This window comes from Conger conger, chromosome 11 (assembly GCF_963514075.1).
Source record: "Conger conger chromosome 11, fConCon1.1, whole genome shotgun sequence".
Taxonomy (NCBI): Eukaryota; Metazoa; Chordata; class Actinopteri; order Anguilliformes; family Congridae; genus Conger; species Conger conger.
The window spans coordinates 14166382-14238470 of NC_083770.1; the positions used below are offsets into that span (position 1 = coordinate 14166382).

A 72089-nucleotide genomic window follows, 5' to 3' on the forward strand; every position below is an offset into this window, starting at 1 on the left:
AGAACGCATAGAGAAATCGACTATGGACTGTACTTGTTCCTATATAAAAACAAGATTGACAAGCCTATATAGACACGTTTTGGTTTTCTCGGGATTGTTCTTTTTTGAGCGACTGCCCGGGAAAATGACTATTCTTCACTCTTTTCTTTTTTGTACTTCTAAATGTAAGAGTTCCAAATAAAACCAGATTCTTCTACTGCTATTCTGTTTTTTTCTCTTTACGTGTAGACATACAATCCCGTGTCTCTAAACAGGTAAAAATGAGTAAAACAGCGACGATTGGCCATACGCCTATACTTGTTTTTAATTGGTAGTGGAAATGCAGAAGTTTACCTAGCAACTGCTGCACGGGCTGTCAGTTTGGCGCGTGCATTCACGTTAACGACCCCGCCGTGGGGAAGTTCAGCTAGCTACTAGCCGAGAGGTAATCGCCGAATACTTATTTATTATTTTGTCGGTTTTATAAAATGGGGGGAGAGATGGACGAGGAGGACGAGAGAACAAAATCAGACAAGCAACCAGCAGCAAAAAGAGAGCTCTTTTCTGAACGGATAAGGCCAACCCAACTGTTAACATAGTGTATTTGCAAATATGGTTTAACGCCCCACGTCGCGCTTCAAATGTCCCGGTTTTTCAGAAATCAAATGTGGCAACCCTAGGCCTATATGATACATAGGTCGATATTAGATTTTCATATGGGTAGGCCTGCTGCTTCAAGTCGTTGGTAATTTTGATTAAGTAGCATAGTAGGCTAGAACCACGTGTAAGCTATTATGTCTGCGTCATGTAATAGGCTATCAAATTAGTTTGTTATAAAATGTATTTATTGTTAATGTGGGATTACCGGCAAATTAATATTTACACGTTTATACGTCCAGCATATCGTTACTGAATAATTATTTCCGGTTTATCAGAATGGGGCGTTTCACATTAATTTTCTTATTCGCTCCATTTAGATTCCCTTGCCACGGTGCCAATCAAGCATCTGGTGTCCGACAATGTTTTGGCTGACGGTCAATTAAGGTAAGATGTGTATGAATTGTGCAACCGAACAAAGACACAACTTTAGTTTAAAACTAACTAGTTACAACGTGAGATCCAGTGTGGACTTCACACCCTAACCTGCGATCAAACTTTATACTTTTTGCATCTCTTTCTGCAAAACCACATTTCTGTTTACCAATTGACTGTTTACTTGGTGACACCAATAAACAGAGTCTGGCGGCGGACTGAGGACACCTCCACCTCCTCAGACTTTCAATCGTCATCTCTATGAGACTCATTCCGGAAGTACAAGTGAACGAATGAGTGAGCCAAACGACCCGGCTCACCTAAATGAACGCACGTTCCCGTCACTAACGTAGACTCGTGCTCCTAACACCAAGTTAGCTCACGATGTTCCGCATAAATAAAAAATAACTTCCAGATCAGCTTTGGTTTTTGTGTGGGTTAAGTCGAATTAATTCCGTTTTCATAAAAAATGTGGTACGAGTCACGTACGTGATCCGTTTCAGCACACAGTGACATGATGATGGTGATCCCCTGTGAGAGTGGTGCGAAAGCCGTTTCTAACGAAATTCTACGAATACTTGTAGAATAAAAAGGTATCAGGTCGAGAGTGCCTTATGGAAGCTCAGTCAGAGCCTGGGTTACACCTGTGATGAATGGAGTTAATCTGCCACACCCACGTAGCTTTCCTGCTATGCCCACGTAGCCTAATTCAGCGCAGGACTAATTGCCCAGGACTGTTTTAATAAAAGCGGGGCTCCTTTGTGAGGTGGGCGGTGTGTGCGCTGGGACTGCAGACGCCTCAGGGCTCTGCCGTTTCCGAAAAGTGGCTGCGAAGATTATAAGACGTGATCAGAGACTGAATTCTGCGGGGTGCCGGATAAGTGTTCCACGTTACCTGCCTTGGGCCGCTCCAATTGCTCTCTTCTGTTCTAATTTGGTATTATAATGTTTTAGCTTGACGTCTGCACTTAGCAAGATCTTTATTTTATAATTTTATTAGTCAGGGTACAACTTAGGCCTTTGGCCAGGGTTAACGGCCAGCCCCACCCCTAGCTGTTCAACGAGGCCCATAGTTGAGGCAAAAGGGTAGGAGTAATTTAATAATTAAATGTCCACCCTCACAAACCCCACGAGGGCGACATTGGCTCAGGAGGTAAGAACAGTCCTCTGGCAGTCATATGGTTGTTTGTTTGATACAACCATTTATTTACCATTTACCCCTAAATGGTTTGGTCTTGGATGTCCTGTCATGACTGATGGGAACCCTGCTCTTTTCGCTTGTGTCAACATGTGAACCCCTTCTCTGTTTCTATGTCTCAGGGCAGTGTGCACTCTGCCTGCACCTAGAATGTGCAACACATCCTCAGAATATGCAAAGGTGATGACTTCATATGGTCGAACAAAATGTTGGGAATCAAAAACTGCAGCAAGGACAACCTGAAGCCAGATGAGCCGTGTCAGCTGATAAACGGAAGCCTTGTGGTGCAGTCTGACCAGCCCATTACCTTTGAAGGGAATGACAGCCTTTCAGGTGGCATGAAGGTTTTCCCCTCTGAGACTGTGTGTGAGTATTCCTGCACTTGATCCAGTTTGGTGTGTTCTGCTGTTGTGGTGTAGAGTCGAGATGGTGGGACAGTAGGATATGGGAAGCTGCCAGATGATTCGAGAATGCAAAACTATTCATACATTGTTCATCATTCAAAATGCCCCAGGCAGCTGAAATTGCATTTCTGTTATTTATTCCTCAATTTATTTAATAGAATTTTTATTTCACAACTTTCATGAAGGGAGATTCAACCAAAGGTAAAATCTGCTTGAAATTCTTTGATTTCACGTCCTATTAATGCATTTTCCGCATCTGTCAGACTGTGTGTAGTGTTGTGGATGTGTGTGCGATTATACGTCAGTTGTGATGCTTTGACTTGTGGAAGAACCTATGCACTTGTAAGTCGCTTTGGATTAAAAGTGTCTGCCAAATGACTAAAATGTAATGTAAAATGTAATCATGACCGGGGCGACATTGGCTCAGGCGTTGAGCAGTCGGACGGTTACCAGTTTGATCCCGAAGTTTGTGTCAAAGTGTTCCTGAACAAAACACCTAACCACCTAACCCCCAAACGCTCCTGACGAGCTGGTTGGTGCCTTGCGTGGCAGCCAATCACTGTTGGGGTGTATGTGTGTGTGTGTGTGTGTGTGTGTGTGTGTGTGTGTGTTAGTGTGAATGAGAAGCATCAATTGTACAGTGCTTTGGATAAAGCCTCGATATGAATGCACACACATAGAGATCAAATGCTAACCATTTACCATTTAAGACCTCATTCAGAAATCAACCATTTCATCTATTCTTTCTATCTTTTTCAGATCTTGCTGCAATTGGGGGCAGTTTAGGAGGTAATCTGAAGTTTCCTACAGCTACTGTGTATGCAGGATTCAAACGGGGAACCTCAATGTCTGTAGCAGGCAGTGCAGGGTGAAGGGGAGAGGGAACATGCCTTTTTGCACTGAACCCTGAATTATGATTCTTATGATTCCCTGTTGACAAAGGTGTCCATTAACTGATCGTTCTTGTGCTTATTGTTGCCATCGGTGTCGTTATCGTTATCATGGTACGGAAGTATGGAAAAAGGTACGTGGTTTCCAAAAATGATTGTTAAACTGAATTGGTACATTTGGTGTAATGGTGTGTACCATATGTAGTGTATGGATCAGGGGTGGGCGAAGAGGGCCGAATCCGACCCTAGGTTTCATGACAACACCAGCTCTTAATGGCTGAACTAGCCGCTTGCGTGTGTCCTGCTAAGCTGGTGCAGCTGTGCCGTAGTCTCTTCTACAAGTGAAACTGTCCGTGTAATGCAGGGAGCCCCTCCGTTTCACAACTTTGTGCCGGCTTAATATTTTAATCCGTCATATGTTCATCTGAGATTTGAGATCAAGTATATGCACCTGCTACAGCCATGCTCATGTACAGAATAGAACAAGTGTGTCTTATGGAGCAGTCACAAAACTAAATCTAAGGTACATTGTGCACCCCCGGTGCAACAGCTAAGTAAGGCAGGAAGCAAAAGCCTGCAGAGGCCACAGAAGCATAGCTACTCGGCTCTCACGCAGACCAACAGGGCCGGATTATTCCGTGTGTGAAGAGCTTTGCGTCTTTAGGTTGCTGCGGATTCCAATCAATAGTGCATTGACGTCAAACTTTATCGGCACCAGCATGTATTTCACAGATGAGAGTGTGTGCATGTTCCCAGAGATGATTTGCTTTTTATTTGTCAGTCAACCGAAAATGTCATTTTGGCTCTTTCTAAGGTGTTGCTGAAGACTGGACGGGACGTCCTTGGAACGCTGCGCCTCCTGATGGGAACGCCGGGAATGAGAGCGAGAGGAGTCCTCTTCAAGGTCAAGCGAATGGAAATGTCACTCAGGGGCCTGGAAACGTCTGAGGGCATGGAGTTGGACTCCCCTTCTCTATTGTCGTCTTCTCTGCCCACATCTGAGAATGGAGGATTTAGTGGCGGGGGTACGATGGTATCCTTCACTTGCTTGCCCACGGGTCATTAATTTGGGTCGTCCAAATTTCAGGAAACTGAAAGTTATCTTCTCTGCACAAAAGTTATTCGGGAATATCTAATCCGAAAACACGCGAACACTTTCGGAGAGACACCATTTACTGACGTTTGCAGATTGGCTACCAATGCAGCTAGACCGGAGCATATTTAACGAGTGGTATATTCTGCCATTGGGTCAGTTTACGTTTACGTTTAACGTTGTGCACCCGGAACGCTTGGAGGTTGGATGTTGAAAATTTCAACTGCGAAATTCCGACCTCCGACTCTGAAGGGAACGCAGCATTAGCTCCAGGGCTGGCAGAGCGAGTTTATAATGAACGCTGTGATATCCATGATTGCCATGTTTACGATTTGTTGACCCGGATTTCAATCAACTAAGTTGAGATACTTTCATGATATAGGCTCCAAGGCATCATTTGCCGCAAATGTGTAAAGTTTCAAAAATATTATTTTAATACTTTTCCAGATATAATACCCTGTATGTAAACGTAACTCAATGATGTGAATACATATTGATTTACCTTTAACTGCTAAGAATAACAGGATAGGATTGTGTACATTACATCAGACGTTTTTAAAGAATAATTATTTTTTTAATTCAGAATAATACATCAAACATATATAAAGGAAACTTCCATAACTAATAAAAAAGAGATGTTTTTTTAGTTGTTTTTTATTTTCATGAAATAGATTTTTCATGATGCACAAGTTAATCACAGAAAGACAACAATTAAGGTTTACAGGGAGGTAGGGAGGGACAGGGAGAGGTGCTGCTTGAAGAGGTGCGTCTTCAGTTTGCGCTTGAAGGTGGGAAGAGATTCTACTGTTCTGGGAGTTCATTCCACCACCGTGGAGCCAGAACAGACAGTTGTCGTGAGCGTGAGGTGGAAGTTCGGAGAGGGGGTAACGCCAAGTGGCCTGTGGAGGCCGAACGAAGAGGTCTGGCAGGGGTGTAGGGTCTGATGATTTGGGGCAGACCCCTTTACTGCTTGGAAGGCTAGCACCAATGTTTTGAATTTGATGCAAGCCATGACAGGCAGCCAGTGGAGGGAAGTAAACAGGGGGGTGACATGAGTGTTTGGGAAGGCTGAAGACCAGACGAGCTGCTGCATTCTGGATAAGTTAGAGGGGTCTGATGGCGGACGCTGGGAGGCCAGCCAAGAGGGAGCTGCAGTAGTCCAGGCAGGACAAAACCATGGCTTGGACCAGGAGCTGGGTCGAGTAGGCGGTGAGAAAGGTGCGGATTCTCGGGATGTTGTATAGGAGGAATCTGCATGACCGGGTCACTGCTGCAATGTTCTCGGAGAGGGATAGTCTGCTGTCAATCACCACGCCGAGGTTCCTTGCACAGGGTGATGCTGTCAGTGTGGTATCCCCTAGGGAAATGGAGAGATACAGATGGGGAGAGGTAATAGCAGGGATGAATATCATTTCAGTCTTACCTGGGTTGAGCTTTAGATGGTGGCTGTCCATCCAGCTCTTGATGTCACTCAGGCAAGCAGAGATACAGGCTGAAGCCTGTGTATCAGATGGTGGGAATGAGATGAAGAATTGGGTATCGTATGCATAGCAGTGGTAGGATAGACCACGTGCAGTGATAACTGGGCCAAGGGAACGAGTGTGAAGAGAGAAAAGAAGCGGGCCTAGGACTGAGCCCTGGGGAACTGCTGTGGCAAGCGGCCGAGGTGTCAATACCGTACCAGCCCAGGCAACCTGGAAGGAGCGACCAGCGAGGTAGGACTCAATCCAGTCCAGGGCTGTGCCACAGATCCCTGTTGCTGAGAGGGCGGACAGGAGGATGGAGTGATCCACAGTGTCGAAGGCAGCAGAGAGATCTAGAAGAATAAGGACAGAGGAGAGGAGAGGGAGGCTGCTTGTGCGGCAGTGATTCACTGACGGAGAGGAGCGCAGTCTCTGTCGAGTGGCCAGATCTGAAGCCAGACTGATGGGGGTCTAGCAGGTTGTTTTTAGAAAAGAAAGAAAAAAGTTGACGAGAAGCGGCTTGTTCTATTGTTTTAGATAGAAAAGTAAGAGATACCGGGCGGTAGTTCTGGATGATGGAGGGATCTAGAGTAGGCTTTTTTAGTAGCGTTGTGGCACTACTTTTTCTCCTTCCTTTTCTTCTATCTCCAGGTTTTCTTTCATTTCTCTCCTTTTTCTTTCCTCTAATTTTTCACATATTCTGTCCACGACTTGAATTCGCTGCAGTTCCCTCTCCATCCGTTTACTTTCTTCCAGAAGCCTTTTCTTTTCTTCTCCTCTTTTTCTTTTTCTCTCCTGTCTTTCTCCTCCCTCTCTTTCAGCCTCTCCCTCAATCTCCATGCCTCCAGTCGTGCTTTCGCCTCCACCATCGCTCTCTCGATCTTCCTCTTCTGTCGACTTTCGCCTGCTCTCTCTCTCCTGTTCATCCGCTTCCTCTCCTCCTTCCGTCTCTTTCTCCAGTTTCCTTTGCTCTCTCTCCTCTCGCCACTTCTCCTCCGCCTGTTCCTTCTCCTTCCTGTTCCTCTCGAGGATGGTCTTCCTCTCCATTTCCTTCGTCAGCCACTCCTCCATCTTCTTCCTGGCCTCCGTTTCTCTCCTCTCCATCTCCTCCTTCCTCCTTTCCTTTTCTCGGACACGTTTCTCCTGCCTGTTCTTCACCTCCTGTCTTTTCTGTCCATCTCCTCCTTTCCACCCACCGTCTTCTGCAGCCTTAATCTCCTTTGCTGCCATTTCCAGCTTGGTTTCTCTCTTTTTTCTTCCTGTTGCCTGGCACTCTCTTCTATCGCTTCCGTGCCTCTTCTCCTCCTCCCTCTCCTTCCCCACCTCGAAAGTTTTAGGAATGTTTTCCTTGAAGGCGAAGCAAAATGGAACAGCAGTTAGAATACAGCAGTGGTGCAGTTATAAATGTACCTGTGACATTATTCAATATTAAACAAACTAATGGAAAAAAAAGAGCAGGCACAACTGGTCCATTAAAGGCTGTCATCCTTAAAATATGTATGTCTATTAGATATAGAACCAGATTATGAATTTATGGTCCATCTTCACTTATGGCAAAACCACAAAAGGTTAAATATTTCCGTGGATACGTCAGTCTCTCATACTACGTACTAAAACCACTTGTGAATTTAGACCTGTTGGATTTGGTTTTATTTACATTTTACATTTTTGTCATTTGGCAGACGCTTTTAATCCAAAGCGATTTACAAGTGCATAGGTTCTTCCACAAGTCAAAGCATCACATCCATAACTAGGAATCTTGCAGTACATACGTGAGCAATGGAATCGCCACAGACCACCAGTGGCTCCACTTTGTTGTGCTTTGACTGGACAAGAAACATAACAGTGAAAGAACAGTGAAGATAATGTACTGGCTAAAATATCCAATTAAGATTTCTACAGTTAAGCAATAATAACTATTTTGAAAATCTTTAAATTTACCACGTTTACTCCACTCCACTAGCTTCTTATTTAAAATAGTTTGTATGGTCAACGTTAAAATGTTGAAATTAATAGTAAATACTCATTACTTACAAACATTGTGCATTCTCTGTAATCTCGAATCTCTGAAAATGAATAAATGAATGAACATTTAGTTTTGCCATTTTATGTGGCACGGTCTGGCACCCCCTTGTGACAGAAAATGGATCTACTCTGTGAAGTGCCACAGTGCTGCAGCCGGTGTGTATTGTTGCGTTTTCAAATTCCTCTCTTGCACAGTCTATTACAAATCTATTCCAAAGACTGTACTTGTCTCTATATAAAAACAAGACTGGCAGGCCTATATAGGGTTCCCACACATTCTGGTTTTCTCAGGATTGTTCTTTTTTTGTTTTTTTTTGCGACTGCCCTGGAAAATGACTATTCTTTCCCGGGACATAAATTGTCCCGGTTTTTTGTACTTCTAAATGTCAGAGTTCCAAGTAAAACCGGATTCTTCTACTGCCATTCTGTTTTCCCTCTTTACGTGTAGACATTGTGGGAATTTTATTTGGCTGACAAAATATAGCTCATATGGCATTAACTGTGTAATTTGTACATCTGTAACTATGCGGAACTGACCCAACCACTGACTGACCTCATATACACCAGGCCTATGACAGCCCAGGAGAAGGTCCGATGGACTCCTGAGGCGGAAGAAGCCTTTACGAAAGTAGAGCAACTCTTAGTTGGCTCGGCAGTGCTGGCAAACCCAGACGGAAGTAAACTATTTCAGCAGTATGTGGACTGCAGAAATGGATTCATGACCTTGGTCTTGACACAAACATTTGGGGGTAAACAGAAACCGGTGGCATATTACTCTACCGGACTAGACCCTGTAGCAAGAGCCATGTCAGTCTGCCTACAAGCTATAGTTAAAATGACAGGATATGCAAAAACAAACACTAGAACCAGGAAAATGATTATGGGAGAAACATAACTGTAAGTTGAACAAAGACACTGGACTCTGGGAGGGCCCAGAGGGTAAACCAGTACTTCCAAGAAATTTATACAACTTGGTTTCTACAGTGACAATGGACCAGAATTTGTAAACACGGTCATTGCACATATTGGTAAGCAATTGAACATAGAACTCAAATTCCACTGTGCCTTTCACCCTCAGTAGGACTGGTGGAAAGAACGAATGGCACTATCAAAGGGAAATTGCGCAAAATGATGCAAGAGACGGGAAAGAATTGGACTCACTGTCTCCCCGTGGTAGCATTAAGCGTGAGAATTCTGAAAGGACAGAGATGTCTCTCCCCATTCGAGATAGTATATGGGAAACCATACATTATGCCCATATTTGGAAAGATAATGAAACCAGCAGATGACCAGACACTGGTAGACCACATGAGGGCAATGTTGGAACAAACAACTGTTATCAGTTCTGTCTTAACCCCCACAGAAGCCAGTAGAACCAGAAGGCAATCCAGTGGTGAGGCCAGGAGACTGGGTGGTGGTAAAACGCATCAAGAGGAAAACCTGGGCGTCGCCCTGGTGGAAAGGACCATTAGGGAGGGGGATTTAAATAGTGTAGATGAACCATTAGGAGCGTTGTAATGATAAAAAGGAAGGAAATATAGCTTGTATGGCATTAACTGTGTAATTTGTGCAAAGCATTAATATGTGCCCAGTTCTACTAACGTGCAGAGAGAAGCTGTCTACCGGTGGAAATTTGCACTGAACTGCAGCAACGCGAGCAAATATGTATCATTGGGCATGAATACCACTAAGATTAGGGAATCAAAACATCTGTTTCAAATATGACAAGCTTGTAGACAAACAGGAAACCAGGAAGGAGGGGGCCACACTGGATTAACGCCAGAGTTTATAATTGTTTCTCTTGGTGCTTGTGTTGGGTGATGACCTGTCTGCAGCCTGCGCTGGTCTTGGCCTGCCTCCCGGACCCAAGTCTCTCCCCGGTAAGCGCTCTCTGTGAGCTGGAAGATCAGACCCGGCAAGCTGATTATCACTCACACTGTGTCCTAATGATAGTGTAGCCTTGCAGGGTGATTGACATGCACTCCCACAGAGATCATTTTTAGAGTTTTTATTTTTGTCATTTTTATTTGTTATACAGCCCAATTGGTGAACACTACCGGCAGCACCACAACCCCTGACACTGGGTCTCCGTCTGGTGAGTTCTGAGCGAAAGGAAACTGAAGGAATCTGTCTGCTGATCTCATTCAGAAATCAACCATTTAATCTATTCTTTCTACCATTTTCAGACTTTGCTGCAATTGGGTGAAGTTTAGGAGGTAATGTGAAGTTTCCTACAGCTACTGTGTATGCAGAATTCAAGCTGGCAACCTCAATGTCTGTAGTTCTTGTTATTATAGGTGTATTATCTGCAGCCCGTCTGGTATTCAATGTTCCCAGACATTCACATGTCATCCCCCTGCTCAGCAACCTCCACTGGCTGCCTGTTATGGCTCGCATCAAATTTAAAACTTTGGTGCTTGCATACCAGGCAGTTAAAGGATCAGCCCCTGTATATATTCAATCCCTTATCAAGGCCTATACACCAACAAGACCCCTCCGTTCTGCCACTTCGTACTGTCTGGCGCCTCCCCCTCGCCACACCTGCACTTCACGCTCACGACTGCTGTCTGTCCTGGTCCCACGGTGGTGGAATGACCTCCCGGTGGATGTCAGAACGGCAGAGTCTCTGACCTCCTTCAAGCGCAGACTGAAGACCCATCTCTTCAGGCTACACCTTTCCCTCCCCAACTCACAATCACCGTGATTAGCCTTAGACCGTAATGTTGTGTATAGATATCGTTACTTGTATAGGTATTGTTGTTTTTATTGGCTGTTGTATTCTAGCTGCCAACTGTGGTATGCTAGTTTGAAAGTTGATTGTACTCTTCAAGGGTTCTGAATTTCTGTATGTTTACACTAGGACTCGGAACTGTACTGTCCTCTCAGGTCCACTTTGCACTTGTTCTTGTGTTTAATTTGCACTTTGTTGCACATCGCTCTGGATAAGAGCGTCTGCTAAATTCCACGTAATGTAATGTAATGTGTTCTTGCCATCGGTGTCATTATCGTGGTACGGAAGCATGGAAAAAGGTACGTGGTTTTCAAAAAGAATTGTTAAACTGAATTGGGGGGTGTGAGTGTGTACATTTGGTGTAATGGTGTGTACCATATGTAGTGTATGGATCAGGGGTGGGTGAAGAGGGCAGAATCCGACCCTGGGTTTCTTGACAACACCAGCTCTTAATGACTGAACTGGCGGCTTGCGTGTGTCCTGCTAAGCTGGTGTAGCTGTGCCGTAGTCTCTTCTACAAGTGAAACTGTCCGTGTAATGCAGGGAGCCCCTCCGCTTCACAACTTTGTGGTGACTTAATATTTTAATCCGTCATATGTTCATCTGAGATAGCGAGACTGGAGCATAGCTACTCGGCTCTCACGCAGACCAACAGGGCCGGATTATTCCTTGTGTGAAGCGCTTTGCGTCTTCAGGTTGTTGTGGATTCCAATCAATAGTCCAATGACGTCAAACTTTATCACCACCAGCATGTATTTCACAGATGTACCCTCTTGCTTTGCTTATTCTAACTGCAGTTAACTCTGTCTGGACTAACTGAACCATACTGAACTCTACATTAACCAATCAGAGGGGAGTGTGTGCATGTTCCCAATGATGATTTGCTTTTTATTTGTCAGTTAACAAAAAATGTCATTTTGGCTCTTCCTAAGGTTCAAAACGTGTTGCCAAGGACTGGACGAGACAGTTTGTCCTCAGAACACTGCCTCCTGATGGGAACGCCGGGAACGAGAACGAGATGAGTCCTCTTAAAAGTGATGCGAATGGAAATGTCACTCAGGGGCCTGGAAACGATGGGGAATCGGCCATGTGACACCAGGGTCAGGGACCATCATCATGATGACATCGACAGTGGGACAAGTCACTGACACATCCACGCCTGCCTACTGAGTGTCTCTGGTCTGTTGCACAGGTATTTGGGAGGCTTTTCTTCATTATGGTGAGAATGCTTAGGTAATGAACTGTAGAGACCTGCCTAAGCTTATTGTTTGGCCTACCGTAAATCCTTAAATCGTGGTCGGGGTCTTTTATTTACTTAGGCTGCACAAAGCACAGGCCTTTATTTGGGGCAGGCTTGTATTAGAGGCAGGCCTTTATTTCTTATTCGGCTTCTGTTGTAGAATTTTTTCTTAGAAATAAAGTAAAAGGCTACACTTAAAGTGGGTCGACACTGTTCAACACTTCCTGTAACCGTTCAGAAACGCAACTTAGCTAAACCATTAATGAAAGCCAAAACAGATGCGTCTTCATAAAATAACAACTTGCCAGACAGGCCTTCATGAACAATAACAAATTAGTGTAGATAACAGCAAGTTAAGGATCTTTTTTTTCTAATGTGCGTTTTATTGAGACATGTTTCGTTTGGAGCAGCATATCGGTAGGCTATCAAAAGATTTTCGCTTTGCTTTGGGATTTAATTTACTTTTGGACTGTTTGATTCAATTGCTAAATGTTGGGACTGATGGGCACTGAAATCTGGGGGGTATTTGATGGTTCACTGTTAAGATTTATGTAGTTGAAAGAGTGTCGGGATTGCCACCCGTCTGTTTATTGCGAGCCAAGGCAGCCGCTTTCTTTCATTCATTGAACGTGCGCTGTGCTGTTAATACATGGAAACCTTATTGCGTAGCCAAGTAGCCTAAATTGAGTTAATTTTTTATTTTGCCTGATTTTCGTAGGCTGGAACAATTGTGTTTAAATGTATACTGCTTCAGCCTTTGGCAAGCTACTCAGAAGGGGGCGGCAAGCGACTGGTAGCTTGAGAGCAACGTGTTGGAGACCCATGGTGTAGAACGACTTTTCATTGGTAACAGTATTAAACTAACCAACAATATAAAATATTTAGAAGAGCTGTTTTATTTCATTGATTTAAATCGAAACAATGTCTTCTAGTGCTCATCGACTGATAGCCCTACTGGTAGGCAATATTACCCCGGCTAGTATTTGGGGGCCGGCCTTTATTTGTCCGTATCGACCACGTCCCCGGCTATTATCCGAGGCCCGGCTTCAAATAGAATCCAGGACACAATTTGAGGATTTACTATATGTCGTTGACTTTCATTTGTACAACTACCGTCATCATGTTGACAAATGGCAATAACAGGCTCAGTCAATATTAGATACTCAAAGTCTTTATATACCTGTACTAAATAAGCCATCAAATACCCCTGACAAATCCAAAACAGCTGAGAAACCATCTGTCCAATTACTTTTGGTCCCCTAAAATGGGGGCCATGTATAAAAATAGATATAATTCCTATATGGATCATCTGATACAGAGCCAAAAGAACAGAAATGGTACCACTGTCCAAATACTTATGGACTGCGCTGTATACACTCACCGAGCACTTTATTAGGTATTTATTAGACTTCTACTGCTGTTGCCTATCAACTAAGAGTTATGATGCATTGTGTGTTCAGAGATGCTCTGCAAACCACTGTTGTAATGTGTGGTTATTTGTGTAAATGTCACCTTCCTGTCAGCTTTGACTGGCCCTTCTCCTCTGACGTCGCTCATTAACAAGGCAATTATTTCTGCAGAACTGCTGCTCACTGGATTTTCTTTTGTTTTTTCACTATTCTTTGCAAACTATAGAGACTAGTGTGTGTGAAAATCCCAGGATATCAGCAGTTTCTGAGGTACTCAAACCACACTCTCTGGCACCAGTGATCATTCCACAGTCAAAGTCACTTAGATCACATTTTTCCCCATTCTGATGGTTGATGTGAACCTTAACTGAAGCTCCTGACCAGTATCTACAAGCACCCACATCACCACTGTGACAAAGTAAATACCCCCTTAAACTCAATAACTGGTTGCACCAACATTCACGGGAATAATTGCAACCAAACGCTTCCATAATTTGAGATCAGTCTTTCATATCTCTGTGGAGGACTTTTATCCCATTCTCCTTGGCAGAACTGCTTTAATTCAGACAGATCGGCAGGTCCTTGAGCAGGAACTGCTGAGGAAGCTCAGTATTATGCAGTGGAGGGCTGTGGATTACACTAACAGTCTAATCAACATGCAGCTTTACTGTAGCAGTGAGCAGCTTTACACACTTATTGCAAAGGTAAAGAACGATGGAAGGCAAATAATGTCCAGGTAGAATTAATAATGAGAGGCAAAGACAGTTTAGTGCATATTTAAAATATTTATTAAAAAAGTATTAAATAAATACAGATAATTTATTTTTTAATAAATAGCCTTATACACAATGCTGTCTTCAACAAGATATTGCAAATGTAGTATTATTCACCGTCTTTACTGTGGTGTGTAGCATGTGGGGTGTAGTGCATGTGGTTTGTACGTGGGGTGTGCAGTGTGTGGTTTGTAACACGTGTGGTAGTGTGTAGTGTGCATGGTGTGTAGCGTGTGTGATTTGTAATATGTGCACTGTGATATGTGATATGGATATATTTTTCACGGTTGCCATCGCTGTGCGAGTCCAGCAGCATGTGCTCACTCCGCTCCCCTCTGTAATTCGGCAGACACCTGGCAACCACACCTACCACACCATTCTCATATTAGGCTTAACAAATGACTGTGACTGAGTATTACATTATATAACTGAATATTGCATATCTGATAAGGTATGGGTGCCAGGTTACAGTGGCATTGTATGTAGATACTCATGTGCAAGTTGGCTTTTTCAGGTCAGGATTGAAGCCACACTGGCCATTCAGACAGAAATCCTGATCTGTTCCAGAACAAGGACCCAGCAACATCAGGACCCGCGGAGTCTGCACACTCCCTATATACACACAACCATAAACACAGTTACATACTCCCTGTACACACAACCATAAACACCGTTACACACTTAACCATAAACACAGTTACATACTCCCTGTACACACAACCATAAACACAGTTACATACTCCCTGTACACAGAACTATAAACACAGTTACATACTCCCTGTACACATAACCATAAACACAATTACACACTTAACCATAAACACAGTTACATACTCCCTGTACACACAACTATAAACAGTTAGATACTCCCTATACACACAACCATAAACACAGTTACATACTCCCTGTACACACAACCATAAACACAGTTACATACTCCCTGTACACTCAACCATAAACACAGTTACACACTTAACCATAAACACAGTTACATACTCCCTATACACACAACCATAAACACAGTGCCACATATTCTTTAAGGTAAATGAAATGAGATCTATTTATGAATCTACAGAGCACAGTTATCTTCCATTGTCCACAGAGGACATTCAGTTTGTCACAACAGTAGCTACAACATGAGCAGTTACACTGAGCACAAAAATGTCAGCTTTTAAAGGTTTTGAATCTGAGAGAGGCATCTCTGTGGGAACATGCTGGGACTGAAGTAAGATCACAGACACATTCACCTGTGTGCAATAAACACAGAGGAACCCACCTGCAGAACGGAATTGGTCCTGTGTGGGCTCTGCAGAAGGGAACAGGTCCTGTGTGGATTCTGTAGACTTTGCTGGTGTTGAGCACATGATGGTTATCAAGGTCAGTGCAAAGACAGCTGTGGGAGACGACATCCCTCGTTAACAAACAAGTTCCTTAAAATAGACTCAGTGGAAGCAGTAGGTCAATCAGCCTGGCACATACCTGGCCACGGGTGACATCAGTGATGTTTTATAATGCTGACTGCATGGACTGTATATGTTACAGCATGACTTTGGCAGCTTTTCTGATTTCTTCTGAATACAGCCACATTTTCACGAATAATTGGAGAGATGCTCTATTCCATATTTGATGTACACAGAATATTCAGTAAATATAGCCACCAACATTTATATCATATTTCTCCTCTGTGTCCTTATACCGGTTTTAATACCTCACTAATTTATACAGGTATTCTTTAGGTGAACATTATATTTTGATCAAAAAAGAAAGATGGTTTGTGTTAAATAATATTAATATTGTGACACTTTTCCTTGTTCACTGTACAATGATAACACAATTACATTAACTGAATTAGATTATATATTTCATGTAAATACATCACTTAGAAGTTGGTCCCTGAGGTTTCCTGTGGTGTTTATCAGTTATCATTTTATGTATAGGTATACATAAAACATCTTCACCTGGCCAAAGGACATATCAGGAAAGTGTCATATCAGTAGGCTCAATAGCCCGGAATGAATAGTTTTAATAATTTTCCAAATAATTAAACCTGGATTCAAAACCACGTGTCCCTGCGAGGTACATTATGAATTCTGTCAAGGGGAGGTACCCACAGTGTGTTTCACTACTCCAATGCAACACAGGAGCAATGTTTTTCCATTTCACAAATGTTCACCTTAGCTGCAAAAGCATGCAATCTTGAGACATTTATCATAACCAGCTAAAATGAGATCACTCCACAAGTCTATATTAACCAATTTGGATTTATAGATGATTAGTAATGTGGTAAAAAGCATCTAGTAATAGCTACTAGAAATAAATGAAGAGTTTGGTTCCAAAATGCTATAAATCCATTTAGATTAACTTGAGTAAAAATGTGTTTTCTTTACCAAGAAAGTGGTATGATGAAAACCGCCATTTTCTGTTTCAAACTTTCATATAGCATCTTGAGGTTATAATAACATTAAAAATTTAAATCCCAGATTTTAATATTTAAAGATTTATTTTAAAAACAGATTATTTTTTCCCCAAAATGCAATAAATCCATTGCATCAATACAAACGTTTTTTTTCAGATTGAAGTTGTGCAAAATACAATTACAAACAAAGTAAGTTCTACATATGACAGCCTCTGAACTTGGAAACTAGGCCAAAAATAGTCAATTACATCAATAAAACGTTGGTCATGTGCGGAAAAGTGCAAAATTTCATCATGAACAAGAACATGAACAACAATATCACATATATTAGACCATAACATTTCCAAAATCACATTCCCTACATTCAACTTCCAAAATTGCATTAATCTTAGCCATGTTACATTTAGTGTAGTGTATGCTATAAATACGCTGCATACGCTGATTTTATTTTATTTTAAGATTCATTTTGAACACATTGCATTAATTGTGTTGTCTTGTGCATTATACAAATCATTGCATTGATAAAAATATTTCTGTATACAAAATAGTACAATTTTGTGCAACAGTAGAACTATACTGTAAGAAAGAACACTAATACATGACGATATCCCTTGTATTAGACCACAGAAAATCACATTCATTTTAACACATTGAATTCGTTGTGTTGTCTTGTGCAATATCATTCACCACATCGAAGGCTTACGTTTCCTACCCACAGCAGAAACCACCACAGGCTTACCAATGCCGTCAAAATTATTAATGTTTTCTTTATTTTCTTGTTAATCACTACTTCTCTCGAGAACTCTCTAGGATGCCGGCTGCAGACAGGGCGCAGCCATTACTGTGTACACAAAGTGGAATGGTGCGCTGTGATTGGTTGAGTGGATCTGTTGTGTTCTGCAGAAAAGGGGGACAGGCGTTTGTCGCGGTTTGAAAAAAAGGGAGTAAACAAGACAGTGTAAAGGCCCTTCCACACCAAGGCACAATTTCCGCAAGGAATTTCGCAGATGAACAAACATATGTGTTCTAATGAGTCTGTGCACACCAAAAGGCGAAATTCGATGCGCGGAAAAAAATATCGGATCAGTCCGTTTTGATGCGAAAGTTCGCATGCGGAAAAATGTGCCTGACCAATCAGATACGGATTTAATTGTGTTCTACTATGACATGTATGGCGACAAGCTGATTCTTTATCTGAAGACGGTCTACCTGTGAAATCCTTATTTGATTAATATTGCAAGTCCGTCTGTAAAGTTTAAGAGAATGTTAGGCTACGTTAAATTGTTTGGAATGCACGTCTTTACGCGCCATAATGATTTGTTCATTAAGCCTGTACCATTACATGCTGGAAAAACTGACTTTTGGTGGTTTGAGTGTGTGTAAAATAGGCTATATATTCTGAAACGTCATTTGCATTATGTCAGTTAAAAATACTTGCCATCTTGCGCGCTTGGCTATAGGCTATCTGGCGTTTGTACATTTTCTTTTCTTTTCACCATCTGTGCCGTTACGTGGTATCCAGAAAGTCATGTGCAGTAGCCTACGCCTACATTTTGGGCCTCGCGGAAATTACTGGATCCACCCCAATACCCATTACGCGTGAGACAGTATCAGTAACTCGAATACAACCAGACAATACAGCGTCAGATCATAAAAGACAAGTCTAGTGCAATAGTCCAGTAAATGGAAGTAGGCCAATGTCTTATTCACCAACATATCAATCACTATGAGATCTTCATCACTTGACGACATCTTTACTAATGACACTCGCGACTGACAGTCACGGCCAGCTTGTGCTTCTGACCTTCCAGAAATGAGAAATAAACATTGAGCTCGCACCCACACAGGCATAGGCACATACACACATGCTAGCTCCGTGAAGTTGGCAAATGTTGCTGGCCACAATTGGAGACTTCCGGTTCGCATTTATCAAAATAAAAGTTCGGTGAATAAAATTATTTATGAACTGTAATTTTGTCAATTTTAATTGTTAAATTAATACAGTTGGATATGATTGTGATGTATTTGCAGAGAATATAAAATTGTGCACAAATTTCAATAAAAACTGTTTGCCACCTGTTGTTGCTGTCTGTCAGGTGTGGTAGGGGCATGCATTGCCATAGACCAGGGGTCGGCAACCCTGGTCCTGGAGAGCCGCAGGGTGTGCTGGCTTTCGTCTCCACCTTAAAATAAGCAAGCGACTCAGACCCAAGAAACCAGGTGAGGCGAGTTAACTGTGTAATCAACGGCTTTCATTGATCAATTAATGCCAAGCAACAACGAAAGCCAGCACACCCTGCGGCTCTCCAGGACCAGGGTTGCCGACCCCTGCCATAGACTGTCAATTCACAAGCAGCTCATTTGCATAGCTCATAACTCAAAAACTATGAATTGTTTCAAAATGAAAGGGGGTATACATTTGTTAGCTGGACCCATATCTTTAATATTAAACAGTCCTTTCTGTGAAATCCTGTTCCGAGCAATTGCTGCTGTGTTTCTAGTGTGGGGAGGCCATACATTGCCATAGATTGTCAATTGCCACCCAACTCATTTGCATAGCTCATAACTCAAAAACTATAAATTGTTCCAAAATGAAAGGGGGTATACATTTGTTAGCTGGACCAATATCTTTAATATTAAACAGTCCTTTCTGCAAAATCCTGTTCATTTTGAAACAATTCAGTTTTTGAGTTATGAGCTATGCAATTGAGCTGGGTGGCAATTGACAGTCTATGGCAACGTATGGCCTCCCCACACTAGAAACACAGCAACAATTGCTCAGAACAGGATTTCACAGAAAGGACTATAGAATATTAAAGATATGGGTATATAGAGTAAATGTATACCCCCTTTCATTTTGAAACAATTTATAGTTTTTGAGTTATCAGCTATGCAAATGAGCTGGTCGTGAATTGACAGTCAATGGCATTGCATGCCCTTACCACACTGTAAATACAGCAACACTTGCTCGGAACATGATTTTAGATAACTGTATAATACTATAGATATTATACATAGATTTAATGTATGCCCCTGTTCATTTGGTAAAATTTTTTTCAAACAGTAAGCAGGTATGAAAATGAGCTGTTAATAAACCAACAGTGTAAAGCAATTTATGCTTGGCCTGCATCATAATAACTAGTCAAAAAGCAACCAAACTTTATAAGTTGTATAAGAAATGAATTTAAACAATGGTAATTATGTGAGGAAGCGCTGAAAACGCAGTAACTATGTTCTAATTATTTAACGTTACTCAGCAGCTTTTATTTTGACGGAAAGTCAGAGGAATTTGAGACCGGAAGTTCTGTACAGGAAGTCTCAATGTTGCTAGCTTCAGGGAGCTACAAATGCTTTTTATTTTATTTTTATTTTTATTATAACAAATTGTCAACAAACATACAAATACAGTTCTCATCCTATATAGATAAATCAACATGAAAACAAAATGAATAAGTAATAAATAAAAATAAAATAAAGAAAAATAAAATATAACTTCAAAAGAAAGGACGCGAGAATGTAGTTCACTTAATTATCTTAAAAATATTGCATACACTCATTGTTCCAATTGCTTTTTTGTTTAGAGAGGAAGAAATAGTTGAGAGATATAATTCAAATTCCTTCATAAACACCAAATTTATTTTCTTTTTTTTGCAAATTTACACTTGTGAATGTGAAATTTGGCGAGAAGTAAAAATAAATTAATAAGAAAAAAGGCATTATCATCTTTGTCATTATAATCATAGCAGCCAAGTATAACATTCTTATAGTAAAAAGCAAAATCCCCAAAAATGTTGTCAACTATAAAATCATTCACATCTTTCCAGAATGTATAGGTAAATTTACAAGACCAAAACAAATGGGAGCAAGTCTCTGGATGTAATTCACAGAAAGAACAATTCACGTCTATGTCATTCTTCAACTTTCGTAAGAAATGCTTCACGGGATAGAATCTATGGATCAACTTAAATGAAACTTCTTTTATCTTATTTGTTAGAAGGAACTTTTGTGGTAAGGACCAAACTTTTTTCCATTCAATATTACTAACAGAACTATTCCAATAAAATGTTGCTGCAGGAATAGAAACCAAGTTGTCCTGAAACAAAGCTCTTATTCTGAAGTTCATACCTCTATTAAAAGAAAAACAAACTTTACCTAATGGACATTGAGTAGGGTCTGGGGGTGACATTGACAGGGGCATAGAGTGGACCACATTCCTAAATAACATACATATACCAGATGGGATCGCCTCAAAAACAATAGAAAATTATTTTGGCGTTATTGGGATATTATACCTATTATGAAATTCTGAGTATCTATACAGCAGCCCTTCTTTATTAAACAACTGACTCACTAGTATAATACCATTGTTAAACCATTTATCATAAAATAATGACTTGTTCTTATATAAAATATTACAGTTGTTCCAAATATAACACCTCTGCGGAGAGAAATTGTGCTTGTAAATCAGCGCCCATGCCAAAAGCACCTGTTGATAAGCCACCTAAATGGGAAGACGTGGTGAGAGATAAAATTCCAAATAGAAGTAGGGTTTTTAAGGTATTTTTTGATCCTATTTATTTTGAACATATTGTTAAGAGAGCTGAAGTCTATAAAATTAAGCCTACCGTTCTTGTATTTATTCAGAACTACAGATTTACGCATATAATGCGTCTTGTTTTTCCATAAGAAGCTGCTTAGCATCCGATCAATAGATTTACACATTGTATTGTCAATATATAATGACTGAGCAGCATAGGTTAGACGAGACAAACCTTCTGCCTTAGTGAGCAGAACTCTTCCCTTGAGAGACAAGTCTCTTTGTAACCAACAGTTGAGAACTTTCTGGGTCTTTTCAATAATTGGAATAAAGTTTAAAATACCCCAAGATATGTCACAGAGTTTCTTACCGGAATATTACAAACTGAAGTCACTGTACAATTATTCACTGGTAATAAATCACATTTGCTAAGATTCAGGGAAAGCCCAGAAGCCTTGGAGAAGGACTGGATAGTCCTGACTGCCACTGATACTTGGGAAGCATCCTTAAGAAACAACGCTGTATCATCAGCCAGCTGACTGATCATTATTTCCCTGTTGGCAATAGCAATGCCTTTCAAAGAACTGGCTTTAACCTGTAAATTAAGAAGTTGTGCAGCTAGGAGGAAGAGGTATACGAACAAAGGGCACCCTTGCCAGACGCCACGTTCTAATGTAAATCTTGGGGATGTGCCACTCTTTAGTTTAATAGAGCTGTTTGCATTACTATATAAAGTTCTGACTGAATTAAAAAGGAAATTACCAAAACCAAATTTGTGTAGAGCGGTCATCATAAAATCATGCTCCAAAGAATCAAAAGCTTTATAAAAGTCTAAAAAAAGAATAAAACTGTCATCTTGAACAGTCTGAGTAATCCAATATATCTAAAATTAATCTTACATTAGAAATATGCCCATTTTGCATAAACCCTGATTGACTTTCGTCAATGATGGTATCTAATACAGATTTCAATCTATTAGCCAGTATTGATGCAAAGACTTTGTAATCATTATTCAATAGGGAGATTGGACGCCAATTATCTAATAGGAGGGGATCTTTTTTAGGTTTAGGGATCAATGTGATTAGACCCTGATATAAAGTAGGGGGGAGTGAACCTCTGTTAGTACTTTCTGCAAATACTTCTTTTAGAAACGGGGCCAAGCTCAAAGAAAAAAGCTTGTAAAATTCGGCAGGAAGTCCATCCGTTCCGGGTGATTTATTACATTTTAAATAGTTGATAGCATCAGTGATTTCATTCTGTGAAATAGGGCGGTCACAGAATTTGCTATCTGCCTCATCCAACCGATTAATATTAGGAAGAGAATCAAAAAAGACAGAGGACGTTTGTTGGCAGTACTTGGAGGTATAAAGATTACTATAAAATGCAGCACAGTAGTTTGCTATTTTCCTTGGATCATCAGTGATTGACCCATCAATTCTCAACTGCTGTATACTGTTGTTTTTAGATTGTTGTCTCTCAAGTCTAAAAAAGTATGCAGAGTTCTGCTCTCCTTCTTCGAGCCATCTTCTACGTGATCGAACAAACGCTCCTTCAGCTTTACGTTTATAGATCTCATCCAACCTATGCTGCTGCTCAATAAGTTCAATCTTCTCTGTCTCAGTGAGGACATCTACTGGTTTAGAAGCTAAAGTTGCAATCTTAAGGATTGCATCATCTTCTTCTGCTCTTCTACTTTTTGTTAAATCACTACTGTATTTCCTAAGGTATTTCGCAATCTCATATTTTAATAACTCCCAATTACTACTATACACATTTTCATTTAGAGCTTTGTTCCAGTACAACATAATCATTTTTTTAATTGTGTCAGCTACAACACTATGTTTAAGAATAGTACTATTAAGTTTCCAGTATGAGGACTTAGGGGTAGTGGAGAAAGACGATAGAGGAATAAGGATATGGATAGACTTATGATCAGATAACGGTGAGGGTAGAATGTCTGTTAAAACATTTTTCAGCTCTTTGGAGATAAGCCAATAATCAATACGTGACTGGCTTGTTAGTGACTTGTTGCACCATGTATATGATTTCTGTAGTAGATGGCTATCCCTCCGTGTATCAGTTAAATTAAATCTATGTGTGAACATCTTTATATGAGAACTAGCAGAGTCTGAGCTCCTTGAAGGCCACCTATCAATATGATTGTCTAGCACAGTATTGAAGTCGCCACCAAGAACTACAGAAGAGTTTGGGAATTTAGATAACCAGTGAAGTGGTCGCCCTTCTAAACTGTCAATATAAGCAATATTCCCTCTTTGAGAGTTGAAACCATAAACATTAACTATGATGTAATTACAGTTTGCAAGTTCAAGTCCCAGGAGTATATAATGGCCATCTTTGTCACAATCAGAGAATAAAACTTTCCCATTAAAACGGTTTTTCAAAATGCAAACACCAGCCGAGCGTTCTGACCCATGAGACAGCCATGAATCACATCCCCACTGTGATTTCCAGAAATCAGCATCTTGTTCAGTTGAGTGAGATTCTTGTATAAAGCAAAAGTCAGTATTATGTTGTTTGCAATATAGAAACGTAGCTTTACGTTTAACATGGTTTCTTAGCCCTCTCGCGTTGAGTGAAATAATAGATAATGACATAATGAATAATAAAAAGGAAAAATAAGAAAAGCTTGCTAGCAGAGCTAACCTTAACACTCCCTTCACTGCTCTTTCTTTTCTCCGAGTCTTTCATCATGGTTTATTGGCGTTACCAAAAAGTAGCCTGGTACAAATACTATCAAACTAAACTAATATTGTTGTTTTGTTCACACTATATATAATAGAAAAACATTTAGGTTTGCGGAGCACATCCAAACACGTGCCATCTTGGTTCCCCCCCCGTCCAGCTCCACGGAGCTACAAATGCTGGCCCTGAAGGAACCTCACTGCAGAACATTTGCTCCTGTGGGCGGGGTTGCTCCGAGGCAACCCCGCCCACAATGTGACGACTATCTCAGGGGATTTTAAACAATATACTATGTCACTAGTTACTAGTTAACTATGATATTAACGTTCGCTAGCTAGTTTGGCCAGATGTTTTCACAAAAAACAATAGCTTAACATTACGCTGTGGTCTTTCTTTTCTTGTAACACAAGAAAAACATTTCCATTTAAAAGATTTGCAGGATCTATGCACTATTAACATTAAAAACAAATATAGCCGTACACTACCCTTTTCACTCATTGTTTCTAGCATCAAATATGTGAGGTTCCACCTGCTTAAAATCCCCTTAGATAGTAATTTACCTGTTACTTTTTTTTTCGTTCACAGTAGCGATAGAACACTTTTCTTGACTTGTGTCTGGAAGTGTTGACGAATACATGAATAGCGTTGAACCAATGGAAACACACATTGTTCTGCAGTGAGAACTCCCGCGGGGGAGCCGCGTTGAACCCGACGGAGCCCTGGCGCTATTTCCCGTTTTCCGCCGCGGCCAATGAGAAGACGGAATGAGAGAGAGCGAGAGCCGGCCACAGAGAGAGAGAGAGAGAGAGTTTACATTTTTAAACCGACCGAACCGAACGAAGATTTCTTTTGACCATTGCCATCGTCAGGACGAAAGAATCGCCACTTAAATCATCTGGATCGCCGATCCTGTCGTCAGTCAGTCTACTTATTAAGGTAAGTTACCTCATCCGATAGCAACACGACGTTAATTTCATTGGAACATTGTAAAATGCCTTTTTTTGGGAAAGGTTTATATATTCGTTCCCTTTGTTTAAGTCTTGTTGTAAAAAATCTGTTACGGCAATCCGGGGAAGTGGGGAAGTGACGAATACATTAGGAAAAACGAAGACAAAACCACTTGCGCAGCCTCACTCACATACGCCAGGTGAGATTCCGTGCAACAGGAATATCTCGGGTGTCCGATCGTGTGTGCTTTTTGCGTTGGTAAGTGGAAATAATGGTTCATTTAAAACGCTTTCTGTTCTCAGTAGTCTACATATCAGATCATATGTATGTAGCCAGTTATAGGCAGTCACAGAGGACAACGGACAGTCGCGTCCGGTGCTTTAAACTAAATAAAAAATAAAATAACATACAAGGTTTCAAAGATTGGTATGTCGCTGGCAACTAGGGGAACCAACTAAGCCCGCTCAATACAGAGACGTCTAGCATGAGCAACTTCATTTCTCTGTTGAATTCCATATGTTTGACATACTCAAGATATGAAACCTCGATAATGTGGTGGTATTTTGGCCAGTGCCGCGTTTAAATAAGCTTCTAAAGGTGACTTGACCGCGGTTGTCCATTGCATTGATCTGTTTGAATCCAACTAGGTAATCTAGCTAACGGCGAGAGGTCAATCTTTGAAACCTTGCATGTTATTTTATTTTTTATTTAGTTTAAATGTCATTTACATAGCTACAGAACTGTCCGATCACGCCGAATCACTGATAGAAACAAGATGAATTATTGACGATTCCGAAAATGTATAACTTTAAGATTTAAATAAATCCTATGGTGGGACTTTTGTCATCTATGGACGGTACGACAGAAAATTCCGGTGCCGTCGAACTTAATCGAATGCTTTTATTTATATCGTTCGAATGACCAAGTGCCGTTAAAAAGCAAATTGTATGGCTTTGTGCTATTCGCTTATGCTAGCTACATCATGCTAACATCGTACAGGGACCAGTAAAGGCTTAGAACACACTAGCACTTAGTTATTGTAAGTTTAACTAAAGTAACTAAACATGGGGCTGCCGTAATCTTAACTGAATAGGCTCCTACGCTGCGATCTCGCCATTGATGGCTCCATAAACTGACATATTAAAAATTATAACGTTAACGTTCTTCCATCCATCCATTATCTGAACCCGCTTATCCTGATCAGGGTCGCACGTTAACGTTCTTGAAAATCTAATTGTTTTGAACGTATGGTGGTGTCAAGGTATTTACTCACTTTCAACTTCCTCTGTATGTTAACTTATAGTGTAGGCTACTAAAAGGCTCACTCTAAAGAAACTATAGCTCTATGTTCTCAAGCTTAACTGCAAATAACCATTCACAGGCACTGAAATGTTTGTAAATTAAATTAACTATTTACTTAAGTACACAATATAATTCCTTTAGTACAGTATTCATTCAATTCAGTTTTCTTTCACGGCTTAACAAAATAGTTTGCAAGAGCACATTCAAGTACCAACAAAAAACAGATACAGGGCTCTAAGCCTCAATAAAATGAAATGCCTCAATGACATGAAATAAACCCTATAGCCGGCAGTATAACTAAAAATACCCCAAGTCAAAGTGGTTGTTGCAGGCCTGGCGCGTAGCTTCTGTGCGGTGTAGCACACCAAATGGCGGCTCCTTCACTCTAAATGAGCTAGAGGACAACGACAACTCACAGTTCCTGGAACAGGCAGCGCGCGCGAAGCTACTCTCCGGAAAGTGTGTTTAGTTGGTTGGAATCGCATGAATCCCTTGTGTTACGGTCTCCTCAGGTTTACGCGGACTTGTCGAGCTCTGCGGGTTAGCGAACACACAGTCCTTGAGCAATCCAGAACAGCTAGCTATCTCACTGTAGAGCTAAGCTAGGCAAAATGGCAGACCGCCCGAACGTTGAATTCCTCTGCGGAATAAATTGTCCGTCCGTCGAATATAACAACTCCTAGAGTTCACGGGTTGTGTACTCACGTTATTACACTCTTCAAACACTTTGGAAATAGGTGGACTACGTATTTCCACTGTTAACGTTTCAAAACAACAGCATAGCAACACATTCCTCGCGAGCTTTTTTAAAATCTTCTCTCCTCTACTCTCCAACGTCTCTCTCCCGTTTTTTTCCACTTCCTCCTGACCCCTGACCTTCAACTCACTTTTCATTCTTCTTCTTCTTCTTCTTTTGATTTCCGGCAGACTAGGCACGGTCAGTGCATTGCTGCCTCCCACCGGTCAAACATTAGACCACAAAACAAAACCAAAATATATATATATATATACAATAAATATATGATCTATATCCTCGGATACAGGCCCGTAGCGTTAAGAAAGTCTATAACCTTTCTTGCGATCTGACTCTGGTTTTTTGATTCTCCTAGTATTGTTTTCAATGAGAAAGTCTCAACTCCCAATTTTGCTGACTCCACAAAAAGTTCTCTTCTTTCCTCAGCATAAAGTGGACACTGCAGCATCACATGGAGGACTGTTTCCAATACCCCACACTCTTCACAATTACCATTTATATGCTTGCCTACTAATGCCAGTCCACTCCCTATTCCACAATGCCCCAGCCTTAATCTGGTCAGTTTTATTTCATCTGCCCTACTCATCCGCCCCCTACTCCTCACTGTGACTGATGACTGTATATTATACAGATGCCTCCCTCTTCTCTCCTCCTCCCATTCCCTCTGTCACTGGTTGTACATCCCCTCCCTGACCATGCTTTTTCATTCTTCTAATCCAAATGACACCTCAACATCCACTCTTTCCCTTGTCAGACTATCTTTTGCCGCTCTATCTGCTCCCTCGTTGCCCTCAACTCCTACATGAGATGGAACCCATAAAAATCCTACCCTACACCCTCTTCTCTCTAACCTATAGACTCCTAGCATTATTTCCTGGCTAATATTTGGTCTAGCACTAGTTCCTCCTCCCTCCAGAGCTACCAGGGCTGCTGCTGAATCAGAGCACAAAACTGCTTTTCTCGGACTCACTTCCTCCACCCACCACACTGCCCACAGTAGAGCAATTAATTCAGCTGAATATATTGATATCCCATCTGGCAATCTCCTTCCCTGGTAGATCTGGATTTGAGGAACACACATACCAAACCCTACTCTTCTGCTAACAGGGTCTCTAGATCCATCAGTATACACCTGAATATGAGAGGCCCACTTCTCTTTCAAATGTTTTCCTACTACTAATTCTGGATCTCCAGCATCTTCCTTCTTCAATATTAGTCTTAAGTCTATGTTGGGCTCAGGCCATAACCAGCGGGGCACTGCTGGCCAACAAATACGGGCCTCCACTTCTACTCTTTCAACTCCTAAGTTCTCTGCCCACCCCCTTACTGAATTTACAAAACTGCCTTTCTTTATCCTACCATCTCTACCTGCGAATTCCCAATATTCAGTCAACAATAAGTTTCACTTTTCATTGGCTAATGACAATAAACAAAAAGCAAAACTTTACAGTTGAATCTTTTCTCACAGTATGCTAAATAAAACATATTTACAATGTGTCCAGCATTGTGAACATAGTAATTTAGGTTTCTCTGAAATTGGGTAATGGGGTACTTTTAAGTACTGTGGTAGTACGGCACTGTGGGATAAAGTATTGTGGTTATTTTTGTGTTCGGCCAGGTTAAATCTTGAGGCAGAACCCTTGTAATGCAGCTGCCAGGGTGTGCCGCCAGGGGGCGTCTCCCCCTCATTGAGTGCGGTGTGCTGTTGTTATTTGGCGTAGGAAGTGTTTCATTTCAATGTTCCCATTGAGTGCTTCACCTCAGACCTGCCTGCCGTGTCCCTACCAGCAGTCCAAGGACTGACTGAAACTACAGGCCTGGGGGTCAGCAGCTTCTGCGCCTGATGTAAGCTACGACGGCGTCCATCTGCGCCCCAGGCTGGGGTGTCTTCCTACGTCCACTTGACTGAGAGACATTTTTGTTCAGTTGCACTTTCTACAAAATTGCAACATAAGCACATACTCTAGAAAACAGTATTTTATGCCACTTACCTAATCGTGCTCCTTTCTTTGGACTCGTAGAGGTCCCTCATCGTGCTCAATTTGTATTGGCTGAAGCCAACAAGGGCCTCTCCCTCCTGGCCTGGCTGGCTGGCTCTGCCTCTGCATTGGCCTAGGTCTGCATCCATTTTCCCCACCAAGGCTAAAGAATGCAAATGCAATCCAAAGATGGCCCCTTTTGTATATGTGGTAACGGGGCACAAACAAATGCCTGGGCAGGTCGTTCGCTGAAATGACAGCCAGATGTTTCAGCAGTACATATACTGCAGTAATAGTGGAACAATCTCTTCAGTGACAACTACATCTACATCTATAGGGTGGCTTGTAGCGTAGTGGTTAAGGTGCATGACTGGCGCATGACCTGGGCAAGGTTGGTTGTTCAATCCCTGGTGTAGCCACTATAAGATCCGCACAGCCGTTGAGTAAGGCCCTTAACCCTGCCTTGCTCCAGGGGAGGACTGTCTCCTGCTTAGTCTAATCAACTGTACATAACTGTACGATAAGAGCATCTGCCAAATGCCATGTAATGTAATGGAATATTTTCCCTATATACATGCACATTTCAATGCAAGTATGACCACTTTTGAATAGATGGTAACAAGGCTGCAAACCAAAAGATAAACTGAATAAACTTTCTGCTAAAATCAGAATGATCTGTCTTGCATATTTCAAGCATATAGTTTCATTTGTCTGTCAAAATGCAACATATTTCCATCCACAGTGATCAGAATTTTGGTTCTGTTGTCAACCGAGTATCTAAATGTCCGCAAAATTTGCTGTATTTGTACAGACTTTTGCTGGTAGTGAACACTGACTGAGAGAGGTATTCATGAATTTTGGAAGAAGTGGTGATTGAATGCCTTTAGTATGAAAGCAATGCAAAAATATCCACAGTTTAGTTCACATGGCCTATTGATATGGTGAATGTGTTAAGTGTTTTGAAAAAGTGGACATGGTATTGAGACAAGTGTGAAAACGATTAAAAAAAACTGTAAAAAAAGAAATCAAAGTTTAGTGGGACAGGACACGCACACAGGGATGGACAGTACTGGCTTGGCATTAGCCTGGAGATGGCAGCTTCGACAGGGGACCTGCGTCACTTGAACCAGGTTGAGTGCGGTGTTGAGTGTAACTGTCCTGTGTGCTGTGTATAGCTCCAAGTACATAATCACTGAACATAGCAAGCACAGACTTTTCTCAGGACCAGTGCTCTGCTGTTAGTGAGTGCTTTGCACCACTTTAATTGAGTCACAACAAATAGTAGATCCTGGAGCAATAACAGTGAGAGCCAATATTAACTATACCTAACTCTTTCTACTGCATTAACCTTAGTTCTACCACTATCTCCTCTATTCTAGGTGCTCCTGATGTCACTGTTAACAATTCTGTCCCAGCACTTGATAGCTGGGTGTTATAGTAATTATTACTTTGAATGACCTGCTATGCTCTTATAGCAGTAAACGGTGGTGGTTAGAATGCAAACCCACCACCAATACAAAATGGGGGAATAATAGGTTTGAGCCTTTCAGTTTAGATTTAAAATATATCATTGACTGTTTTGCTCTGATTCCATTTTTGCTTTACCTTCACCTTTGAACACAGACACACACACACACTCTACACTAGCCCACCCACCCGTCGGGACAGTTGATCACATAAAGGGTTCAATTGGTTTGAATATAGCTAGAATTGGAAATTACCAAAACCTCAGTGGGGTGCTTCCACCATTAGTCTGGGTACGATGTAATTCCTTCCTGGGAATGGTTATTCATGAAATTTTTCACTCCCCTAACCGGGCTACTTAAAGGTTATCATGTTGGTTAGGTTAGGTTAGGTTATCATGTCGCGATTCAGACGGAAGGCTTGTCGGACGCGTCCCTTGTGAATTTTTCTTTGCACATTGCAATTAAGCTTTTCAGTTGAGAAGTTGTCATCAATGTGTTACTTCGCCAGTTCAAATTTGATTCCACAAAGGGAGAAGAATATTCCCAACGGTAGGGTTTTTTATAGGGGCTCAAAACAATGCTATAGCAGTCATTCTGATTGGTTGAAAAGGTATAAAGTCGAGAGTGCCATATGGCACTCTTGGGACTGAAAGGGTTAAGGACGGCAGAAACATGAATGAAACTCCAAACATTTTCCCACTGACCAATAGCGTATCTGGATTACTCATCTTAAACCTTATTAATTATATTCTCCTCTGAGGCTCCTACACTTATTGACAACTGTATTGTGTAGACCTGTATACCAGCTTGTTAATGCAAGTATTTAATTAGCCAATCATGTGGCAGCAGGGTGGCACGGATGGTGCAGTGGGTAGCATTGCCGCCTCACAGCAAAGAGGTCCTGGGTTCAAATCCCCGTCGGCCGGGGCCTCTCTGTTTGCATGTTCTCCCCGTGTCTGTGTGGGTTTCCTCCGGGTACTCCGGTTTCCTCCCACAGTCCAAAGACATGCAGATTAGGCTGATTGCTGCAGCCCGTCTGGTATTCAATGTTCCCAGACATTCACATGTCACCCCCCCTGCTTCAATTCAATCAATCCCTTATCAAGACCTATACACCAACAAGACCCCTCCGTTCTGCCACTTCATGCCGTCTGGCGCCTCCCCCTCGCCACACCTGCACTTCACGCTCGCGACTGCTGTCTGTCCTGGTCCCACGGTGGTGGAATGACCTCCCGGTGGATGTCAGAACGGCTGAGTATCTGACCTCCTTCAAGCGCAGACTGAAGACCCATCTCTTCAGGCTACACCTTTCCCTCCCCAACTCACCACCATGATTAGCCTTAGACTGTAATGGCACTTATGTATTGACTGTATAGACATTGTTACTTGTATAGGTATTGTTGTTTTTTATTGGCTGTTTTATTGTTGTATTCTAGCTGCCAACTGTGGTATGCTAGTTCGAAAGATGATTGTACTCTTCAAGGGTTCTGATTATCTGTATGTTTACACTAGGACTCGGAACTGTACTGTCCTCTCAGGTCCTCTTTGCACTTGTTCTTGTGTTTGATTTGCACTTTGTTGTACGTCGCTCTGGATAAGAGCGTCTGCTAAATGCCATGTAATGTAATGTAATGATTGGAGAGTCTAAATTGCCCGTAGGTATGAGTGTGTGAGTGAATGGTGTGTGTGCCCTGCGATGGACTGGCAACCTGTCCTGGGTGTATTCCTGCCTTTCGCCCAATGTATGCTGGGATAGGCTCCAGCCCCCCTGCGACCCAGTTCAGGATAAGCGGGTTAGGATAATGAATGAATGAATGAATGAATGAATGTGGCAGCAACTGAATGCATAAAAGCATGCTGAAGTGGTGAAGAGGTTCAGCTGTTCTTCAGATCAAATGTCAAAATGGGGGAAAAGTGACTTGGACCATGGAATGATTGTTGGTGCCTGACAGGGTGTCTTCAATATCTTAGAAACTGCTGATCTCGTGGGATCTCAGGGGTCCAGGAAGCTCCTGAAAACTGTCAGTCAGAGCCTGGGTTACAACTTCGCCTCAAGAGGGTATGACGGTAGTTCTGCACCCTGCCACCCCCACAGATGGGACTGTGGAGCAGAAGAAGGTGTCCTCCAGGAATTGGTTGAACGCAAAGCCCACGTGGACTGTCTGTAAGCACAGGACATTTCAAGTGTATTTTGTCTGAATGTTGTTTGCTGTTTGTGGGTAGGCATGCATATCAATAATGATTCTCAATGACTGACATTCAAATACAACTTATTTTTCTACAGACATCGTCCTCCTGTTCCTGTTATCTACCGTTAGCTCCAATCCGATCCATGCAAGTAAGTGTAATCCTTCTAAACTTCATCTGTGTCTGTAAAAAATGGTCAATTATTTACATGTATGTTACTATGGTGATGAAGCCGCACTTTCATTGGTTAAGGTAAAGCCATGGAAGTGCCATTTTAAAAGCCTAAACGCTGATCTGATAAATCGATTACATTTTAAAATTTTTATTTTTTAGTCATTCTGCTTCCATTAAACTGTCATGATTACTCTGGAATTCTGTAACTTGCATTGATTGCTTTTGTCTAATTCTCATCAAAATATTGGACTGCTTATGAACATAACTGCTCACAGAATGTATGGGTTTGAGTGTGAGGTGTGAGATGTTAGTTCAGAACACTCATCCCATCTAGTCTAATCTCCATTTTGTCTAATTTAACTAATTTAATTGTTTTTAACAGGGACCACCTCCCCCCCCTCCACCAGTGCCCACCCTCACACTCCCCACGGGGGCGACATTGGCTCAGGAGGTAAGAGCAGTCGTCTGGCAGTCGGATGGTTGTCGGTTCGATCCAACCATTTACCATTTACCCTTAAATGGTTTGGTCTTGGATGTCCTGTCATGGCTGATGGGAAACCTGCTCTTTTCGCTCGTGTCAACATGTGAACCCCTTCTCTGTTTCCGTGTCTCAGGGCAGTGTGCACTCTGCCTGGACCCAGAATGCGCAACACATATCGTCAGAATATGCAACGGTGATGACTTATTCATATGGAAGAACGGAATGCTGGGAATTGAAAACTGCTGCAAGGACAACCTGAAGCCAGATGAGCCGTGTCAGCTGACAAACGGAAGCCTTGTGGTGCAGTCTGACCAGCCCCTTTCCTTTGAAGGGAATGACAGCCTTTCAGGTGGCATGAAGGCTTTCCCCACCGAGACTGTATGTGAGTATTCCTGCACTTGATCCAGTTTGGTGTGTTCGAGATGGAGGATACGGAAAGCTGGGAGATGATTCTGTTGTAAAAATCGAGAATGCAGAACTATTCATACATTGTTCATCATATCAAAATGCCCCAGGCAGCTGAAATTGCATTTCTGTTATTTATTCATTTTTTTCCTCAATTTATTTCATTTTTTTGCAATCATTGCAATGACTTTCATGAAGGGAGAGTCAACCAAAGCCAAAATCTGCTTGAAATTCTTTGATTTCACCTCCCGTTAATGCAGTTTCCGCATCTGTCTGACTGTTTGTAGTGTTGTGGACGTGTGTGCGATCATACGTCAGTTGTGTAATCATGACCGGGGTGACATTGGCTCAGCAGGTAAGAGCAGTCAGAGGGTTGCCGGTTCGATCCCGCCTGGGTTTGTCGAAGTGTCCCTGAACAAAACACCTAACCCTCAAACGCTCCCGACAAGCTGGTTGGTGTGTGTGTGTGTGTGTGTGTGTGTGTGTGTGTGTGAAGGAGAAGCATCAATTGTCCAGTGCTTTGGATAAAGGCTCTATATGAATGCACACACATAGAGATCAAATGCTAACCATTTACCATTTATGACCTCTCTGCAGCCTGCGCTGGTCTTGACCTGCCTCCTGGACCCAAGTCTCTCCCCGGTAAGCTCTCTGTGAGCTGGAAGATCAGACCCGGCAAGCTGATTATCACTCACACTGTGGCCTAATGATAGTGTAGCCTTGCAGGGTGATTGACTTGCACTCACACATAGAGATCATTTTGGAGCACCACAGAGGCTGTCTGTAGATCTTTATCTATAACCCTCTCTGCTTTCTATGGTGTTGGGACAGCATGTACAGAGTTTTTATTTTTGTCATTTTTATTTGTTACACAGACCCATTGGTGAGCGCTACCGCCAACACCACAACCCCAGACACCAGGCCTCCACCTGAGTTCTGAGCGAAAGGAAAGGAAACTGAAGGAATCTGTCTGCTGATCTCATTCAGAAATCAACCATTTCATCTATTCTTTCTATCTTTTTCAGGTCGTGCTGCAATTATTGGGGGCATTTTCGGAGGTAATGTGAAGTTTCCTACAGCTACTGTGTATGCAGGATTCAAGCTGGCAACCCCCATGTCTGTAGCAGGCAGTGCAGGGGGAAGGGGAAAGGGAACATGCCTTTTTGCACTGAACCCTTAGTTATTACATTACATTACATGGCATTTAGCAGATGCTCTGATCCAGAGCGACGTACAACAAAGTGCAAATCAAACACAAGAACAAGTGCAAAGAGGACCTGAGAGGACAGTACAGTTCCGAGTCCTAGTGTAAACATACAGAAAAGCAGAACCCTTGAAGAGAGTTATGATTCTTATGATTCCCTGTTGACAAAGGTGTCCATTAACTGATCGTTCTTGTGCTCATAGGTGTTGCCATCGGTGTCGTTATCGTTATCATGGTACGGAAGTATGGGAAAAAAAGGTACGTGGTTTCCAAAAATGATTGTTAAACTGAATTTGGGGGTGTGAGTGTGTACATTTGGTGTAATGGTGTGTACCATATGTAGTGTATGGATCAGGGGTGGGCGAAGAGGGCGGAATCCGACCCTGGGTTTCATGACACCAGCTCTTAATGGCTGAACTTGCGGCTTGCGTGTGTCCTGCTAAGCTGGTGCAGCTGTGCCGTAGTCTCTTCTAGAAGTGAAACTGTCCGTGTAATGCAGGGAGCCCCTCCGTTTCACAACTTTGTGGCGATTTAAAATTTTAATCCGTCATATGTTCATCTGAGATTTGAGATCAAGCATATGCACCTGCTACAGCCACAGTATGCAAGCGTTTCCTTAATATTTTACCATGCTTATGTACGGGGTAGAACAAGTGTGTCTTATGGAGTGGTCACAAAGCTAAATCTAAGGTACATTGTGCACCCCCTGGTGCAACAGCTAAGTAAGGCAGGAAGCAAAAGCCTGCAGAGGCCACAGGAGCATAGCTACTCGGCTCTCACGCAGACCAACAGGGCCGGATTATTCCGTGTGTGAAGAGCTTTGCGTCTTAAGGTTGTCCTGGATTCCAATCAATAGTCCAATGACGTCAAACTTTATCGGCACCAGCATGTATTTCACAGATGTACCCTCTTGCTTTGCTTATTCCAACTGCCGTTAACTAACTGAACTAACTGAACTCTACATTAACCAATCAGAGGGGAGTGTGTGCATGTTCCCAAAGATGATTTGCTCTTTATTTGTGTTGCCGAAGACGGGACAGGACAGGTCCTCAGAACGCTGCGCCTCCTGATGGGAACACCGAGAACGAGAACGAGATGAGTCCTCTTCAAGGTCAAGCAAATGGAAATGTCACTCAGGGGCCTGGAAACATCTGAGGGCATGGAGTTGGACTCCCCTTCTCTATTGTCGTCTTCTCTGCCCACATCTGAGAATGGAGGATTTAATGGCAGGGGGTTACGATAGTATCCTTCACTGCCTGCCCACGGGTCATTAATTTGGGTCGTCCACATGTCGTGAGCCACGGACCCCTTGCCGAGCTCAGACCTCACGTTCCCACGAGCAGTACCCCACGAGGAGGTGTCTCGGGGACGAACTCAAGTACTCCGAACGTTCTGGAGCCCTGGTAAGTTCTACTGAACTTCCAGCCCAGTCTCAAAGTGAAGGGTGTGATGCAAATACATACATAAACATATATAAAGGAAACTTGCATAACTAATCAACGCTAATCAACGCTGCGCCTCCTGATGGGAACACCGAGAACGAGAACGAGATGAGTCCTCTTCAAGGTCAAGCAAATGGAAATGTCACTCAGGGGCCTGGAAACATCTGAGGGCATGGAGTTGGACTCCCCTTCTCTATTGTCGTCTTCTCTGCCCACATCTGAGAATGGAGGATTTAATGGCAGGGGGTTACGATAGTATCCTTCACTGCCTGCCCACGGGTCATTAATTTGGGTCGTCCACATGTCGTGAGCCACGGACCCCTTGCCGAGCTCAGACCTCACGTTCCCACGAGCAGTACCCCACGAGGAGGTGTCTCGGGGACGAACTCAAGTACTCCGAACGTTCTGGAGCCCTGGTAAGTTCTACTGAACTTCCAGCCCAGTCTCAAAGTGAAGGGTGTGATGCAAATACATACATAAACATATATAAAGGAAACTTGCATAACTAATCAACGCTAATCAACGCTGCGCCTCCTGATGGGAACACCGAGAACGAGAACGAGATGAGTCCTCTTCAAGGTCAAGCAAATGGAAATGTCACTCAGGGGCCTGGAAACATCTGAGGGCATGGAGTTGGACTCCCCTTCTCTATTGTCGTCTTCTCTGCCCACATCTGAGAATGGAGGATTTAATGGCAGGGGGTTACGATAGTATCCTTCACTGCCTGCCCACGGGTCATTAATTTGGGTCGTCCACATGTCGTGAGCCACGGACCCCTTGCCGAGCTCAGACCTCACGTTCCCACGAGCAGTACCCCACGAGGAGGTGTCTCGGGGACGAACTCAAGTACTCCGAACGTTCTGGAGCCCTGGTAAGTTCTACTGAACTTCCAGCCCAGTCTCAAAGTGAAGGGTGTGATGCAAATACATACATAAACATATATAAAGGAAACTTGCATAACTAATCAACGCTAATCAACGCTGCGCCTCCTGATGGGAACACCGAGAACGAGAACGAGATGAGTCCTCTTCAAGGTCAAGCAAATGGAAATGTCACTCAGGGGCCTGGAAACATCTGAGGGCATGGAGTTGGACTCCCCTTCTCTATTGTCGTCTTCTCTGCCCACATCTGAGAATGGAGGATTTAATGGCAGGGGGTTACGATAGTAACGCAACTAATTAAAAAAAAACCAGATTTATCTTTTTTTGCTTTTTCCTTAATATACACTGATGATAGGTTTTTGGATTCAATTTTTGTTCTGCATTAAGAAATTCAATAAATCTATTTAATTCATACATTTCCTCATTTTTTCTTTTTTTCCTTTATTTGTCTCTTCGGCCTTCTCTCTCCTGCCCTCTTTCTCTTTTTTTCTGGTCCTCCTCATCTCTTCTCTTCCTTTTTTTACTTTAATCTCCTTTAATCTACTTTTTTCTACTTTCCTACTTCCTCCTTTCCTGCTCTCTCTTCATCGTCTCTTTCTCTTTCATTCTTATCTTCTCCTGAATTTTCTTGTCTTTCTCTCTTCCTCCTTTCCTGCTCTCCCCTCATCTCCTCCTCCTGATTTTCTTTATCCCTTTCTCTCCTTTTCTGTTCCTCTGGTCTTTTTTGTGCTTCCTCCTTATCTATTAACTTCCTTTTCCTCCATTTTGTTTCTTCCAGAAGCCTTTTCTCCTTTTTTAGCTTTCCTCTCCTTCTCTCTCTCTGCCTTTTCCGATTTCAATCGGAAACTTCTTTCTTTTCTGCATCCCCCATTGATTCCTCCTTTTCCTGCCTTTTCCATCCTCCACTCCCTCCGTGTTCTTCCCGCCTTTCCTCTCCTTCACTCTCCCACTCTTCTCCTTCTCTCGTTTTGAATCCTCCGCTGCCTTGTTTTTCACATTCTTTTTCTTTTCTTTCCTTTTCTTTTCTCTCTCTTCTCTCTTTGTCCTCCTCCTCTTTCTTTTTCTTCTTCTCCTCCAGTGCTCTCTGTATTTCTCTTCTTTTCTTGTCCTGCTCCAGTCTGTTATCTTCCTTTTCTTTCGCTTTTCTCTTCTTTTCCTTAACTTTCATCTCCTCCTCTCTCTTCTTCTTCTCCTTTTTCTCATTCCTTTTCTTCTCCCTCTCCAGGTTTTCTTTCTTTTCTCTCCTTTTTCGTTCCTCTAATCTTTTCTGCTTTTCCTGCTGCTCTTTACATATCCTCTCCACGACTTGTATTTGCTGCAGTTCCCTCTCTCTCCGTTTGCTTTCTTCCAGAAGCCTTTTCTTCTCCTCTTTTTCTTTTTCTCTCCTGTCCTTCTCCTCTCTCTCCCTCAATCTCCATGCCTCCAGCAGCGCTTTCGCCTCCACCATTGCTCTCTCTATCTTCCTCTTCTGCTGAATTTCGCCTGCTCTCTCTCTCCTGTTCATCCGCTTCCTCTCTTCCTTCTTCCGTCTCTCTTTCTCCAGTTTCTCCTGGAGCTCATTCTCCCTCGCTATTTTCAACTGCTCCTTGGCTCGTGTTTTCTCCTCCTTCTCCTGCTCCTTCCTCTGCTTCTCCTGCATTTTCCTCTCCGCCAGTTCTCTCCTCAGCTCCTCCTCCGCGCGCCTCCTCTCGTTCTTCTGTTTCTCCTTCCTTATTTTGTCCTGGGCCTGTCTGTCCTGCACCTCTCTCTTCAGCTCATCTTTCGCTTTATTTTTACCCTGCGCCTCCCTCTCTTTCGCCACCAGCTTCCCAATCTTCCTTTCCTGCTCTCTCCTCCGCTGTTCCTCCGCCCGCTTGATCTCCTGCATCTCCCCGGCCCTTTCTTTCCTCTTCTCCTTACCCTCCTCCATCTTCTTCCTGGCCTCTGTTTCTCTCCTCTCCATCTCCTCAGTCCTCCTTTCCTTTTCTTGGACACATTTCTCCTGCCTGATCTTCACCTCCTGCACTTTTCTATCCATCTCCTTTCTGCCCACCGTCTTCGGCAGAATCTTCATTTCCTTCGCTGCTATTTCCAGATCGGTTTTTTTTATTTTTTCCTCTTTCTGTTGTCTGGCTCTCTCTTCAATCTCATATGCCTCCTTTGCACGCCTCTTCTCCTCCTCCCTCTCCTTCCCCACCTCGAAAACTTTATGGATGTTTTCCAGTCTTCCCTTTGTCCATTTTTCCTTCTTGAAGGTGAAGAAAAATGGAACAGCAGTTAAAATACAGCAGTGGTGCAGTGGTGTGACATCCCCCTCCTCGTGGATTATATTATTCAATATTGAACAAACTGTTGGCAAAAAAAGAGCAGGCGCAACCGATCCATTAAAGGCTGTCATCCTTAAAATATGTATGTCTATTAGATATAGAACCAGATTATGAACTTATGGTCCATCTTCAGTTATGGCAAAACCATAAAAGGTTAAATATTTCTGTTTCCGATAGGTCACAGTCTCATATACTACATTCTAAAAACACTTATGAAATTAGACTTGTTGGATTTGGTTTTATGAATCTTGCAGTACATACTTGAGCAATGGAATCGCCACAGACCACCAGTGGCTCCACTTTGTTGTGCTTTGACTGGACAAGAAACACAGTGAAAGAACAGTGAAGATAATGTACTGGCTAAAATATCCAATTAAGATATCTACAGTTAAGCAATAATAACGCTTTGGAAAATCTTTACATTTACCACGTTTACTCCACTCCACTAGCTTCTTATTTAAAATATTTTGTATAGTCAACGTTAAAATGTTGAAATTAATAGTAAATACTCATTACTTACGAACATCGTGCATTCACTGTAATCTCCGAAAACGAACAGATGAATGAACATTTAGTTTTGCCATTTTATGCGGCACGGTCTGGCACCCCCTTGTGACGCCACACAGAAAATGGATCTAAGCTTTGAAGCGCCACAGCAATCCAGCCGGTGTGTATTGTTGCGTTCTCAAATTCCTCTGTTGCACAGTCTGTTACAATTCTTCTTGCTTGACTGCGCTTATCCTTGATCAAATGGTTAAGACATACATATTAATTGATTAATCGTAGCTGTCTAGTCTTTTGTTCACGTGCTAGAGCATCTCCAACTCTATTTCAATTTAGAAGTCTGTCCCAAAGACGCTTTGCATAGTAACAGAAGGGAAGAAAAAATGGGACCTATCAGCCCAAGCCCCAAGATCGCATATGAGGTAAACAACTCCCTAGTGGGGAGCAAAACCCTCAAGTAGTGGCGATTAAAAACTAGAGATGAGCGATAGGGGGTGCCCAACCTCCGCTGGCCAACAGGTTGAGATGGTAACAGTTCAGGTAGCCTATTAAACTAGCAGGTGAACTAGAAAGTCCACATGGATGGACGTGGAGTAGGCTGTGCAGTTCAGGGGTAGGGTGATTCCAACAATCATTGCAGAGTCCGATGAGCTTAGAGATCAGCATATTTTCCGAAATGATGCGTGTTCAAAAGCCCATAGAACCCATAGAGAAATCGATTATGGACTGTATTTGTTCCTATATAAAAACAAGATTGACAAGCCTATATAGACACGTTTTGGTTTTCTCGTGATTGTTCTTTTTTGAGCGACTGCCCGGGAAAAAGCAAAACGCAAAAAGAGAGCTCTTTTCTGAACGGATAAGGCCAACCCAACTGTTAACATAGTATATTTGCAAATATGGTTTAACGCCCCGCGTCGCGCTTCAAATGTCCCGGTTTTTCACAAATCAAATGTGGCAACCCTAGGCCTATATGATACATAGGTCAATGTTAGATTTTCGTATGGGTAGGCCTGCTGCTTCAAGTCGTTGGTGAGGACTCTCATTTTGATTAAGTAGCATAGTACGCTAGAACCACGTGTAAGCTGCGTCTTATGTAATAGGCTATCACATTAGTTTGTTATAAAATGTATTTATTGTTAATGTGAAAGGATTACCGGTAAATTTATATTATATTTAAATAATAATTTATAATTATTTCCGGTTTATCAGAATGGGGCGTTTCACATTAATTTTCTTATTCGCTCCATTTAGATTCCCTCGCCACGGTGCCAATCAAGCATCTGGTGTCCGACAATATTTTGGCTTACGGTCAATGTGTATGAATTGTGCAACCGAACAAAGACACAACTTTAGTTTTAAACTAACTAGTTACAACGTGAGATCCAGTGTGGACTTCACACCTTAACCTGCGATCAAACTTTTTGCATTTCTTTCTGCAAAACCACATCTTCTGTTTACCAATTGACTGTTTACTTGGTGACACCAATAGACAGAGTCTGGCGGCGGACTGAGGACACCTCCAACTCCTCCTACCTCCACCTCCTCACACTTTCAATCGTCACCTCTAAGCAATTGAACAGTCATGCGTGTACTAGCGATTCCAAGTTGATATTGTATCGGCGGTAGCTAGCATATGAATTCATACTGATAGCCTTGCAACATTTGCTAACGTAACATAGCCTACTGCCTTGATTCAAAGATCGGAGTCTTCTATCAACTTCTGTAGAATAGGAACAAACACCAAACTGATGAGCTTGCTGAGTGTTTATGTAACTAGGTGATGTAAAGCTAATTGTCTTAATCATACATTTCAGTTATTGCAATAAGCTAAATTGATATTCCACGTAACGGCGGTGGTAGGTGTTGGATGAGACGGGGAGGAGTTGTTCTCAGTCCGCCGGGAAACCCCTCTTGGTGAAACCGGTTGTCCTTCGTGTGAAGGGTGATGTTTTAGCTCTGTTGAAATTCACTGCTTCCAAGCTATGAAATGAATGCCCAATGATGCACTGCAAACGCACTGCGTCCACGAATAGCATTTCTATGATGGGAAATTGAGGTGGAAAGGGACGGAGGTGTTCTTTTGCTCTTTATGCGCAAGTCATGATGACAATAACAGACTGAAGCCATGTTTGAAATCATGCCAGCTCCTGCTATATGAGACAGGCGGCATGGGGTCTTTAATGTCCACGGTGAGTCAGAAGATTGATCAACATTTCATCCGTGCGCCCTTCACCGCGCCGGTGAATTCATATTTAATTTAATCTACCCCCTGCTGGTGGACCAATATACCACTTGGTATTGGCGAACTAGCTAACCTTATTCTGGTGGCAATTTCTCTGCAAAATGCTATCACTGAACCATTGTGATTACTCGGGATCTGTCTGTCCACACTTCATTTATCGGCAAGCTTTCTGAGGGCCAGCCTGCTTGGTATCAGAGAAAATAGGTCTGCTGCATTCCTCATCAGGGAAGATCGGTTTCATCTTCAAATGTTAATTTAGTATAACATAATGGCAAAATGCTGATTACTGTTTTTGTCATTTTTTTTCAGCTAAAACAATTTGGCAGGAGGTGCCCCTTTAAGCATCCATGCATAATGTGTTCCCTCCCATGATCACATTTTTATGAAAAAGTGCATTGCATTAAGTTTTGCCAGGATTATTTTTCTTATTGAAGCAGGGATAAGTACAATGTGCGCACAATGAAAATCTGGCCTAAGCAAAGACATTCTGATGAGTCCTTCCACTACCACCACCAGCACATTTTGATTGACATTTCTGGATTGACAATGTCCCCTTACCAGGGGTGCTCAACTCTGGTGGTTTTTGTTCCAACCAACAAAAAATAAAATATCAATTACCCTGGATACACTTGCAGTCTGCATTTGTAGCCGGTACTCATACACATGTCAGATAAGATATGATTGAGTCAATTCAATAATGAATTAATACAAAATCCTGAAATGGATCGGCCCTTGCTGTGCACCCCTGCCTCTGTAACATCAACGTGGATTGGATTTGGGGACACCTCTGATCAGGTCCAATCCTGACTGGCAGAGCAGGTTTTTCACCTCTGTACACTCTTTACATCAGAATAGAAGCAACCAGAACACTTATGGCTCAAGCATCATGGGGTTTCTTTAGATACAAACCTCATTGACATTGATGCATGCATTTCTCTTGTGCGTTCACATTGATGCATGCATTTCTCTTAACAAGCAAATGTATCTGTATTCCACATACTGATTCTCTCACTTCTCAGGCTGTATAAATTATAAAGTCAACAATCTCATAGTTTTGTAACAGATGCATGCAAATAATACTATGCCTCATCTACAAACTTAGGCAAAGTTGGAGTTGGTGTCACAATGAGATGATTAACTGTAAAAAAATTACTTGAATAATCTATATTCCAAATTTGAGATGGAATGGAATTTATTCAAATTCTAAAGGATAGCAATGATTCTGAAAAGTTCTGCATGAAGGAATGGTCAAAAATCCATAAAAATGTGTTCTCTAACCTTATCATAAATTATAGGAAAAGACTCATGGCTATCTTCTTTGCCTGGGGTGCCAGTAATTGTGGAATCTGTTTCTTGTGGAAATAATAATGAAAAATCTAGGATTTTGTTTGATTGATTAATAACAATAATAATTACACATTTGTAAATATTTTTAAATAAATATTATTTTTTCGTGTACAGCATTATTTGTGCATATTTATCAAAGGTGCCAATAATTATGCAGCCCACTGTATATCAGCCAAAACAATATGAGCACTCAAGATGAAGCAAATAAGACTGATTATCTTGTAACAACAGCGCATATCAAGGTCTGGGATATATTTGACGGTAAGTGAACTCTTGGTCGATGTTTTCGAATTGTATCTATGGTCACGCTAGGACTCGGAACCATTCTGTCCTCTAGGGTCCTCTTCACACTTGTTCCGGTGTTCGATCTTCACTTTGTTGTACGTTGCTCTGGATAAGAGCGTCTCCTAAATGCTTTGTAATGTAATGTGTTGGATGTGGGAGAAATGGGCAGGCATAAAAACCTGAGTGACAGGGTGTTGGGCGTTGGGCGCCCAAGGCTCATCGATGCACAAGGGCAACAAAGGCTATCCAGTCTGGTCCAAACTGACAGAAGGGCTACTGAGGCACAAGTCGCAGAAAATTTGAATGATGGTTACGGGAGGAATGTGTCACACACACACACAGCGCATTGCACACTGCTGCATAGCCGCAGAGTGCCCATGCTAACCCCTGTCCACCGTCGAAAGCGCCTGCAATGGGCACCAGAGCGTCGGAACTGGCCCTTGGAGCAATGGAAGATTTCCTGTTCTGATGAGTCCGCCTTTTTCTTTTACATCATGTGTACGGCCAGGTATGTTTTCGCCCTTTACCTGTGGAAGAGATGGCACCTGGATGCACTGTCGGAAGAAGACAAGTTGGTGGAGGGAGTGTGATGCTCTTAGCAATGTTCTGCTGCGAAACCCTGGGTTCATGTGGATGTTACTTTGACACGTGCCACCTACCTAAGCATCATTGCGAACCAGGTACACATTACATGGCATTTAGCAGACGCTCTTATCCAGAGCGACGTACAACAAAGTGCAAATCAAACACAAGTATAAGTGCGAAGAGGACCTGAGAGGACAGTATACAGTCAGGTCCATAAATATTGGGACATCGACACAATTCTCATCTTTTTGGCTCTATACACCACCACAATCGATTTGAAATTAAACGAACAAGATGTGCTTTAACTGCAGACTTTTAGCTTTAATTTGAGGGTATTTACATCCAAATCAGGTGAACGGTGTAGGAATTACAACAGTTTGTATATGTGCCTCCCACTTTTTAAGAAACCAAAAGTAATGGGACAAACTAACAATCATAAATCAAACTTTCACTTTTTAATACTTGGTTGCAAATCCTTTGCAGTCAATTACAGCCTGAAGTCTAGAACGCATAGACATCACCAGACACTGGGTTTCATCCCTGGTGATGCTCTGCCAGGCCTCTACTGCAACTGTCTTCAGTTCCTGCTTGTTCTTGGGGCATTTAACCTTCAGTTTTGTCTTCAGCAAGTGAAATGCATGTTCAATCGGATTCAGGTCAGGTGATTGACTTGGCCATTGCATAACATTCCACTTTGCCTTAAAAAACTCTTTGGTTGCATTCGCAGTATGCTTCGGGTCATTGTCCATCTGCACTGTGAAGCGCCGTCCAATGAGTTCTGAAGCATTTGGCTGAATATGAGCAGATAATATTGCTCTAAACACTTCAGAATTCATCCTGCTGCTTTTGTCAGCAGTCACATCATCAATAAATACAAGGGAACCAGTTCCATTGGCAGCCATACATGCCCACGCCATGACACTACCACCACCATGCTTCACTGATGAGGTGGTATGTTTTGGATCATGAGCAGTTCCTTTCCTTCTCCATACTCTTCTCTTCCCATCATTCTGGTACAAGTTGATCTTTGTCTCATCTGTCCATAGGATGTTGTTCCAGAACTGTAAAGGCTTTTTTAGATGTTGTTTGGCAAACTCTAATCTGGTCTTCCTGTTTTTGAGGCTCACCAATGGTTTACATCTTGTGGTGAACCCTCTGTATTCACTCTGGTGAAGTCTTCTCTTGATTGTTGACTTTGACACACATACACCTACCTCCTGGAGAGTGTTCTTGATCTGGCCAACTGTTGTGAAGGGGTTTTTCTTCACCAGGGAAAGAATTCTTCTGTCATCCACCACAGTTGTTTTCCATGGTCTTCCGGGTCTTTTGGTGTTGCTGAGCTCACCGGTGCGTTCTTTCTTTTTAAGAATGTTCCAAACAGTTGATTTGGCCACACCTAATGTTTTTGCTATCTCTCTGATGGGTTTGTTTAGATTTCTCAGCCTAATGATGGCTTGCTTCACTGATAGTGACAGCTATTTGGATCTCATATTGAGAGTTGACAGCAACAGACTCCAAATGCAAATAGCACACTTGAAATGAACTCTAGACCTTTTATCTACTCCTTGTAAATGGGATAATGAGGGAATAACACACACCTGGCCATGGAACAGCTGAGCAGCCAATTGTCCCATTCATTTTGGTCCCTTAAAAAGTGGGAGGCACATATAGAAACTGTTGTAATTCCTACACCGTTCACCTGATTTGGATGTAAATACCCTCAAATTAAAGCTGAAAGTCTGCAGTTAAAGGATATCTTGTTCGTTCATTTCAAATCCATTGTGGTGGTGTATAGAGCCAAAAAGAGGAGAATTGTGTTGATGTCCTAATATTTATGGACCTGACTGTAGTTCTGAGTCCTAGTGTAAACATACAGATAATCAGAACCCTTGAAGAGTACAATCAACTTCCAAACTAGCATACCACAGTTGGCAGCTAGAATACCTTGACATGAGTACAACAATACAACAGCCAATAAAAAACACCAATATCTATACAATCTATACATAAGTGCCATTACAGTCTAAGGCTAATCATGGTGGTGAGTTAGGGAGGGAAAGGTGTAGCCTGAAGAGATGAGTCTTCAGTCTGCGCTTGAAGGAGGTCAGAGACTCTGCCGTTCTGACATCCACCGGGAGGTCATTCCACCACCGTGGGACCAGGACAGACAGCAGTCGTGAGCGTGAAGTGCAGGTGTGGTGAGGCGGAGGTGCCAGACGTAGAACGGAGGGGTCTTGTTGGTGTATAGGTCTTGATAAGGGATTGAATATATACAGGGACTGATCCCTTAACTGCCTGGTACACGAGCACCAAAGTTTTAAATACAGCACCTCATGGCATCGCTACTCCCTGTTGACAGTGGCCTCTTTCAGCGGGACAATGCACCCCGCCACACTGCACACATTGGGAATGGTTTGAAGAACATGATGAAGAGTTCAAGGTGTTGCCCTGGCCTCCAAATAGGGATCTCAGATCTCGATCGACCATCTTTGGAATGTGCTGGAACAACAAGTCCAATCCACGGTGGCTCCACCTCACAACAAGGACTTAAAGGATCGGCTGCTAACGTCTTGGTGCCAGATACCACAGGGCACCTTCAGAGGTCTTGTAGAGCCCATGCATTGCCGGTCATAGCTGTTTTGGCGACAGGCGGAGGACCAACAGTATATTAAGCAATAATGTTTTGGCTCATCGCTGTGTATATACTAGGTCTCCGGACTTTTAATGTTAGATACACCACACATAAACACTGAGGCAAACACTTGGGCTTTAAGTACTAGGCCCCTTACAAATTGAATCAATTGCAAAAAACACTAAAATTAGAATCTCTTGTCTCTTTTGAATATTTTAAAGTACATCTCTGTATGTTTGACTGCTGATTGTTAATGTGTGATTCTACTAGTTGTTTAAAGTTTTTTTTATGTGTTTATTTGTTACAGGTCTCTCTTTAAATTGGATATTGATCTCACTGAGACTACTTCCTGTATAAATAAAGATAAATGAAAATATGGGCCAATCATTCCCAAACTCTGTCCTAAGACCTCTGTGCTGGTTATTATTCTAAACACTGCCAGGCCTAAACTGAATCCTTATAGTTCAATGGTTCAATGCACTTAACTGTATAATAGCATGATTCAATATATAAATGTGAACATACTGCTTATGCTTTTATTCAAATAAATAATTATCCACACATTTTTTTTAAAGTGACTGAATTTATCTTGAATTAGCAAGTTTGTGCTGATTTTAGCATAAAAATAAAACATGTTTACATATGGTCAGATTTTACAAACGATTTGGCAATTCCCTTTTTTGTGTTGACACCACAAATGTAACCAGGATGGAAATATCCTCGGAATGAAGTTACTAATCCTGCAATAAATCCATTCTAACAGTCCTAAAATAAAAGGAACCAACGTCGCCTATAGGCTACAGCAGTCCCAATGTCGTGGTCTATTCCCAGGCGATTCTCCAAAGTGCCCCCCCTTCTTTTTTTGTCATCCTGCCAAAAATGTGAAATGCAATCCAAACACTCAGAGCACTGAGAGCAGTTATTTTAAAACTTCAAACTCAGCCACTTCGAGGAGACCATGGAAGGGAAAAATAATGGATTCATACCAAAAACAAGGGCGGGAACTCTGTTAATTTAAATAGTAATCATTTTAAAAACGAAAATCGAACATCGAAAAGAAGAATTAAAATGAAGGAGCGCCTTCAGCCGCGGATCCGTGTTTGTTTGTGGTTCGCTGTTCTTTTGCGGCGTGCGCCTCTCCGATGTCTCTCCCAGTAGTTCTTCCTGGATCTTGCTGTCCAGTCGCGGGGGGTTCGCTGGCTTCACATTTGGCTGACCCGGCATACAGAAGCCGTCCACGCTGCATCTCCAACGGCGCGTCTCGCATGCCTGGATCTCAGTCGCAGTTGTTCCCAGCGCTGCTGCCCGGCCGACCGCTGCTGTCTCTCGGATTGCTGCAGCTGGTTCTCGGCTGTTCCATGGTGGCGCTCTCTTTCGGGGCTTTGTCACTTAGCAGCTCGCCTCCCATCCGGAATTCGTGTCCGTTCTGGGCTGGTTCTTCAGTAAGTAGCCTTCTATTCTACCACCACTATAATGGATGCCGATAATATATAGCCTAATGCTCTATTTAAGTATTCGGTCCAGTAAGGTTTTCTGGCCATAATTCGCCCAAATCCCCCACGCCGTCTCACGATCAGCCTGCTAGCTAACTAGCTAACCACCCTTAATTGTCTTCCTTACTTAATATATTGTGGATGCTGGAGAAAGAAGCTTGTATATGTTAACGTTCGCTGTAATGTTGTGATTTATATATTGATACTTATTGAACTGGTGTTTCATCCAAGGTGGTTGAAGGATTTCCTCCGTTCACGATTGAAATAATATAGCCTACCGTTAGCCAGCTGCCAGTCTGGATACCTCGCTGACAAAGACGGTGAATATTGTGAACATCAACAGGTTGGATGGCATAGTTATCTTAGGCCTAGCGTTAACTTAAAAAGACAGCTAAAAGAGAACGTTTAGAGAACGACAGCGTTCTCGTTCAGTGTGATACAACACAGCCTTTCGTTATCTTGTCAAGATATGTCAAGATCGGTAAGGCTAAATCAATAACAGTGGATGTTAACTTTTTGGACCATGCACCGTAGTGCTCCAGTGAATAAATCCAGCCATTTCAACACTGTCACTGCGAGTTTTCTAAAGTTAGGCTATATTTAACAGTGCATGTCATGATGGAGGCAGATCGCACAGGACTGCTACAAAAATAAAAAAAATAAAAAAAACTAGCCAGGTGGCATACTACTTTCGTTGATCTACTTTCATCGACTAGCAATTGCATGTGCAAATATCCTAGAGCCTACTATGAATTTACCCTTCGAAGTTTTTGAATAATTAGTAAAATACTTGTCGCTATACATCAGTTAAACATCGTGATATTAGGGTACAAAAGTTCAAATGTGCAACTCCAAATACCACGTTTAGCAAACAGTGCGCAGAAATGCGTAACAGCGAACATGTTTTCATATTGGCATAATAGGAACAAATGCATTTAGTATTCCTCAGCCAAGTCCTGGAGAGCCACAGGGTGTGCTGGTTTCCGGTACTTAACCGTGTAATCAACTGCTGTAATTGATCGTGAGCTCTTGGCTGGACTGGTTGTTGACATTAGGGCTCACCCGGGTAACCCTTGAGGACCGCTGCATTATGGCATACCGCTTTAAGATGCGCAAAGCATGAAGAGCTTTATAAACTTTACCTTTTTAACTTTTTTTCAGACTGAGGAAGGAAAAATAATTGGAGATGATAATGCAAATAATGAAAGGGAGTTGCGGTGTTTGCAGTTTTTTTTTGTGTGGTTTCCTTTCAATCAGCAGCCAAATTAGGTCTTGGAAACTGGGAGTGTGAAATCCTTAGCCAACCATTTGCTTAAATATGCCACTTAAGTGCTGAAACCAACTCATGGGCGTTACAATGTTTGCCCATTTTAGGTATGGCGAAAATGAGCATCCAATTAGTTAAGGAGACTCATAAATAGGCCAGTATTCAATTAACATTAGTCTTTAACTTTGAGTTGCAAGTAAACGTAAGTGTTGCACATTGTGTTGACAAATTCTGAGTTTGTTTTAGTGAGTGCTCAACCTGCCAAACTGTCTTTATGAAGAAAATGTTGGGATTCTTTGCTTTCAGTTAATGAGAGATTAAATCCCATTCCCGACTGTTCTCACCCTCCAGATCTTTGATTTGATATCCCAAAATCGAAACTGAACAAAATCAGTTCATCTCATTTAAAATGTTTTTTTTTGTTTGATTGTGTTTTTTGTATTTGGAGGGTATCTTAAATTGCTAAGAATGTAGGATAGGCTTATATAAGCCTTCTGCCTGTGGCTTTTCAGTCACCACCAATTACACTGAATTACGACTGTTGAATTTGTTTATACTGGCTAGATCTTTTATATTTATTTTATTGTGTGTGATGACTGAATAAAATACTACTACTAAATAATGCACCATAAGGAACAATATTTGAAACTACACCTTTTAAATCAACCCTTTATAAATCAGTTGCCGCGGTTGCATCATTGTAACTCTTTTGCTTTGACAAATTATCATGCACCCCTATGTAAAAAAAAAAAACTTGCTGTTCCTGCCACCATTGTTTTTCGTGTCCTTTTTTTGCGTGCCTTTCCATTGTCATTATTTCCCCTGGAGGTCTGCTTTAGAGCTGTTAAGCAGACTCTGGGAGTCAACATTTGGCCTTAACTTTGACTCCCAATTAAAACTGACTTTTTTTCCCCCCTTGCACAAACGTATTTAGCAATCGCTAACTCGTACTGCCAAGTTTGAGCAGAAGTGCTATGCTTGCTTGCATTTACTCATGTCAATGTTAAGGAGCAGTGCTGATTGCATTCCAGGACCCATTCAGTAAGGTTACAAGCATATGGAAAATTCTGTGTTTGAATACAGGCCTGAGATTTTTTCCTTGCTTTTGATTTTGTGGTCATGTGACCACTTTCTGCATTGTTGACTCCAGTGAGAGAGTCCTCAGCTGATTGATGTTTACCTTCAAATGCACAGGCCTTCATTCTTTGATCATTAATGATTTCCATGTTACTTTCCAAGAAAATGTTGGGATTCTTTGCTTTCAGTTGAGGAGAGCTGTTGTTTAAATTCCATCCTGACCGTTCAATCAATGGATCGACCAAACAATCCATCACATCTATCAACCAGTGTTTCACAGACACAGGTTATGCTTACTTGGAGACAAAATTCTTTTTTCAATGGACATTATGAGAAAATAGCTGGGAATCCCTGGAAGAACAAAATAATTTCTTGACATGGCTGGTACTGGCAGGTTATCGCAAATGCCTCATCTACTGGAGCCTAATGAGCGGGTGGTTCCCCTCGGGGAAGCTCCATGTTCGGTTGGAATGGAGACCAGCAAACAAAGAATCCCCAGGCACTGTATCAAGGCAGCTAAGTATTGTTGTTGATACTCGGGACAGAAAACAAGCTCGACTGTAACCGCACCAGACAGATGCTTGTTTGTTTTTTCAGACCTCGTATTGGAGTCGTCATTGACCTGCCGTATCTGGTGTCCAACCGATCGAACGAGTTCTGCCATCGCACGGGAGGCGCAGCTGCTGTTTGGCGTAAAGGTCCGTCGATCGAAGAGTTTCGTGGGAGGCTATAAAATTTGATCATGAACAAACTGCAGTTGCAGTTCCCTTTTCTTGTTTGGTGGCCTAGGAAGGCCTCTCGAGTGGCAGCTCTCTAGACGCTTTCAGACAGACGCGATTCTGGTTCTGGCTCTGGTTCTGTTCTGGAGTCTCAGTAACTTGGTGCTTTCTGGCGAACCAGCCCGCGTCCATACCAGTTTAAGCAGAACCAAAGTTCCACCGCCCTCCATCATCAACGGAGGGCGTTGCTCAATGCACAAGGCAGGTGGAATATGACATGACCACTGATGATGTCACGGTTCGCAAGGAAAAGACAAATATTTTTTGGTTCCAGCTGAGAACCAACTTTTCAGGTTCCGAACCAATTTACGTTCGGTCTGAATGCGTCGGCCGGTTCAGAATTAGGTTCGGGAACCGGAACCGGCACAAAGCCTTGCCGGTGTGAAAGGCCTATCTGTGAGGGCGGGTGTACATGACACGATTTTCTCACGGCTTACGAAGTCGGCAGCTCCGATGTCCTCTCACAATTTGCCAGGTCAGGTTGTGACGGCCGATCAGATGATAGCCTAGACCAGCAATTACCACCTGAAACAGTCACACTTGTGTGGTGAGCCAAGTACTGCTGAGTACTTCTGTTGTACTAGATCAGCAATCATCAAATCCGGGCCTTGAATCCAAATCTGGCCCTGGTTTTCTATTCTCCCAGGTAATTAACTGGAAAATTCATACTTCTGTTTGGCCAGACTGTCTTCACACCTGACTCCCAGGTAAAGGGAGGGTGGAAACCAGCAGTTCTCAGGCCTGTAGGACTGATTTGATGATCCCTGGCATAGATATTGGCTCCTGACCAGATCTGAAAAACATCTGGCACGGGACCACCTCCTGATTCTGTGTTACCAATAGGAAACACAGAATCTGCTTGCCTTGCACCTGACGAATTCAAGCCGATCTTGCCCAAATTCCGGTCATGTCAGGAGCCAGTAGCTCCTGGTATCTCAGTAGGGTATCTCATACCTTGCAAGTAGCAACATGCATTTTTGCCCTTACTAGCAATTCCTAATATTCAAGCCCTGATGTAAAGTAAATTACAAGTACAAAGACTGCACGGGACTTTATGACCGTCTTGGAAACGCGCCATTTGGGATCTAGGTATGAAGTCATAAAGCTGCAGTTTCTAAATTCCAGTACTGTTTGTACTGCAGGGCTGCTGCTTGTGCCCTGGGGCGCGATACTTATCCACCATTTCCTGAGTGGAATATCCAGCGGTGTAAAGGAGTGATAAGTGGTGTATTAGTCATGGAGCTGCTAAAACAAGATTACCCCACGCTGTCTAGAGTGGCCTGTCCCGTTACGTTCCTGCCATTTCAGTCTGGAAATTGAGCGTCTCGCCATCTTACAGACTTGAAACAGTACGTATTATCGGTTGATGCGTTGAATAATATTCTGGGTTCATTTTCTTTTCTCGTGGAAGTTTATTTTGGTTAGGCAGGGAGAGTGGGGAAGACTCTGAGGACAGCAGGTCTTGCTTAACTGGTCCGGGGAATTGATTGAATCAGTCCTGTTATCAAGCTGTATTTTCAGACAGCGTAAACATAACAGGGTAATGATGAACAGACCAGGAGCACGGGGAGATGAGGACAAGAGAGGGCGGGAGGACTGTCCACAGACAGCTCTTCTCCTCCTCTAACCTCCACCTCCCCTTTCTCATTCTACCTCCTATGTTTGCAGTTACTCCTCCACTCTCACTGGTGGTCTCCCTATCACCATAGTTTTTCTCTCTCTCACTGTTATTCATCCCTCTCTCTCCATTTCCATCCTCTCACTGTCTGTCTCTCCCCCTTTCACTCACTCACTCTCCCTCTCTTGCTCTCTCCTCCCTCAGTCTCTCTCTCCCTCACTGTTTATTGCTCCCTCTCTCTCCCATCTCCCTCCCTTAGTGTCACGCTGGGACACGGTTGCTGAAATGTCATTTCATTACACGGTCAATCTCCTTTGGTATTACATCAGTTAATGTGTCTGTCTGTGGATTTGTCTCTCCGTCTGTGGCGGTGTGGGTCAGGGGCTGTGGGTTAATCGGCTTGCCTGTTCCTGGGCAGGGTTTCAAAGCTTTCAGCGCGCTGGTAAGGTATCTGGGAAATGTCACGTATGCCGGCACGTTTCACAGAAACAAAGAGGGGGGAATTAACCGCGGGCAGACGGATGGCGGGTTGTGCAGCGGCGGGGGACGGAAGGGCGGTGGCATTCCCCTCCCGAAGGGCAGCGGGGGCCGCAGACGGACGGGGGGGCTTCCGCTTTTGTCTCTTAGATTGCACTTATCCTTTTCCATTGTGCCAGTGCAGTGACCGCGGTAATGGGTCCGTAAATCTCAATGTTTGTGCTGGCCAGTATCTGCCCTGGTGTGCGTGCGTGCGTGCGTGTGTGTGTATGTGGCGTGTGTATGGTGTATGTGTGTGTGGAAATAAAGGACTCTGTATTTGGACAGATCACATGGTAATTCTTTATTAACAGCAGCATGGAGAGCTGTACACAATACCTCGAGTTCAGTGCTTCTGAGAAGGAAAGGCAACAGGCTTTCTGGTTACTCTGGGGTCAGTGGGTGTTTGTGTCAGCCTGTGTGTTTATTGCATTCTGGATTGACTCAGACACATACCCATTCTCCTACCTCCTGCTCACTCAGCTCTGAGGAAAACATCTCTCTTACAGCTGGCCAAAACAACTTCACCTGCTGACGAACAAGCAAACACGCATGTGACAGCTTAAATCTGTTTAGCGAACACTGTGTGTGTGTGTGTGTGTGTGTGTGTGTGTGTGTGTGTGTGTGTGTATAGTGTGCCTTTCTGACAATGCTGTTTTTTTTTTGTTTTTTTTCCTCTTTCAGGTCATCCTCTCAGGAATCATCGGTCTTACAACATGGCGGAGGCCCATGCTACTTTTGGTAGGTGGTTTACCTTATTAAATTGAATCTCTCACAAAACAAACCTACCTCTTTCTTAATGAGTGATGTGTATATGTTTGTGTGTGTGTGTGTGTATGTGTGTGTGTGTGTGTGTGTAGGATATGAAGTGCATTGTGTGGGTGTGAACTTCCTCATTAGTTCTAGGGAGCACGTACAGGGAGGACTGCAGTAGAGAAAGAGAGAATTGAAGAAGGGTAATGAAAGAGAGAGACTGGATAGAAGGGATAGTTGTTAAATACAGTACTAGCTTTGGCACCATGGCTATACTGCGTTTTATTGTGAACAGTTTGTACACATGCCCACAGACACACTCTCACACACACATACACATACACACACACACTCACACTCACATTCTCTCACACAGACATACACACACACTCTCTCTCTCACGCACACACACACACACACACACGCAGACCCACGCACAGACACACACACATACACAGATACTCACACTCACACACACAGACACACACACACACACACACACACACACACACGCAGACACACACACATACACAGATACTCACTCTCACACACACTCACAAACCCTCACACACAGACACGCGCGCACACACACTCTCTCACACACACACACACACACACACACACACACAGACACGTGCACACACACACACATACACATACACTCTCACACACACTCACAAACCCTCACACACAGACCCACACACAGAGTGAGTGAGCTGACAGAAGAGGCAGATTTATCCATGTGGGGTTTCTGTGGCATCAGACATGAATGGACACATTAAAGATAGAGACTGGGAGGCGTGGGGCCTGTGTTCTGCCTGAGGATCCGGACCTGTTTCAGGATGATCCAGACCTGTTTTAGGGTGATGCAGACCTGTTTCAGGATGATCCAGACCTGTTTTAGGGTGATGCAGACCTGTTTTAGGGTGATCCAGACCTGTTTCAGGATGATCCAGACCTGTTTTAGGGTGATGCAGACCTGTTTTAGGGTGATCCAGACCTGTTTCAGGATGATCCAGACCTGTTTCAGGATGATCCAGACCTGTTTCAGGATGATCCAGACCTGTTTCAGGATCTGGATGCAGACCTGTTTCAGGATGATCCAGACCTGTTTCAGGATCTGGATGCAGACCTGTTTCAGGATGATCCAGACCTGTTTCAGGATCTGGATGCAGACCTGTTTCAGGATGCAGAGACCCAGTGTGCTGGGGTGTGAGAGTATAGGAAAGTCTAGCAGCATAAAGAAGTCTGAGTATTAAGAAGAAGTCTGAGAAAGTGTGTACAATAAGCACACAGTAAACATGTAACAATTTTTGTTATATTCTTTATTAATATATAATATTTAATAATGCTTTGACTGTGATTTAAATGCTGTATATAGTGCCTATAGATCTTTAACTGACCCTTTCGCAAGCAGGTCTGCCTCTCTCACATCCTTTCTTCATCCTCTTTTACTCGACCCCTCTTTCCTCTCTCTCTCATTATTGGAGGCTGAACCTCTTCCTGCCACATTTCTCTTTCTTCCTTGTCCAGCTGTGCCTCTCCCTTCTTCCTCTGCCTCTTTCCAGACATCCTACTTTCTCTCCTTTTCCTGCTGTACGCACCTCCCTTTCTGTCTCTTCACATCTGTCTGTCAGCTGTACCACCTACCCGTCCCTCTCCCTCTCTCCCTGTCTCCCTCTCTCCCTCTCTCTCCCTCTCTGTGCTGGTTTTAAGTTATTGCTGTAACTACTGCATCCGTTTCATTAAAGAATAACAAAAGTCAGTCTCTTTGTCTTTCTCTTTCTTGCTTTCTCTCTCTCTGGTTGTTTTGTCTGGTTGGTTCCGTCTTTCTGCTTTGGCTTTCTTCTCTTGATTGTAGTTTGTTTTTGGGTTGCCTGCAAAGTGATTAAGTTACTGTGTGATTAATAAAAAAAGTTCTCTCAGTTCAATTCAATTCAAGTAAGTGTTATTGGCATTGTAAGGGTGCACTTATTAGAAACATAACAATTAGGCATAATAAACATAATCTCTCTCTCTCTGGCAGGTGAATCTGTTTGTCCTGCTGTCGGTGGTCTGTGTGCTGCTCAACCTGGCTGGGTTCATCCTGTGCTGTCAGGGAGCTCAGCTGGTGGCCAACATGTCCTACTGCCAGCTGGTAAGAGAAGCACCACTACACCCCTGCCAAACCCCCCAAAGCCAGGGCCAGTGCACTGTACTTGCCCTCTGAAACCTGCACCTGTCCTGAAACGGGAAAACACCTCCACCCCCGGCCAAAAAACGGCCGGAAACCACGCAGTGCGGCCTAGGAGCGCTTTTCCTGCGGCCCGTTGACCTTTTGGGGACCAGTTTAGCGTGCTGGTTGAAGTGTTCCGGCGGGATGTGTTGACGCACGGTGTGGCTTTGGGAAATGATTACTTCTGGAGAGTGAAGGCTGCGGGAGAGAGGGATGAGACCGCACGCAAGAGAGAGCAGCAGAGAGGTAGAGTCGGAGAGGATGACCGAGGCAGAGAGAGAGGGAGAGAGGGAGAGGATGACCAAGGCAGAGAGAGAGGGAGAGAGGGAGAGGATGACCGAGGCAGAGAGAGAGGGAGAGAGGGAGAGGATGACCAAGGCAGAGAGAGAGGGAGAGAGGGAGAGGATGACCAAGGCAGAGAGAGAGGGAGAGAGGGAGAGGATGACCAAGGCAGAGAGAGAGGGAGAGGGAGAGGGAGAGGATGACCAAGGCAGAGAGAGAGGGAGAGGATGACCAAGGCAGAGAGAGAGGGAGAGAGGGAGAGGGGGTTTCCTTCCAGCTGTTTTTATGCAAGTTTTGAATTTACACATAAGTACACGTGAGTGAAGTTGCCTGAAATGTAAAAAAATAATAATAATATATAATATATATATATATATATATATATATATCCCAAAAATGTTTTTACACTTGGCCGATGATGGATAAGTTGGCGTAACGATAAAGAGAAGAGCAATAAATAGTGATGGAAACAGATTTTTTATGAATAAATAATGGCATGACCGGGATGTAAGACATGCCTCCACTCCTGAAAGCCCAGAAGACGGCAGGTGGCACTCGTTTGATTGCATAATCTTGTTGGATCGTCTTCAGAATATTTGCATGAGAGTAGCTGATGGGAACATGAACTCTGATTTGCATTTTCTTTTGCTGGCTTTTTGGGAATTTACTTAAAATTTGCAAAACATTTGGATGGAAACATAACAGGCGAGAGGGAGAGGGATCGGGAAGGAGAGAGAGAGAGAGAGGGAGAGTGAGAGAGATATATATATAGAGAGGGGCCTATTTGAGGGCTTGAGTTAGTTGAAGGTTGTTGCTAAGCATCACTCTGAAGGATGGGGCAGTCTGTGGGAGGTTGTCACCGGCCCCGTGGTTAAAGCTGTCCTGACTGATCACCGTTTCTCTCTGCTGTGGAAGTCACACCTTCCCACAATCCTTCATCCCCCCCGCCCTGTCGCTCTCTCTGTCGGCTCTGCCCCCGGGGAGAGTGCTCTGCATCCTGCACCGTAATAATACTCCACAGGAGGGCTGCACGCCTGCCGTGGACTGGACACTTCCCCTTCCTGTACAGTGGGGATCTCAAGCTCCAGTCCTGGAGGGCCGCTGTGTTCGCTGGTTTTCCATGTGTTCCTGCCCTGGGCTCAAGTTTACCTTGTTTCCAAGGCCTAAATTGGCTGCTGGTCGACAGGAAATCACGCAGAGACTGCGGCCCTCCAGGACTGGAGTTTGAGACCCCTGAACTGCAGCTTGCCGTGCCCTTTGGTTTTTAGATGGGCTAAAGGTTCTCCTCGTCTGTTTTCATGTTCAGTTAGACCAGGGATCTCGGGCCTATTTCCTGGAGGTCCGCTTGTTTTCCTGATGGTCCTGTCTTTGGCTTTGTTTGTGTTCACAATAGGGTCTTGCTTCGATATTTGACCTTTGACCCCACTACCCCACTCTTTCACTTTTTCCTCCAGTGTTGCTCTGGGCTTGTTCCTGGTACTGAATGTTCTGTCATGGGAGGTTTTATGTATTTAACCTTCAGGTATATACTGGAACAGCTTCGGTCTGATATTGAGTGTGTGTGTCTGTGTGTGTCTGTGTGTGTCTATGTGTGTGTGTGCGCTTTTCTGTGTGTGTGTGTGTGTGTGTGTGCGCTTTTCTGTGTGTGTGTGTGTGTGTGTGTGTGTGTGTGTGTCTCTGTCTGTGTGTATTTGTGTGTCTGCGTGCGAGCACTGCTGTGCATATGTGTGTGTGTGTGTGTGTGTGTGTGTGTGTATATGTGTCTGCGTGTGTGTTTGTGAGTCAGCGGTTAAGTTCTGTCGTCCCTGGCTGAAGTGAATGTGTGAATTTCTGAGTAACGGGTTGAGCTCTGGACAGGAAGTGCCCTGGAAAGCACCTTTAGGGTGACCCAGGATAACGGCGGAAAGTCTGATTCCCCCGACAGCCCCGCCCTCCGTACCCCGTGACAGGTGTCTGTAAGCCGGGGGCAGTGGAGGGGGCAGGCTGTCTGTGATTGTGTCCGTCTGTGGGGCGCCAGGCTCTGGCAGACAGGAAGAGAGGCCTGACAGCCTGCGGAGGGAGGAGAGCATTCTGGATTGTTCTATTTTTACACCACAGTCATCAGGCCACAATCCCTCCTTAGTGAGACAGTCCTCAAGAACGTGGCCTGGGTCACTCTGACGCCTGTACACAGTCACTCATCACACACACACACACACCCACCCTCATGCGCACACACACACACTCACACATACCCTCGTGCACACATACGCGCACACACCCACACGTACCCTCATGTACACACACACACGCACACACCCACCCGTACCCTCGTGCACACACACGCATACACACACACACCCACCCGTACCCTCGTGCACACACACGCATACACACACACACACACACCCACCCATACCCTCGTGCACACACGCATACACACACACACACACACACACACACACACCCACCCGTACCCTTGTGTACACACACACAGATGTGCACACACAGAAATGTATATAAACACATGCCAATATGTGCATGCACATACACACACACACGCACACACACACACACACAGAAAAATGTGCACGCATCCACACACACACAGGATTTGTTTTGGTTCAGGTCTGTGTTTTCTATTGGAAACTGAAGGAGAGCATGACTCTGTCCTCCTGGTGTTAATCAGCTGAAAATCATTCATCATTTTGAAAAGGCTGTGATGTTCCTCACATCTGCAGCACACACACTGAGAACGGACCACTCCCTACAAACGAGAGGAGCAGCCAAACATCCACAGAGGATCTCTGATCAAATAGTGCAGATGTTACTTCAGGCTGTTTGACATTTCAAGAATTTATTTTAACTTTGGCATGTACGGATTCAAGGAAAACGAAAACAACAAAATGGTGGAAGTGCCTCGTTCAAGGATGATGGGAATGTCAGCTCTGCATGCCGGAGACCTTCGGGAGCATGTTTTCCTGTTTCAGGATGCAGACCCGTTTCAGGAGTCAGGGTGCATGATGGGAAACCAGCTGTGCCTTGTTTTGCCACTCGTCTGCCTTCCAAGGGTGAAAAATACCCCCCTCTCACCTCCTGGTGGGGGGCAGGTTTTAAAGGAAAACGGCAACATTTTGGGAAATGTACAATTTCTCCGACTTACCCAGATGAAAGGTTTGATTTTATTTTCATTTTTGTACATTTACTGGCTCAATTTCCATATTAGCAAAACCTGTTAGCTTAGCATAAAGGCTTTAAGCCTACCTCCTTGAAAGTGATGAAATACACCTTGCAGGAACTCCGAAGCTGTTTACACGAGGTATCATGATAAAAAATAATTAAATGGTGAAAAAGTTGTTTTCGGAGAAGTACTACCTTCGAACATCTTGTCTAAGTCTGGGTTATTTTGAAAAATGTTATATTTCCAAAATGTTGGCATGCACGTGTGTGTGTGTGAGAGAGAGATAAAGCAAGACAGTGTGAAAGAGAGAGAGAGAGAGAGAGTGATGAGCTTGCTCGGGGATGCTGCAGACAGGATTGGCCTGAGAACTTTAGCAGGTTGCCAGCTCCAGATGGAATCCTCCCTTCCCAAGGGTGTGATAAGGAGGGCAGATATTTATAATCTTCACGTTCTTGACATTTCTCCATGTCTGTTTTCCAGCAGCAATTACCACATGGAAGGGGGTTGGGGTGATGCTCTTTTTTCTGATCCCAATTAAATGAGGATGCAAAGGCAGACAGGAAATGTCTGTACTTGTGTGTGACTGAATGACTGTCGGTTACCGAGTGAAATTTGATGTTTTGTGTGTTTCTCTGACATGGCTGAAGACGGTAACTGAAGGATGTGGGATGTTTTGTGTGTTTCTCTGACATGGCTGTAGACAGTACCTGAATGACGTGGGATGTTTTGTGTGTTTCTCTGACATGGCTGTAGACAGTACCTGAATGACGTGGGATGTTTTGTGTGTTTCTCTGACACGGCTGAAGACAGTACCTGAAAGACGTGGGATGTTTTGTGTGTTTCTCTGACATGGCTGTAGACAGTACCTGAATGACGCGGGATGTTTTGTGTGTTTCTCTGTTGAAGAGCGAGGTCGGGGATATCTGTCACTGCTGTGCCGATAGCCCCAGCAGCAGGTGCCCTGAGGAGAAGCTGCTCAGACTGTACCCCGGAAACTCCTGCAACACCATGAGGGTCCTGCTGAAGGTGTGTGTGTGTGTGTCCTTTCCGTGCCCATGTCTTTGTGTAACTGTTCTGTCTTGAAACGCAGAATCTGTACATGTTTTGACAAAGCCATCCGAATGCCTACATGTCCTGCCTACACTCATTTCATAGTTTTGCATGATATTGAATGGCACCCACACCCTTTTAGTGGTGTGTGGAACAGTGAATTTAACACATTTCTGTCAGTTCCTGCAAGGACACATCTCTGTACTTATACGCTCATTGGTCTCTGTACTTGACCAATCACAGCTTTGAAGTTCATAATCTCTGCATGTTTATAATCTCTAAATGTACCAGTCCCAGCTGATTCCTTGCTCTTGTACCTTTTCCAGAAGGTTCTGTTTGCACTGTGTGCCCTGAATGCTCTGACCACGGCCGTCTGTCTGGTGGCCGCTGTGTTGAGGTACCTGCAGATCTTTGCTGCCCGGCGACCATGCACAGTAAGAACCAATCAGGAACCAGAACACCACCACCTCCTCCTCCAATCCCGTTAGTCAAGGAGCCATAGAACCGGCTGAGGGCTGAATCCCCAACAGACTTCTTGTTGGTTGTCTTGTATCTATTCATACTTATGAACATATTATTCACAAAAAACAAAGATTGAGTGAAGCTTAAAGTGTAAATTACTGCTTGGATGCAGCCTAGAAGGTCATAGCCTTGTTTGTTCACTTTTTTGTTGTTTGCTCTGTATTAATAGAAAGTGACTGCTGAATGTGAGAGAGTATGTGCGTGTGTTTTAACCCAGATTTTTTAACCCTTGTTGTAGGAAGAGCCCCACCCCATCGCAGAGGAAGGGGAGGAGCCAACCCAGATTCCTGACCCGGACGAGTTTGTCCCTCCAGCCCCGCCCCCCTCCTACTTTTCCACCTTCTACTCTTACACCCCACGCCTGGCCCGCAGGTACCCCTCTACCCCTCAAATTCTCATATGCACACTCTCTTACACCTGTACCTCTAAACTACCCCACATGTACTCTACACACCCTTCCCCTGCCTGGCCCTCTAAAATTTCCTGTATGTACCAATACACTCTCCTCCTAAACTGGGCCCCTGGTGTACCCCCAACACCAAGATATCCTCTCCTTCCTGAACAGTGGGTTATTTTGGCCAGTGTCTCTGAACCAACGCAAAACATTTAAATGTTTTTCATTTCAAAAAAGGTATCTTTTTGACCTTACACTTGTGCGGTGCCTCGTATTAGCCAGTGAACCGGGCGAAAGGTGGAGTGTACAGTAACACACATTTACAGCAGGGAGAAACGGTGGTTTCCCCTTACTGTCTTGCTGTCTCAGGTGATTCAGTCACGCCGCTTTGGCCTTCAGCGCGACTTTTGACCTTTGCAACCCGGTGAACGAGCACAGAAGTGCCCCCTCGGTTTTTGAAGGCACGCAAGCAATGAGGAATTAGATTTGGGGTCGTTGCTGTAAAGGGATCGCATGTTGCTGTGGCTAATGGCCCCCCCTCCCCCCGTGGTAACTTGGTAAAAGATCTGTGGCTTTGCCGGCTTTCCCTCCTATGGGCAGTCTCAGGCTTGTCCTTGGTTTGGCCGTTGATAAAGCACCCAGTGAAGCTGAAGGTGATCTGTGATAGCGTATTTTTAGCAAGTCAATATGTTCTGGGAGCACCTCGGTAGATGTTGCCAAATCCCTGTAGTTGGATCAGTATTTTACAGCCTTAAAAAGGCTTATTCTCTGTTTTACAAGATAGTGAAACCACTGTAGAAATCTAAACTATGGGGTTTTTTTGGGCAGTTTTTTTTGTTTATGAAAACCCAGTAGATATCTAAAAAATGGGTCTTTATTTTGCAGGATGTTTGGTGAAACCCTTGTAGATCTCTTGAGCTCTGCATCTTCATTTGGCAGGATGTTTGGTGAACCCCCTGTAGATCTCTTGAGCTCTGGGTCTTCATTTGGCAGGATGTTTGGTGAACCCCCTGTAGATCTCTCTGCTGTGGTCTTAATTTGGCAGGATGTTTGGTGAACCCCCTGTAGATCTCTGCTATGGTCTTCATTTGGCAGTATGTTTGGTGAACCCCCTGTAGATCTCTCTGTTATGGTCTTTATTCGGCAGGATGTTTGGTGACAGCGTGATTCCACTGCCTCACATATACGGTGCCAGGATCAAAGGGGTGGAGGTGTTCTGCCCCCTGGACCCTCCCCCACCCTACGAGGCTGTTGCGGGTCAGCCAGAGAACGCCACTCCCCAGGTAACAGATCAACCGTTTACCACCTGTAGCTCCCTGAGAAATGGCAGTTGGTCTTTCAGTTAGCAGACACTGTCGGCGGGTGACAAAATGAAAGCCAGCCCTTTTAGTTTTTTTGACACATACACACACGCCCTGTCATGTAATTCAGCGTTTAAACTCCAGAGGTCTGTGTCTGTGCATCTGTCTGTCCGTTTGTCCATCTCAGGAGTCCGAGGTTCTTGCAACGGACCTGACCGAGGGCTTGAGTGACAGCTCAGAGACCAGACCTCTGTGTGCAGGTGGGTATTGTGAGCAGTGTTCTGAAATAAGACTGTTACCATTTTCTCGCATTGTAATTCAATAACGACAGTATTTCCTTTTTTATGTACAATAATTTATCACCTCTTTATCCAGGATTTTGTGTGTTGGCATACACTGTTTTTTTGTGGAACATTTATTCCAGTTGTGGTTTACATGGTGCACTTCACCGTGAAAGCAGTTTCAGCACCTGTATTCTGAGCAAGCAGACTTTTGGCTACAAGTCTTGCCTCACGCACACGCACGCACACACGCACACACGCACACACACACACACACACACACACACACACCGCTGTGAGGCTCAGACTTGTATGATGAATTTGCATGTTGGGCTGGTGTAATGGGCTTGTGTGGCCTGCAGCTGAGTGTTAGGGCTGAGTGGGGCATCACTCACACAGGGCCCGATGCAACTTGTCTACCTGTCACTCCCCCCCCCAGGTGGAAAGCCCCTCATCCCTGTCAGCATTACAGTTTTTCAAGTATTCGACATTTAAAACCTCCTTTGTTAGCTCCACCAGTTAAACATGGTACTGCCACACGAGTGTAACGAAACCAAATGAAACGCAGTCAATCAACAATTCTGTGTCAGTTTGGTGTTTTCCTTCAGGCAGGCCTGTGTGTGCTTGTGTGTTTTTGAGGGTACGTGTGAGTGTGAGTGTGTGTGAGAGACTGTGTGTGTATGTGTATGTGTGTGAGTGTGTGTGTGTGTGTGTGTGTGTGGGGTCAGGTGTTCAGAGCATGAATACTGTGTTTGTTTCAGAGCCGTCCCCGCAGACCCCCCCTACCCCCCCTGTTCAGGTCAGAGGTCAGACGGCACCTGTGCCCCCCAGCAGAAGGACCCAGAAACAGCACCTCCGGCGGTCCAGCAGCGACCCGGTTCTACTGGACCTGGCTGCTAAAGGTACTGCCACTTCTGGGGCAAAAATGACTCTAACAATACAGAACCTCAGGTTCAAACTTGTTTTTATTATGCCGATTTTAAGAACAGAACGCTGTTGTTCTGTTCTGGATCAAGAGCACTTCTGAAGTGTTGCTGGGTCTAGAGTTTATTAATCAATCAAATCAATTTTTATTTGTATAGCGCTTTATACAAAGGGGCTTTGCCACAAAGCAGAGGGAGAACGCTTAGGGCAACAGTGCAACAGTGCAACAGTGGCAAAGCAAAACTCCCTGGCTAACAGGAAGAAACCATGGGCCGAACCTGGAACCCATCTGCCCCTGGTTTGCTGTGAAAATAGTTGTAAATATAAACTGATCAATTAAAGTACATTAATGTCCAATCTGAATTAAGTCCAAGCAGAGATGACTCCGATCATGTAGAGGGATGGCAGGAACACCAATGGGTGGCACTGTCAGGCAAGGGCACAGGCTTGGTGCCGCTGAATCAGCAGTGGCAGAAGGGGGGTGCCATGAGGGCAGGCTTGAGACAGTCACCACCAGACCATGACTGGTTCTGCTTAACACAGCACTACCAACAATGATTGCCACATAGCTTATGCCAGCCACCCATTCCTGTCCATAAACTATAGGACAGACAAAAAATATAAGTTTTAAGCCAAGCTTTAAATAAGGTGACAGTGTCTGCACCCTGAACATGAGCAGGCAATTTGCTCCACAGGAAAGGAGCACGATAAGAAAAGGCTCTGCCACTTGTGGTACTTTGAGCTATTCTTGGAATAACAAGGAGGCCTGCACCCTCCGGGGCATTCGTGAGGGAGTATAAGGATGAAGTAAATCATTTAAGTACAGAAGGGCAAGCCCATGTAAGGCTTTTAAGGTCAAAAGTAGTATCTTATAATCTGTTCAGAATTTAGCAGGCAACCAGTGAGGTGAAGCGAACACTGGGCTGATGTGCTCAAATCTCCTTGTTCTAGTGAGAATACGAGCTGCTGCATTTTGAATTAGCTGGAGCCCTTTCAGCGAGGAATTTGCACATCCAGACAAAAGACATTGCAGTAATCTAATCTTGAGGTAATAACAGCATGAATTAGCTTTTCTGCATCAAGGACAGTGTTTTCAGAATTTTAGAAATATTCCTCAAGTGATAAAAAGCAACCGGAAAGATGTTTTTAATATGTGTATCAAATGCAAGATCTGGATCAAAAGTAACACCTAAGATCTTTGATGACAGCACTTTAAGTGATGGAAATTCCATCAACGTTAGGCACATCGTCAGATAATTTGCATCTCAGAGACTTGATATCTCATACAATGAATCACACGAATGTAAACATAGTTTGGTTTGGTTTTCCTAAGTTAAGAGTGACATATTGTGAGATAATGCCAGCCAAGTTGGAACTAACTGTTGTATACTGAATATGAATATATTTTATGAATTTTACAGAAGTAGTGTTGATAACTGCCATACTGACAGGAGAACTTCTCCAAAACGGCGTAGCTCTCATTCACACCTCGGTGACCTTTCGGTAAACGCCGCCTTCAGGGGTGCTGGTGTTGTCATGACGATGCAGGAATTGTTTTGAGATGGTTTCTCCGAGCTCTATGTTCAAGGCATAGATTAAGAGAAGCAAAGTGACATTCAGGGCAAATAGTGCAAAGAAAGGAAAATGGACAGAATGGAACAAAAGAGAATGGAGGAGAGAGCTAGGTCTTTCAAGCCTGTGGAACGATTTCATTAATGCCTTTTGACGGCTTTGAGGTCAGTTCATATTCCAACAGAGAGAAATTGCATTCTTTTGTCGCCTGATTTAGACTGTGCTCGTTGCCCTCAGCAAAAATATATAAACGCACTCCAGTTGCCCAGAGTATAACCCAAGTGTCGCTGTGACCAGGCTCGTCCATTGCAAGTCGGCAGTCACACCCTGTCGCTGGACGATAAGCTGACCTTTACGAAGCGGTCGTAAGAGAGCAGAAGGCATTATGCTGGATGATACAGCATGTTCTGCAATCGTTTGTCAGCAGGGGGTGCTTAATATAAATGGTAAAAGGATGACGATCGCCTTACAGCATGGCCTTCAGGCAGCCGTTAACAGCCCTGTTGGGCTGGGGTTTGGGGGTTTGGGGATTATTGGCCTCAGGCCTGTGTTTGGGGTAGGGGTACGGGGTGGGGGTCTGTGTGTCAGTCTGAAGCCGGTCCTCTCCCACGGTAAATCCCCCCCCTGTCTGTCAGCAGACACATGATCTGTGTGTATATATAGAGCACCAGGCCTGCGCTGGGGTCAGGGGGTCACCGGGGCCTGCTGTTCATGGGGGGACGGGAGCACACACACACACACACACACATACACAAACACACACGTACACACACACACATACACAAACACACACGTACACACACACACGTACACACACACATACACAAACACACACGTACACACACACACATACACAAACACACACGTACACACACACACGTACACACACACATACACAAACACACACGTACACACACACGTACACACACATACACACACACACATACACAAACACACACGTACACACACACACGTACACACACGTACACACACACACATGTACACACACACAAACACATACACACACACACACACACACACACGTACACACACATACACACACACGTACACACACATACACACACGTACGCACGCACACACACACACATACACACACACACACGCGCACACAAACACACACCTTACTGTATACCTCACACACAACAGCTGTTCAAACATGCTCTCTTATATATGCACATAAAAACACACACACCCACCTCTCTCATTCTGCCTCTCTCTCCTTCTCCTCCCTCCTGCTCTCTCATTCTTTCCCTCCTGCTCTATCACCCTCTTTCTTTCTCTCTTTTCCTCTCCCTCTCTCCCTCTCTCCTGTTCTCTCTCCTGCTCCCTTTCCCTCTCTCTCCCTCTCTTTCTTTCCATCTCTCCCTCTCTCCCTCCTGCTCTCTCTCTCCTGCTTCCTCTCCCTCTCTCTCTCCTGCTCTCTCTCCTGCTTCCTCTCCCTCTCTCTCTCTTTCTCTCTCTCCCTCTCTCCCTCCCTCCTGCTCTCTCTCTCCCTCTCTCCTGTTCTCTCCTGCTCCCTTTCCCTCTCTCTCCCTCTCTCTTTCCATCTCTCCCTCTCTCTCCCTCTTTCCCTCCCTCCTGCTCTCTCTCTGCCTCTCTCCCTCCCTCCTGCTCTCTCCCTCTCTGCCTCCCTCCTGCTCTCTCTCCCTCCCTCTCCCTCTCTCTCCCTCAGTGCTGAGCTGCGAAGCCGCCACTCAGACGGAGGCGGGGCCAGGGGCGGAGCCGGCCGCGGTGACCCTACGGAGGGGGAGGGGCCTGCGCCGGCCCCGCCCCAGCTCCATGGTGGATTACCAGAGTTACCGCGACACCAAGCAGCTGGTGGCGGACTTCCTGCAGCAGGCCCCCCGCAGGCTGGCCCCCGAGGTGCAGGAGCTGCTCAACAGCATCAAGACCGTCCTGCGCTCCGACCAGCAGCACATGGACGAGGCAGTGCGCAGTGCCAGCTTCATCGAGCAGGTGAGGAGGAGGAGGAGGAGCAGGGGAGGAAGAGGAGGAGGGCGGGAGGAGGAGGAGGCACCGCCCTATTTTGGCACTGCTGTTGCTACAGCTTCTATGATTGATTGATTTCTGCCATGCTTGTTTTAAAGGTCCCATATTGTGGAAAATGACATTCCCCTTGCTATTTGGATTATAAAGGAGTTGTAGATGCTATCTAAACACTGTGGCAAGTATCAGAAACGCACAGTTTCGAAAGAAATCCACACAGTCCGTGTTAATAAACCGACTTCATCGAGCCGTAACTTTTTGAAGTGACTAAAACTATACCCTCATTTGCATATGTCCGCCTTCAGTAAGGCCCGCCTTGTAGCCAGAACAAATCCAAGCACTCCCGCTAGTTAGCCAATCAGAACAGAGGTTTGTTGATATTAATATCCTTAAAGACATGGTCACTAAAACAGGCTGCTCTTGGTAAAGCTCATGTGAGGTGCTGGACATATGAAACTGGAGAGAGAGTGTTTAAAACCAAACAAACTTCAACTTATGAATATCAGGGCCTAAAACAAAAACCTGGAAATGTGTACAATATGGGATCTTTTAAAGTCTTTTAAAGTCTGTGATTGTTCTGTTTGTGACGACACAGACGTCTGTGTAGTTGGTCTATGCCAGGGGTGTCCGATCTTATCCAGAAAGGGCCGGTGTGTGTGCAGGTTGTTGTTTTAGCACAGGACTAAGACAGCTGATTCTACTCATAAAGGTCTTGGTTAAAGACCACGATTAGTTCATTAGTATAATCAGGTGTGTTACTGCTGGGTTAAAACAAAAACCTGCACCCACGCCGGCCCTTTTAGGATAAGATTGGACACCACTGGTCTATGCAGTTGACTGTCCTGTCCGTGTCTTTGGTCTGCGCAGTTGACTGTCCATGTCGCTGGTCTGCGCAGTTGACTGTCCGTGTCTCTGGTGCAGGTCTGCGCAGTTGACTGTCCTGTCCGTGTATCTGTCGCAGGTCTGCGCAGTTGACTGTCCTGTCCGTGTGTCTGGCGCAGGTCTGCGCAGTTGACTGTCCTGTCCGTGTGTCTGGCGCAGGTCTGCGCAGTTGACTGTCCTGTCCGTGTCTCTGGCGCAGGTCTGCGCAGTTGACTGTCCTGTCCGTGTCTCTGGCGCAGGTCTGCGCAGTTGACTGTCCTGTCCGTGTCTCTGTCACAGGTCATAATCGGCTCCCAGGCCCCCCCTGCGCAGCCCGCGCAGCCGTGTGCGCAGCCGTGTGCGCAGCCTGCAGCAGCGGTGTCTGCGCAGACGCTGCCCCTGCCCCCGCGCAAGCGTCCCGGCCTGCTGCACCTGCGCAGCTGCGGAGACCTCAGCACCTTCACCAAGGATGAGCCGCAGCCTGTCCTCCGCAGGGCGAGGTCTCAGCGGGGGTCCCGGGGGGACCACGACCGCCCCCACAGCCTGATCGGGGTCTGCAGAGAGACGGTGCTCTGAGGAGAAGCCCCCCCTCACACGGACTCGGCCCTCGCTAACGGCTAGCGGCTAACGCGCGGAGAGGTGTTCCCCCTGCTGGTGAACCCACAGAACACAGTGAGCTGCCTGCTGTTGGAGCTCCAGCCATGAAGACTGCTGTAGACTGCTGAAGATAAACAGCTTCTAGAAGACCCCAGCCTTTGAACAGGCTGCGTGCGTGTGTGTGTGTGTGTGTGTGTGTGCGCGTGTGTGTTGTAAGGGAGGCATTATATCGAAGGGATGAAAGTTTAACGATACGATAATTACGATAATTATTATTATTATTGCTATGTTTAATCATCTCTGACCTGTCAAGGTTTTTTTTTTTTTCTGGACATTCTCATTTTTCTTGAGGTGAGGAAAAGGGTGGAAACTCTGGTAACTGGAAATACACACCCCCACATGTAATATAATTTTTTTTTTTTTTTTTTTTGAGAATGGAGATAATTGCTTTATAAAGACCAGTAAAGAAAAATCTGGACTTTTTCAAAATCTGGAAAAATCACCTTTTCTTTATAAATATGTAAATAAGATAAAACCAATATTCAGGCATCTCACTGGGGTGGGGAGAGAAGATTGCTGCCTTCTCTCCAGCTGAACCAAGTGTTTCATATATAACATGTTTTTCCTTCTTAGATGTGGTGTGCTGAGCCAAAAAGATTTATTTTATGTGTTCATGAACAGTCTGTAATGGAGAGGGATGTGGTGTGGGGCGTAAGGTGTGGGGTGTCCTTTCTTTTTGGGTGCAATGTGCCTGTCGATGAACATTTTTGCCTTCACAAACTCAGTTTGGCTGACCGGGCTGTACCTGGGTTTGTGTGTGCGGGTAAGGCGGTTCAGCCGCTGTAAAGAGTGCCTTACCTCACCGGACATGTGCTGCACTCACAGGGTTTCCCCCCCAGCCTCGCAGGGGTGTTCACGGGCACACAAAATCTACAAAACACGTTCATTTTATCACCTGGTTTTTATGTTTTTCATTTCCCCTTCCTCCCCCCCCCCCCCCCGTCTCTTTTCTGAAAAAGCCCGTCGGTGCGAGTCCATGCAGCTCGTTTATGTGAAGATTTCAAGGGAAATAAATGGAGATTTCAGAAAAAGAAGAAAAACGTTTTCCACCCAATTAAGAAGTGGTTTCTGTCTGTTTGTTTCATCCAGTTTGAGAGCGAGGTTGTGGAAGCGCTGTTTCATTGTAAAACCTGTCCCAAATTGGATTGAACTGTAGTTCTGGGGAGGTACTGGCAGGATTATAATCTGTAGAGCTAATTTCTAATAGCTCCATTCTGGGTGACATAAATACTTTTGGATTCAAATACTTTTCTGTGCTTGATTCATCTTGACTGTTTTTGAGACTATTTCATTTCACTGAGCTTGTTTATACACCAGACAAGCTCAGTAAAGCACAGAAAATTTTACCAGGCCTGTCTGGTTTTAAAAGGCCAGGGACTCCAAAGATACGTCATCATTTCTATACTTTCTATACATTTCTATGAACATGTCCATGCATACTTACAGTAGAGCTTTTCTCCTGCTAGACATTTTTTAATATGAATGTTATTTAGCTGCAGTTGACAGTGGTTCATATATTTAATTGGTATCAGGATGGATTAAAAAAGGCTGTTTGGATTCATGGTGAGCTCCTGACATGATGGCAGTTCTCGTCACTACTTCTGTGACCTCACCGTGATGTCAGGCCCAGTGCCAGGTGAATCATGGGAAATGGAGGACTGGCGGTGCTGGTGTGGGGTTTTGGCTGGGTGTTTATTCTGTGGCCTGCTGGGCGGCCCTCATTAAAGCAACTGAAGCTTCGCGTTTTAGCGTGCCACTTAATCCACTTAAAGCACAGACCAGTCTTTCCGCAGTTTATTGTTGTAAATACTGTTACAAACATTCCAGCCCTGGAAAGGAATGTAGCTCAATAGTTGTAACACAGAAAAGCTAGCAAATAAATAAACATTGCCGTTGCTTTACAGAAAGTTTTTTCCCCCCCCCCCCCCCCCCCATTTTCTTTTTTAAGACGTTGACAAACATAGTTAATATTAAGTACATTCAAAACAAGTGCATTATAAACACTAGAGTTTGCCATATTCATAGCCACCACATACTCAAGTGTTGTGTGTGTATATATATATATATTTCTTTTTTTCTTCTTTTTAAATTTTTTTTTTTTTTACAAGGGACAACTTTGTTGCATTACAATACCCTAAGATCCTCTGAAATGGGTGGGATCCTCTATTGCACCCCTGTACTGACCAATAGTATACCTTGAAGTCTAGCCGTTCACTAAATATGTACATTGTCACATAGCCGGCATCTCGTTCATTTGGAACACGGTCCCTTGCGCTTGGTAGTCCTTACCGGGTTCATCCATGTCTGTATACACTACCAACCTGGATTCATCAATGTCTG

The 72089-nt window shown here is 43.8% G+C and overlaps 2 protein-coding genes across 5 annotated transcripts; both read left to right on the forward strand.

Annotated features, from left to right (window-relative positions):
* The first annotated feature begins 24707 nt into the window (after window positions 1-24707).
* On the forward strand, window positions 24708-37528 carry LOC133140229 (uncharacterized). Of its 4 annotated transcripts, none has more exons than XM_061259926.1 (10): window positions 24708-24829; window positions 32314-32506; window positions 32627-32680; window positions 33086-33154; window positions 33318-33566; window positions 33942-34045; window positions 34187-34231; window positions 34615-34647; window positions 34997-35051; window positions 35825-37528. In XM_061259926.1, exons 2-10 carry the CDS (start codon window positions 32404-32406, stop codon window positions 35890-35892), a joined length of 780 nt encoding a protein of 259 aa, XP_061115910.1. In that variant the 5' UTR covers window positions 24708-24829; window positions 32314-32403; the 3' UTR covers window positions 35893-37528. The 4 variants fall into 4 exon arrangements, with proteins under 4 accessions (XP_061115910.1, XP_061115912.1, XP_061115913.1 ...); XM_061259928.1 differs by having other exon boundaries at window positions 33945-34045; XM_061259927.1 differs by lacking the exon at window positions 24708-24829 and adding an exon at window positions 25021-25099.
* Window positions 37529-47912: 10384 nt separating this feature from the next.
* Window positions 47913-71389, forward strand: fam189a2 (family with sequence similarity 189 member A2). Its single transcript, XM_061259862.1, has 11 exons — window positions 47913-48462; window positions 54455-54511; window positions 56550-56660; window positions 61087-61206; window positions 61557-61664; window positions 61991-62124; window positions 63294-63429; window positions 63635-63707; window positions 64490-64630; window positions 67918-68201; window positions 69393-71389. The coding sequence occupies exons 1-11, from the start codon at window positions 48163-48165 to the stop codon at window positions 69666-69668; spliced, it is 1740 nt and encodes a 579-aa protein (XP_061115846.1). The 5' UTR covers window positions 47913-48162; the 3' UTR covers window positions 69669-71389.
* The last annotated feature ends 700 nt before the right edge of the window (window positions 71390-72089 follow it).

Coding starts and splice junctions, on each gene's coding strand:
- LOC133140229 (XM_061259926.1), top strand. CDS start 32,404: ATGACGGTAGTTCTGCACCCTGCCACCCCCACAGATGGGACTGTGGAG. Junction 34,232..34,614: donor TGGACCCAAGTCTCTCCCCG/GTAAGCTCTCTG, acceptor TATCTTTTTCAG/GTCGTGCTGCAATTATTGGG. Junction 34,648..34,996: donor TATTGGGGGCATTTTCGGAG/GTAATGTGAAGT, acceptor TTGTGCTCATAG/GTGTTGCCATCGGTGTCGTT.
- fam189a2 (XM_061259862.1), top strand. CDS start 48,163: ATGTCTCTCCCAGTAGTTCTTCCTGGATCTTGCTGTCCAGTCGCGGGG. Junction 61,207..61,556: donor CCATGAGGGTCCTGCTGAAG/GTGTGTGTGTGT, acceptor TACCTTTTCCAG/AAGGTTCTGTTTGCACTGTG. Junction 61,665..61,990: donor CTGCCCGGCGACCATGCACA/GTAAGAACCAAT, acceptor CCCTTGTTGTAG/GAAGAGCCCCACCCCATCGC.